A 72,089-nucleotide genomic window follows, 5' to 3' on the forward strand; every position below is an offset into this window, starting at 1 on the left:
TCACAAGTTTAGTATTGGAGGGCAGCGTGGAGGGTAAAAATCGTAGAGGGAGACCAAGAGATGAATACACTAAGCAGATTCAGAAGGATGTAGGTTGCAGTAAGCAGTGGGAGATGAAGAAGCTTGCACTGGATAGAGTAGCATGCAGAGCTACATCAAACCAGTCTCAGGACTAAAGACCACAACAAAAACGACAGTTAAAGTAACATAACATATTAGCTACCCTCCGGTAATTAATGAAAGTGGGGCAGCATGTTCCCAAAAGTATCGCAGTCGTGCGCAGAAAATTGGTCGTCATGTGGCGTGAGGCCAGCGTTTAGTTTAATTTAGTTATCTCATGTTCTGTAGATCATTTTTACGATTGTTTTATCGATATGGTGTGGAACAAGTCAGATTAAAAAATATATATACACATATGAACAGTGCTAATTTAATATAACTTAAATTTTTAGTTCTACACATACAACTACATTTAGCGGTACTTTTTTTTTACCAGTTCTGAAACAGATCTCGTCCATGGAATAGGAGGAGGAAGGTGTGAATACACCATTTAATGGGGCTAGCCCTGCGACACGAGGCAGACGAAGAAACGGAAAAGACAAGCGTATATCAGTCAGTGAGCAGTTAGAGTACATTGTGATGCTGATCCTTATCGATATTGCCGGGAATCAGAAATCCTCTCTATTCCGCGACACAAGTAGATCTTCCTGACCAGGAATGTATTCGCAGTTGCGAATACGATGAGACTCCAGCTGCATAACTTACTGGCAATGTACGAAACTGAATGCCGGACCGGGACTCGAACCCAGACTTCACCCAAGCGGTCTCCTTAACCACTTCGGCTATGCAAGCACGCTTCCAGGATCGGCTCTAACCTTGACATGGCTGTAAATCCATCTTTATACAGGATGGCCGAGGAACTTCGGCTGTTCAGAATAAAACGTAAAATCAAAAACACCTTCAGCCGTCTGTATTTCTTTACTTATGCGACCAGTTTCGGCGTTTCACGACGCCATGTTCAGGCCCTCTTAACGACGTGTAGAAAGTATCCACCCTCATGGGCAGTCCAAACGGGAGCCAGCATTCAGTACTTGATATCCAAAAAATGGTTCAAATGGCTCTGAGCACTATGGGACTTAACTTCTGAGGTCATCAGCCCCCTAGAACTTAGAACTACTTAAACGTGACTAACCTAAGGACACCACACACATCCATGCACGAGGCAGGATTCGAACCTGCGACCGTAGCGGTCGCGCAGTTTCAGACTGTAGCGCCTAGAACCGCTCGGCCACCTCGGCCGGCTACCTAATATCCGTAGACTTCTTTTTCTACTACGAGATCCCTGCACGTGAGGTTGCGTTCTTCCTACTCTTCGGTTAGGGAGACTGTGAAACGCCGAAACTAATCGCGTAAGTAAATTAAAATTTGAAACATAGACAGCTCAAGGCGTGTTTCGATTTGACGTTTCTGACATTCATTTGCCACCTTGCGTCCACGTCCCGCACTCCAACAATTGCGGTGATTCCCTAACAGGAAGATAGTTAACTGTGGTTGTTGCGGCCTGTGACTAGGCATGAAAATACTATTTACAGTGTCTGCATTTAAAGGTGTACTGGCCGCGCGGGATCAGCCGAGCGGTCAGAGGCGCTGCAGTCATGGACTGTGCGGCTGGTCCCGGCAGAGGTGCGAGTCCTCCCTCGGGCATGGTTGTGTGTGTTTGTCCTTAGGATAATTTAGGTTAAGTAGTGTGTAAGCTTAGGGAGTGATGATCTTAGCAGTTAAGTCCCATAAGACTTAAAAAAAAAAAAAAAGTGTACTGCGCTACGCAGTGTCTGTCAGGCAGGCATGCACTCATGAAAGACATTGCTTAGCAGACAGTTAAACACAGACACTGCACATTGCATAGCTCTTTATCCTTATGAAGTGGTGAATGACATTGACAGAGGATCTCAAACTGATTCAATATTTTTAGGTTTCCAGAAGGCTTTTGGCATACATCTTCATAAGCGGCTTCGAGTTAAATTGCGTGGCTGTGGGGTATTGTCTCATTTGTGTGACTTGAGTCGTGATTTCTTGGTAGAAAGGTCACAGTTCGTCGTTATTGACGGAAAGTTGTCGATAAAATCGGAAGTGAAATCTGGCGTTCCACAAGGAAGTGTTGCAATCTTTCTGTTGTATCTAATCTACAAAACGATATTCTACACAATGTCAACAGCCCTCTTAGACTGTGTGGTGTCATTTACCGTCTATTAAAGGCATCAGAAAATCAATACGAATTACAGAATGACGTAGACAGAATACCTGCATTGTGCAAAAAGTGACAATTGACCCTGAACAATAAAAAGTGTGATGTCCTGGACGTCACTACTAAAAAGAATACGTTAAATTTCAGTTCACGATAAATCACAAAAGCCTAAACAGTGTCAAATGAACTAAATTCTTAAAGATTACACATACGAATAACTCAAGTTGGAATAATTATACATATAGTGTTGTGGGGACGGCGAACGAAAGACTGCGTTTTGTTGGCAGAAGACTTAGAAGATGCAACAGATCTACTAAGTACACTGTCTACACTACGGAGCACCAAAAACGTTCAAAGAAAGGCACCTCGTTTCGCACTATTGCAAAATAGGAGAGAGAGTGCCACGGATATGAAAAGCGAGTTGGAGCGGGAATCGTTAAAGCAAAGGTGACTTCCGATTCGACGAGATCTTTTCAGGAAATTTCAGTCTCTAATTTTCTCCTCCGAATCAGACATTTTTTGTTGACGCCCACCTACATAGGGAAGAGAAGATAATCGTAACAGACGAAGAGAAAGTAGAGCTCGAACGGAGAGATTTAAGTGTTCGTGTATCCCGAGTGGAACGGCAGAGAAATAGCGTGACAGTAGTTCGAAGAACCCTGCGCCAGCATCTGCGTAAGGATTGCAGAGTAGTCACGCAGATGTAGATGACAATCGAATGTCTTCTCTTCAAACGGGGAAGGATCATTGGGAAACTAGGAGGAGGACGAAGTGTGACGAGTGTAGGGGTTTGGTATTACTCGCAGCATTAGTTCACGTGAATGGGGAGAGTTCCGAACCACAAGTAATGCTGCACGAAGGAGAGGAGGTGACCAACCACGGTCAATTATAGCAGTAGATGACCGCTGCATTTTGAACAAGAAAGAAGAGACCCACGTCAAACAGCGGGTGCAGCTGCAACCACGTTTAACAGGACTTCAAAGCACGCAGTCTCGTTCTCCACAGAGGCATGGTTTTGGTCTTTTTGCCCGATGAACAGTACCTTGACACCAGCAAGTCGGCGACACCATTTCAGATGGTACCAAGAACGTAAGGACAGGACCAGTGAGGAGTGAGGTCGCGCGCCCTTCTAGGATGAGACCGGATTCAGTCTGAGTAGTGATTCTGTACATATCCTCACATGGCGAGAGGTGGGGGCACGTAATCCACCCAGGAACATTTATGAAATGGTCGTTTTGATGGTCCCAATGTCTTGATTTGGGGAGGCATAATATTTCATGGGCGTAATGAGCTCCAAATCTTTGAGCAAGGTACACTCACAGGTCAACGTTATTGTGACACTGTACTGCTTTCCCATATGCATCTTCACAGGGATGCATTCGGCCTTCATTTTTATGGAGTAAAATGCACGACCGCATTGCACAGCGCTGGTGGAGGAACGCTTGGCGCGAAAGACTATTCGACGAATGGAGTGTCTTGTCTGTCCTCCCGACTTAGTCCCATCGAATACCTGTGAGATGGGTTGGGGAAATGTGAGAACGTCCACATGTACCAGCAAGCTGTGGTCAACCGCCCTGCCACAGGTACTTCTTACCAACCTTCTGGCCAGCATGGGAGCACATTGCAGAGCATTCACTGCCTTCCGTGGCGATCACCCAATTAAGAACCATTCCAGCTTTTTGTAACGTCCAGGGGGCCACCGCAAATCGCACTGACTTCATTGTATTTATTGTCTCTGAATGAAAGTGTCATTTCTGTTGCGTATTTCTTTCAGTTACCTTCTGTGCTATTCTGTGGCGTTGTTTCTTTCTACGTATGGTCCAAGTTTCATTGAGTTATGTAACATGGCAGTGGCACGGCATGCTCCAGTTACTTCTTAAGTTTCGAACAGCGCTGCATTTATCGTATTGTACAACAGGGCGTAATGTCTGTATAGGTGAACAAACAGCGAAAGTTTGCCCAACAGGTCATTTGAAGCATGCAAGTGGATAATTCTGTCTGGCATGCTACACCAAATTTACAGGAACTGAACGAGTACGCCTGATACCAAAAAATATTTACAAATCGGTTTTTAAGAAACTTGTAACAAATTCGTGTATGTACTCTTGGAATAAAATGGTAGAATTGGAAGTTAGTAGTGGCTTCTAAGGATGTTTCTCCTCGCAGAATGTTCCTGTACAGTCTTTTTACATGTCAAGTCTTTTCTTTCTTGATTATTATATTGTCCATAGCCATTAGGTTCTTGAATAAAACTTTATTAAACTAACACAAAACAGAACACATTAATTAAACTTGATTTTGAAGTTTTTCTTAAGAAACATTTTCAAAGCCGTTACTGTGACAAAAGATACGACCTTGAAAACTGAAATGAAAAAAAGATATCCATGATGAAGTGGATGTAGGTCATTTCGTTCGTTGTGATGCACACGAAAAACTTCACGAGACCTTACTTTCTTATGTTATTGTCAACCAGAAAACGTGAACTCGGTTGATACCTCTTTTACTGTGGTTATCCATTGCTGCTATGTTCGATTTAGCGGTGTTGCTGGTTATCATTAGGTACAGCACGGATTCTTTACAAATAATACAATATCAGTTCTACGACACTGTGCGTATTGCTCAGACACCAGCATCACAATGATCATACGCTAGGCCTACTTCCACTTTCTCCGTGTGTGTTCGAAACCAGCACATCGGAGTCTTTTCCTTCCAATATATTCTCTGTGACTCATTAATTTTTCTGCCACATACTGAAGTCCTGCGATTTATGTTACTAGGATTGAGACTCACGTTGCTACCGTTGGACATGTTTGTGCCCGCAGACAGCGCGCAAAACACCCGTCAGCGACATCTTTTGGTGCTCCACCCTTACTTATATCGTGACAATCATAATCATCAGCGTAATGAAATACCGTAAACAGTATTATTCCTCTAGAAACCCAACACCTGATATAATTTGCCATGCGAAATTAATGACGCGCTTGCTTTAATTATCGCCGTAGACTGAATGAAACTGGGTCGTTCTCGACAAAGAACTGCTAGCATTCGAGAGTTTGACGGCGTACTGTTGGATCATGGCGAGGAAGATGGATTGACAAGCATTTACCAAATTTGGACTGAAATGGATTTGTAAGCACTTATCAAATTGTGACTGAAATGCAAGCTTTGCAAAACACAATGTGAGAAATAATGGTACAGCAGAAATTAAATCTCTGTAACACTAACGTGAACAAGCTAAGGAGACAAATATTCGGTCAGCGGATTCTGTCTTAATGCATGCGCTGAGTTTGGCGAACATCTCCATAAACACCTGCTCTGGACTGAAGTTGTTACTACACACATCAAGAAAAGTTTTTCATCACCTCGGTTCCCAGAACTCCTGAAGATAGACGTTGACTGTGGATATTGTATCACAGACACAGTCCCTTTGACTGTTCACAGATGTCACTAAACCCGCCCAAAGATGTAAACAACCATGCATGAGCAGCGCCTATTAGACGGAGGGGGTCCGAAAGCCGATAAGTTCCATTCAAATGGTTCAAATGGCTCTGAGCACTATCTGTCTTAACATCTGAGGTCATCAGTCCCCTAGAACTTAGAACTATTTAAACCTAACTAACCTAAGGACATCACACACATCTAGGCCCGAGGCATGATTCGAACCTGCGACCGTTGCGGTCGCGCGGCTCCAGATTGAAGCGCCTAGAACCGTTAGGCCACGGCGGCCGGCCAGTTCCAGTCATTCCACCGTGAAGGAAGTACACGGCTCGTGTTGTCTATAGTTGAACCATGCCTAGACGGTCAATACCGCGATTCGATCGCATTCACGTTGTTGCTTTGTGCCAGGAAGGGCTCTCGACAAGGGAAGTGTGCAGGCGTCTCGGAGTGAACCAGATCGATGTTGTTCGGACATGTAGGAGATAAAGAGAGACAGGAACTGTCGGTGAGATGCCTCGTTCAGGCCGCCCAAGGGCTACTACTGCAGTGGATGACCGCTACCTACAGATTATGGCTCGGAGCAACACTGACGGCAGCGCCACCATGTTGAATAACTTTTTTCGTGCAACCACAGAACGTCGAGTTGCGACTCAAACTGTGCGCAATTATCTACACGATGCGCAACTTCAGTCCCGATATCAATCGAAAGGTCCATCTTTGCAACCACGACACCATGCAGTGCGGTACAGATGGGCCCAACTACATGCCGAATGGACCGTTCAGGATTGGCATCACGTTCTCTTCACCGATGAGTGTCGCATATACCTTCAACCATACAATCGTCGGACACGTGTTTGGAGGCCCCGGTCAGGCTGAACGTCTTAGCCACACTGTGTAGCGAATGCAGCAAGGTGGAGGTTCCCTGCTGTTTTGGGTTTGGGTGGCATTATGTTTGGGCCTACGTACGCCGCTGGTGGTCATGGAAGGCACCGTAACAGCTGTACGATACGTGAATGCCATCCTCCGACCGATAGTGCAACCATATACCCATCATACTGACGGGAATTCGTCTTCATGGACGACAATTTGTGCCCACATCGTGCACATCTTGTGCATGACTTCCTTCACTCGACTAGAGTGGCCAGCACGTTCTCCAGACATGAACCCTATCGAACATGCCTGGGATAGATTGAAAGGTCCTGTTTATGGACGACGTGACCCACCAACCACTCTGAGGGATCTAAGCCGAATCGCCTCTGAGGAGTGGGATAATCTGCGCCAACAATGCCTTGATGAACTTGTTGATAATATGCCACGACGAATGCAGGCATGCGTCAATACAAGAGGACGTGCTACTGGGTATTGGAGGTACCAGCGTGTACAGCAATCTGGACTACCACCTCTGAAAGTCTCATTATATGTGTGGGTTTCATGAGCAATAAAAAGGGCGGAAATGATGTTTATGTTGATTTCTATTTTCTGTACAGATCCGGAACTCTCGGAACCAAGGTGATGCAATACTTTTTTTGATGTGAGTATAAGGTTTCATTTATGTTGACACCAAAAAACTAAGACATTCGTTTCCGAGAGTTAATTCCTTCTAGTGGATCGAATTAACTTCAGAAGGATGAAAATACTGGTAGAAGCCGACGTGAGGAAAATCGTTTTAGATTCCGAAAGAAATGTAGGAACAAACGAATTAATATTGGCCCTACAGACTGAAGAAAGACAAACCGACATTTTATAGCTTTTTTCATTTAGAGAAACCCTTTGACAATGTTTTTGGCGTATACTGTATAATTGGGAAGGTACCAGGGGTAAAATAAAGGGAGTAAAACAGTTGCCTACAGTTTGTTCAGTAATTAGTCTGCAATTCCAAATCACGAGTGACATAAAGAGAAGCAATAAGAGAGAAGACAGGAACGCAGGGCTTTAACCTCTCGCCGATGTTACTCAGTATGTACGTTGAACGTCAACTGAAGGAAACCAAGGACACGTTTGGAAATGGATTTAAAATTGCGGGGTGAGGAATAAATACTTTTGGATTCGCTGATGGCTTCGTGGTTCCGTCACAGGTGGCAAAAACTTAAATCAGTTTAACGGAAGCAAGTGTTATTAAACTGTAGTTAATCCCCCAATGTCTTGTGTCGTGAATTCGCATAACAACAAAGCGTTGCCAATAAATCATCATCCACATACATACTCCAGCGGAGGTGAGGACACCATCTACCATTACTGGTCGCTTCCTTCCCTGTCCCACTCAGTCAGAGAGAGGAAAATAACGACTGCATATACGCCTTCGTACGAACCCTAATTCCTTTCATCTTCATTATCCATAGGCGGAAATTACGTTGGCGGAAGCAGAATCGTCAGCTTCAAATTCCGGTTCTCTGCATTTCCTCAGTAGTGTTCCACGAAAAGAACGACGTCGTCCTCCCAGGAATTCCCGATTGATTTCACCAAGCATCTCCTTAACACTCGCGCGCTGGTCAAACCTACCCGTAACAAATCTAGCAATCCACCTCTGAAACCCATCGATAACTTCGAAGGTTAACTGTTCTTCAGAGCCGATGACATATATGTAGATGCTGCACGAAAATACCAACGCCTCTGACACGTGCTGCCATTTCCTAAGTGTTTATGATACTTCTAAAGTGGTTTCCTCTTCACGTCTTTATTCACGACACACACGCGAGAAATCGGTGTCGTCGTTCGGGTAATTACAAGTAGAAGCAGAGGTAAGTTCAAACCTGGAAACTATTTGTTTTGTAGTATCTCTCACCAGTTGTCAGTGCTAGTTAACCCGAAAATATCGTTTGCATAAAATACGCATTAGCAGGCGTTAGTGTACCTTTGTGGCCGCATGTAAGAGATGGCATCAAATGAAGAACAACCAAATATTTCAATTAATTTGTAGCAACAGAGTAATTCAATGACCAATTATGTTCATTGTTTAAATATAGATACTTTATTACAATTTTCCAATAATTCAGATGAACATCCAACACTGTTTTGATTTTGATTTTGATTTCGACCTCGAAATTCTAATGAAGACCCCATTGGCTTGAGCTTTTATTTTAAAAGCGATCCCCCAGTTTTTTTGCTCCACCAAATCCAAATGGACATTTCTGAGTTTGTGTACCAGCTGTGGAGAGGGTCTGCGACAGTTTTGTAATTCCCCCTAATAAGTAAATGACATAGTAGAATTCAAATCGAGAGCAGCAGCAGCTCTCTGAAAGTAGGGAAATGACAAGAGAAAAAAAAGTGGCAGACCTTCATCCAGCGAAGGCGGAACTACAACGTTAGAAGCACTGGGGTCCATTATAACTGGTTCCAGATAAGTCTACACGAACTAATGCAGGAGGTCGTTGACCTGAGGTTCGAGGTACAGGGCAAATATGCATAATACCAAATGTAAAGGACAGAGTATTCAAATGTAGTAATGTGAATCTACTTCCTAGAATTTCATGGATGAGTCCATACTGTATCATATCGGCTGAAAAATGCTCGTGTCTGAGCACAGAAAGGGCGAATATCTTTCTCTTTAAAAGAGAGGGGAGCCGACTGCCACAATCGTAACATTCTAAATCATTTTACCCAGTCTCTCTTTGTGGTGAAGTCTTCATACTCAGCGTCACCCTTTCTCTGCTTCTGCAAGTTTGTGTGTGTGTGTGTGTGTGTGTGTGTGTGTGTGTGTGTGTGTGTTTGTGTGTTTCTCCAGCTGTCTTCTTTTTCTCTCATCGGAACTTTCTCCTGCCCGTCTCTTCCACTGTCGCTGCCACTGTCTTCATCCGTTTCTCTCTCTGTTTCTGAACGCTGTCTGCTTCTCTACCACTTTTACTCTCTCTCTCTGTCCCACTGTCATTCTCTTCCCATTTCTTTCTCTACAGTTTCTGCAGTTTCTCTCTTTATCACTTATTCTGTACTATCTTTCTCTTAAATAACCATTGTCTCCTTTCCACACATATCCTTAGGGATGGTTTGCTCTGGCTTTTGAAGCCTAGATCGGGAAACTTTAACGCGTAGTTTCAGGATGGGGAGGTGGGGTGGCGTAGGCAAACTTACTCGTGTTAAAGTTTGCTGGTCTGGGGCTGGTATCTAGACACCCCAATCCTATGGATTACTTCCATTCATCTCCTCGCTTATCTCTCTTTTCCATTTCCCTCTCTCCCTATCCCTCAATCCCTCCATACCTCTTTTTACTTCCGATTCTCACAGTGACCATCACCAGCTCCTCTTTCTTTGGCTTCCACTGATATAGTCGTCATCGGCAACTTTTTCTCTTTCAGTGCCACTTTCTTTCTCTCACCATCACTGTCTCCTTTCTCTTTCTCTCCCACTGCACTGTCTCTTCTTTCTTACACCATCCTCACAGCTACTTCTTTCAGCACAAAAAAGCGCAAATATGTCTGCATCTCTGAATTTTTGGTGAGGAAGACGTATTGACGACTATGGGAGCTGGTTCCACACATTTTTGTCAGTCTTTCAAAGTGGCGCATACTTACCTTTTTATGTCCTAACAGCAGCCTTTTTCAGCTTTTTCCTTTTTCCTTGTTACAGCAGGGTTCACTGCTTGTAGAAAACGAATTCTGTGCGTGTAGAAAAGTTTGACTGCTTGTTCATATAATTCAACACATTCATATCTACATCTACGTGATCACTCTGCTATGCCTGGCAGATGGTTCAATGAACCACCTTCGAGCTTTCTCTCTACCGTTCCACTCTCGAGCGACGCGAGGGGAAAACTAGCACTTAAATTTTCCTGTGCGATCCCTGATTTCTCTTATTTTATCGTGATGATCATTTCTTCCTATGCAGGTTAGTGCCAATAAAATGTTTTCGCAATCGCAGGAGAAAACTGGTGTCCGAAATTTCATGAGAAGATCCCGTCACAACGAAAAAAGAATTTTTTTTAATGATTGCCACTCCAATTCACGTATCATGTCTGTGGCACTATCTCCCCCATACCGCGATAGTACTAAAGACCCGCCTTTCTTTGTACTTTTCGATGTCATCCGTCAGTCCCACCTGATGCGGATCCCACACTTCACAGGAATACTCCGGAATAGGGCGGACAAGCGTGGTGTAAGCAGTCTCTTTAGTATACCTTTTGCCCTTCTAAGTGTTCTGCCAGTGAATCGCAGTCTTTGGTTTGCTGTATCTACAACATTATCTATGTGATCGTTCCAATTTAGGTTATTTTTAATTGTAATCCCTAAGTATTTAGCTGAATTTACAGCCTTAAGATTTGTGTGACTTACTGCGTAATCGAAACTTAGCGAATTTCTTTTAGTACTCATGCGAATAACTTCACACTTTTCTTTATTCAGGGTCAATTGCCACTTTTCGCACCATACAGATATCTAAATCATTTTGCATTTCGCTATGGTCATCTGATGACTTTACAAGACGGTAAATGACAGCATCATCTGCAAACAATCAAAGACGGCTACTCAGATTGCCCCCTGTGTCGTTAATAAAGATCAGGAACAACTGAGGACCTTATAATACTTCCTTGGGGAACGCTGGATATTACTTCTGTTTTATTCGATGACTTTCCGTCTATTACTACGAACTGTGACCTTTCTGACAGGGTATCACGAATCCAGTCGCACAACTGAGGCGATATTCCATAGGCATGCAGTCTGGTTAGAAGGCGATTGTGAGGAACGGTGTCGAAAGCCTTCCTTAAATCTAAAAATATGGAATCACTTTGACATCTCCTGTCGATAGCACTCATTACTTCATGAGTATAAAGAGCTAGTTGAGTTTCACAGGAACGATCTTTCCTGAATCCGTGCTGACTGTGTGTCAATAAATGGTTTTCTTCGAGGTAATTCATAATCTTCTGGTAAACCTTCCGGGATGTAAGGTCGTGGTCCATGAAACTCTTCAGCTCCTAACGTTTCGTCCAGAGCTGCGCTGGATATCTTCAGAGGGGTGTTTCTCCTCCGGTGAGTCTTCCCGACTGACGGGTCGGACGTCTGAGAGCGACTTATATATCGTAGAAAGTGGGCGTGACCAGAGTTGCACGTGATATGCAGAGATAATCTTTGTCAGAGATAAAACTTAACTATCGATCATAATCTCGTCACGGATAAAACTGTCTAGCAATTCTGTAGTGCTACTGTCCAAATATCACTAAGTTTCATGGTCTCTTCTTTCCGATTAAAATTATCCCTATGTTTACATATTTCAATTTCTTCTCTACAAAGCCGTGGGTAATAGTTCGTCACCGTAGATAAAATTTTTGTTTCGGAAAACTTCACTTGATGATTTCCTGACTGAAAAGCGTGTTCTGCTACAGCCGATTTATCTGTTTTTCCTAATCGGCAAAGCCTTCTGTGTTCTTTTAACCGTGTATCACGTGCAACTCTGGTCACGCCCACTTTCTACGATGTATAAGTCGCTCTCAGACGTCCGACCCGCCAGTCGGCAAGACTCACCGGAGGAGAAACACCCCTCTGAAGATGTCCAGCACAGCTCTGGACGAAACGTTAGGAGCTGAAGAGTTTCATGGACCACGACCTTACATCCCGGAAGGTTTACCAGAAGATATGTCATCCGGTCGTGAAAGCTTTCATACTGTAATTCATAATGTTCGAACACAGTATATGTTCCAAAACCCTACTGCAAATTGGCGTTAGTGAAGTGGGCCTGTAATTCAGCGGATTACTCCCATGTCCCTTTTTGGGTACTGGTGTAACTCCATCAATTTTCCAGTCTTCAGTTACAGAACTTCCTGTGAAAGAGCGGTTGTATATAATTGCTGAATATAGAGCTATAGTATCAGCATACTCTGAAAGGAACCTGACTGGTATGCAATCTGAACCGGAGGCCTTGCCTTTATTAAGTGATTTAAGCTGCTTTGCTACAGTGAGGATATCTACTTCTATGTTTTTCATCTTGGCAGTTGTTCTTGATTGGAAATCAAGAATATTCACCTCGTCTTCTTCGGTGGAAGAGTTTCGGAAAACCTCTGCTTTAGTGGCACCGTCACCAGTGACTTCACCGTTGTTGTCGCGCAGTGAAGGTATTGATTGCGTCTAGCCACTAGTGTGCTTTATGTATGATCGGAATCTCTTTGGGTGTTCTGCCAGGTTCCGAGAGAGAGTTTCGCTGTGGAAATTATTAAAAGCATCTCGAATTGAAGTACGCGTTATATTTGGACTTTTCCAAAACTTTGTCACTCTTGGTGATTTTGCGTTCTTTTAAATTTGGCGTGCTTTTTTCGTGTTTTCTGCAACAGCGATCTGACCCGTTTTGTGAACCATGGGGTATCAGTACCATCACATTAATTTATGCGGTATATACTTTCAATAGCCGTCGATTCTGCCACATCGTTTCTACGCTTACGTGATCAGATCGGAAGGAGTGGAGACTCTCTCTTAAAAAGGAGTTACGAGCACTTTTATCAGCTTTTCTAAATAGATGTTCTTTGCGTTTGTTTTTGAAGGTTGTAGGTGTAACGGTATTCAGCCTAGCAGCAACTGCCTTGTGGTCGCTAATCCCTGTATTCGTCATGATACACCCTATTTGTACGGAATTGTTTGTTGCTGAGGTCAAGTATGCTTTCGCAAACATTTACGCTTAGAGTAAGCTCAAGAACTAACTGTTCAAAATAATATTCTGAGAAAGCACTCAGTACAATGTCGGATGAGGTTTTATGCCTGCCGCCGGCTTTAAAAATATAATTTATAAGCATATTGAGGGTAGATTGAAGTCACCACAAACTATAATTGTATGAGTGGGCTACCTATTTGAAATGAGACTCAAGATTTCTATGAACTGTTCAGCAACTATATCTTCTGAGTCGGGGGGGGGGGGATCGGTAAAATGATCCAATGAATAGTTTAATCAGATTGTCAGGTGTAACCTCTACCCAGACTGTTTCGCAGGAACTATCTACTTCAAATTCACTGCAAGGCAAACTACTTCTGACAGCAATAAATACTCCACCGCCAACTGTAATTAATCTATACTTTCTGAACACTGTTAGATCGTTTGAAAAAATTTCGGCTTAAGTTATTTCCGGCTTTAGCCAGCTTTCTGTACCTATAACTATTTGAGCTTCAGTGCTTTCTATTAGAGCTTTGAGCTCTGGTTCTTTCCCAACACAGTTACGACAATTTACACCTACAATACCAGTCTTTTCTACAACTATCTTACTGTGTTTTAACTGCCCCCGTTTAGAAACCCTGTGGTTTCCTGAAACACTCGAACCTAAAAAACCACCCAGTCCCTTCCACACAGCCCCTGCTACGCGTATAACCACTTCCTGTGTGGGTAGTGGACTCCTGAATTACTAAGCGAAAATCGGAAACCCACCACCCGATGGCACAAGTCAAGCAATATGCATCCTATACGGTCACTGAACCGCCTGAGCCTCTGATACAGACCCTCCACTCGGCTCTGTACCAAAAGACTACAGTCGGTGCTGTCGACGATGCTGCAGATGGTGAGCTACTCCTTAATCTCGCAAGCAAGACTGCCAGTCTTTACTATTTCTTCTAACCACCCGAAACCAGAGAGAATCTCCCCCTATCCAAAGCGACCCACGTCACTGGTACCGACATGGGCCACCATCTGCCGTTGGCTGCACCCTGCACTCTTCATGGCATCCGGAAGCACCCTTTCCACAGCCGGAACGACTCCCCCCGGTTAGCACACGGAGTGCATACTGGCTCCCCTTCCCTCCTTGGCAGCGGCCCCATTACGCGCCTAACGTTGGAGCTCCCAACTACCAGCAAGCCCACCCTCTGTGAATGCCCAGACCGTGCGGGCCGAGAAACTTCGCCTGGAGCAGGGTGGACGACTGCATCCGACTCAAAGACATCGTCAGCTACAGATAACGCCCAAAACCTGTTCGTGAAACGAACTGGGGAGGCCGTACGATCTGCCCCTTGGAAAGTCTCCCGCTGCGTGCCAGACTTTGGAATGATCTCCCACTCGACCACGGATCAGTGCAGACAGCACCCATGGCGGCCAGAGCAGTGGACCGGTTGGGGGGACACGAGAGATGTGCTCGACGTCCCTGGCATACCCGCGTCCAACCCCCCACAGTGATTCCCCTTGGCAGCAGCTTCAAGCTGCGTGACGGAAGGCAACACAGCCTGCAGCTGTGGGCGAAGGGTCGCCAGCTCAGCTCGCATCTATACACAACGATCACAGTTCCTATCCATTACTGAAGTCGCTCCTGTTCGAAGCCTGTAAAAATATGCAATAAACGAACGGTGTACTCATTAGCAGCAGAAACACGCGGTGTTCTCTCACTGACGGTCTAACATATATTTTGACACATGTAAACAAAAGAGAAGTACACATTATATAAAATTAATATAAAATCGTCTCCCATCCAATCCAAGTTCACTTTACACTACTTTACAAAGAAATGCTTATTTTAGGCTACAGAGTACTAAAAATGTGGTGATTGATTTGGAAGTACGAGTACAAAGAATTTCGTATAACAAAACAATTTCTTGTGAGGTTTTTACATCACCACGTGGCACCATCGAATAATTTCAGTGCTAAGACGGCCTCTGTTGGTGTGAAGCCTCTATCATACAAAATGGTTCAAATGACTGAGCACTATGGGACTTAACTGCTGAGCTAATTAGTCCCCTAGAACTTAGAACTACTTAAACCTAACTAACCTAAGGACATCACACACATCCATGCCCGAGGCAGGATTCGAACCTGCGACCGTTGCGGTCGCGCGCTTCCAGACTATACCGCCTAGAACCGGTCGGCCACTCTGGTCGGCCGTCTATCATACTGGTACAGCTCATCATACAGCTTTATTGATGAAAAACGATGGGCAATAGTGCCTTCGTCACCCTTGCGATGACTCCAGAACCTTTACCATGTGTTCAAAACGTCAGTTAAAACTACATGTACGCCTGAGATCGGATATTACGTGCATAAGTACAGGAACTTTAAAACACTGGATCTTGGCAACAAACAGTGGCATCGAAAACAGTTTCAAGATTCCCCGAGATCTTTGTCTTCAGAACATGTGGTAAGACTTTCTACAACCTGCCATGAGTAGAAATTACAGAAGCGGCCATCCCCACAATTGGTACTAATGGTAGCCAAAAGTCATGGTTTTTCTTGGGTTTTCTCAGGAACCGCCCATGGGCAAGTTGTTCTTTTATAAGCGGCCTGAGTTACACCATAGACAATTCCTAACTCAAAAGAACCAGCCGATTTGCTCAGCTTGCTTGCTTTGGAGGAAGTGTGTAATTTTTAAGTTTTGACCCTGAACTGTGGGTTAGCTACAGTACGCCCGTTCTTCCTATAGGTCCTGAAGAGTCGCATTTTCGCTGGAGGCTTTTTGGAACGTACTGTTAACGTGGACTGTCGTGCACGGACAGAAATAAGAAGTATGTCAACATGTATTTTTAATCGTGTAAATCCTACCACTGTATCATAAAACGATAAAAATCCTTTACTAAATGAATGTTTTAAGTGATCTAATTCTGAGATGCATGTTGTCGCAAATATGTAAAATACCCACCGATACTTGATAGGTATAACACAAATTAGATTTGATCTTCTGTACACTACAGCACCTCTACACTGATTACAGAATACGACTTTTGATCTTCTCTTTCAAGCAGTAATTTATTCATGCATAATACTGTTCCATTCTGAGTTTATCAGCAACGATTGTGTGAAGTAGTTACACCGGATTTCCGATCTCTATGTAACACCAGTTGCTAAATGTATACATTTTTGCAAAACTTAAAGTGAAACTTTATTTGTAAACACTATGGAACTATTCATCTTATGCGTATTCTGTATCTGTAATATTCGTAAGTCGTACGGCTTTTTATCTGTTGTATTACAGTAATTTCAATAGACGTGCAGCGAAGAAGTTCTGTCGGCGGCATACATCATCTCCAACTTCATGTGATCATGGTACGGCTAAGGCTCAGTAGTAACGCCACTGCAGACTTTGAGTGCCATTATTTCGCCCTGTGCCCTCAGATTCTTTTCAAAAGTCGTGGATTTTGTATGCTTAATTCATACGCGTCATAGCAATTTACATTTGTTATCTGGAATAAAGTGCGATAATATCTTTGAAGAGAAAGCACATGTGCATTTATCTTATTTGCGAGTATCACAGCGGAATTGTCGCTTTTTTAAGGAAAAGTGGGCTCGCCACCGACATTTCAAACGTTTCATACTGCTCTTGATCGCTTTGCCGAGTCTCTGTTGCGAATTTCCATTGTGGAATGGCTTCCACATATGTCGAAATGGAAGTATTAAGAAAAACTTCGAATTTCGAGCATGAAATGCAACACATTACCGATGTACTACACTTCCAAGTATTTTTGAGGACATAGTCCTTCCATTTTTTACTTTCTGGTAGTATCTTTTTAATCACTGTGTATCATTAGCGAAACAAAAATGTTAGAGGCGCATTGTAATTCTATATTATAGGTGTTCGTAGTACGGTCTGCTATGGTCAGTAGGTTAACATTAGCATGACGGCTTTGAGATGGGTGTAATCCTGACTCAGTCTGTCGCATATAAATTTTCTCTGCACTTGGAAATAGCCCGAAATGTGAAGACATTCAGTAGATTGATTGACAGCGCGCTACCTAATTTATCAAGCACTTGTCTCTAAAATACGTGGCCACACAGACACCAAAATTAGTCCTGCAACCGTAAACTCTTTATTACACCGCATCTCGCTATTTTTCAGTACTTAAGAGACTCTCAGTAGTATGATATCTATAATTAGACCTTTGGGTTATGTCACCTATGACAGTTAACTTTCCTCGTTTGACGTATTTCGATTTGCATCCTTTACAGCAACTGTTATCCACTAGCACCGTTACTAATAACTACAGGGGTAAAAATAGGGCAAATACCTGCATTATTAAAGTTTCATTCTTATTGCAATTGCAAATGAAAACTCTATACGAACGCGACTTTACAACCCTAATTTGATGTTGGCGACATAGATATTGTTTCTGCTACATGGTTGAGACGTTTGTTGTCACCTGGCAGTGGCAACCAACTGTTTATTTATTTATCGTTTGCGTGTGTGTGTGTGTGTGTGTGTGTGTGTGTGTGTGTGTGTGTGTGTGTGTGGATGGGTGGGTTGGGGACTAGTTGCTTGACCGGGGGGGGGGGGGGGCGAGGGAGAAAAAATGCCTATTCACTGATTTCCACTAATGTGTATTAGGCATACATATTTCATCGAAAACGTTAAGCAGGTACATACAACGATAGTGTGAGAAGGTGTTAGCTAAGTCAGTACTGCGTTATTGTACAAAAAAAAATTGACATTAGAAGTCGTAAATGTATATCTAGATCCCCGCAGTTTGTAATTAAGTACTTCGCAGAGGGTTCACAGAGCCACTTTGGTCATTTCTCGATCGTTCCATTCTCGAATAGCACGTTGGAAAATCGAATACGTGAATCTTTCAGTGTGAGCTTTGATTTCTCTTCTTTTATAATGATGGTAATTTTTCCCTATTAGGTGGGAGTGAATAAAATATCTGTGGACCTAGTTTTATAGGTCTGCTTCTTGGAAACAATTTCGTTCCTTTAATTCTGAGGAGGAGATCACATAGCCGGGAGGACATCAGTGCTACGTTTCTCTGAGACCGCTTACCAACGTTACGTTATTATTATTATTATTATTATTATTATTATTATTATTTTAGAAAACTGAACATTCCGTATTAGTTGAAAGCAGAAAATAATTTTCTTTGGGAAATTATGAAGCATTTGTTTTGTTTCATTTTAAGCAAAAAATTTTACTTGCGTTGCTTTCCTTTCCACAGTTAAAAAAATTATTTAAAAAAACGGTATTGATTTTGGCACGCCTGATGAACAAGGAGTAGCGCAGGGGTGAATCTCGACTCTGTCACTGCTGATCTGAGACAATTTTTAAGCTGACGGAACGTGATGAAGGATTTCTCAGAGGAATCTGACTACTCTGAAACTAGCGTAATCACGATGATGAGGCTAATAATTTTCTGAAACAGTTCTTTAATCCTACCGTGTTCAGCAAAAGTTGACTTTAAATTGTCTTCTAATAAAAGGTACATTACATGGTTGTATACCAGTCTAAATGTTTCTCAGAATTTTGAGCCGTGTCTGAAGACCATACAGGTTAAAATGTGCTGTGTGTTTACCTCAAGCAATTCATCCAACCGTCGAGGTGGTAGAAAGTTCTTTTTTGGAGAACTAATAAGTATATCCTCCCGATCAACTATGGACCTTGCCGTTGGTGTGGAGGATTGCGTGCCTCAGCGATACAGACTGCCGTACCGTAGGTGCAACCACATCGGAGGGTCTCTGTAGAGAGGCCAGACAAACGCGCGGTTGCTGAAGAGGAGCAGCAGCTTTCCCAAAAGTTGCAAGAGCAATTGTCTGGATGATTGACTGATCTGGCCTTGTAGCGTTAATCAAAACGGCTTTGCTGTGCTGGTACTGCGAACGGCTGAAAGCAACCGGAAACTACAACTGCAATTTTTCCCGAGGGCATGCAGCTTTACTGTATAGTTAAATGATGATGGCGTCCTCTTGGGTAAAATATTCCGGAGATAATATAGTCCCCCCCATTCTGATCTCCGGGCGGGGAGTACTCAACAGGACGTAGTTATCAGGAGAAACAGCTGGCGTTCTACGGATTGGAGAATGGAATGTCAAATCCCTTAATCGGGCAGGTAGATTAGAAAATTTAAAAAGGGAAATGGATAGGTTAAAGTTAGATATAGTGAGAATTAGTGAAATTCGCTGGCAGGAGGAACAAGACTTCTGGTCAGGTGAATACAGGGTTATAAATACAAAATCAAATAGGGGTAATGCAGGAGCGGGTTTTATAATGAATAAAAAAATAGGAGTGCGGGTAAGCTACTACAAACAACATAGTGAACGCATTATTGTGGCCGAGATAGATACGAAGCCCACACTTGCCACACTAGTACAAGTTTATATGCCAACTAGCTCCACAGATGACGAAGAGATTGATGAAATGTGTGATCAGATAAAAGAAATTATTCAGATAGTGAAGGGAGACGAAAACTTAATAGTGATGGGTGACTGGAACTCGATAGTAGGAAAAGGAAAAGAAGGAAATATAGTAGGTGTATATGGAATGGGAGTAAGAAATGAAAGAGGATGCCGCCTGGTAGAATTTTGCACAAAGCATAACTTAATCATAGCTAATAAAAAAATGGCTCTGAGCACTATGGGACTCAACTGCTGAGGTCATTAGTCCCCTAGAACTTAGAACTAGTTAAACCTAACTAACCTAAGGACATCACAAACATCCATGCCCGAGGCAGGATTCGAACCTGCGACCGTAGCGGTCTTGCGGTGTCAGACTGCAGCGCCTTTAACCGCACGGCCACCTCGGCCGGCATAGCTAATAACTGGTTCAAGAATCATGAAAGAAGGTTGTATACATGGAAGAAGCCTGGAGATACTGGAAGGTCTCAGATAGATTATATAATGGTAAGACGGAGATTCAGGAATCAAGTTTTAAATTGTAAGACATTTCCAGGGACCGATGTGGACTCTGACCACAATCTATTGGTTATGAACTGTAGATTAAAACTGAAGAAACTGCAAAAAGGTGGGAATTTGAGGAGACGGATCTGGATACACTGAAAGAACCAGAGGTTGTAGAGAGTTTCAGGGAGAGCATTAGGGAACGATTGACAAGAATGGGGGAAAGAAATACAGTAGAAGAAGAATGGGTAGCTTTGAGAGATGAAATAGTGAAGGCAGCAGAAGATCAAGTAGGTAAAAAGATGAGGGCTAATAGAAATCCTTGGGTAACATAGGATATATTGAATTTAATTGATGAAAGGAGAAAATACAGATATGCAGTAAAGAAGCAGGCAAAAAGGAATATAAACGTCTCAAAAATGAGATCGACCGGATGTGCAAAATGGCTAAGCGGGGATGGATAGGGGACAAATGTAGGGATGTAGAGGCACATATCACTAGGGTTCAGATAGAAACTGCTTACAGGAAAATTAGAGAGACCTTTGGAGAAGAGAGAACCACTTGTATGGATATCAAGAGCTCAGATGGAAAACCAGTTCTAAGAAAAGGAGGGAAAGCAGAAAGATGGAAGAAGTATATAGAGGATCTGTACAAGGGCGTTGTACTTGAGGGCAGTATTATGGAAATGGAAGAGGACGTAGGTAAAGATGAAATGGGAGATATGATACTGCGTTATTATAGTTTTCCATGAAAGATTTTACCATTCAGCTCATAGAATCGAACACATAAGTACCTATCGTTGAACATTCAGATTTGGATTCGCCTTGCCGACACCAGATGGTAGGACGACTTCTGCGTACACTCTTTTCCTTTTTGTAGATTCCAAGATTATATTGGAAACGTCTAACCACAACGTCACACAGTGGATCGCTCCTTCTTGAAACTTCTTGTAGTGCAAGATACAAGCAATGATCACTGGAATGGACATAACAGATCTTTCGCTGGTCTTGTAGAAGGATTTCCTTCACACCACATTTTCGCCCAGATGTACAAGTTACACCAACGAAACAGTGAACGCGTATAAACTCTATTCCTAGTTAGAGTCTTAGAAAGTTATCTATGTAACGTAGTTACCAACGTCTGTGCCTTGGAATGTGATGGACAGTATGAATGCAGAAAAACTTATTTTATTCCAGCTTGCCAGAGTAAAAGCGACGTACACGTAGATTGAACTCTTACTGGCTAGCCACGCTCGTTATTAAATTCTATAAAATGGAGATTTTTTTTATTTGTTGCATAATCTCACACGTGAACCATAATTTCCTATATTTCGTGGCGCCAACCGATTGTAGGGTCTCTTCTGCCAGATTTTCGAGTCTGGTGGATCTTTCTTCCTGTTGTCGAGGAGTCACGCTGTTTCCTGTGATCGTTTCGTGACCTCTCAGTGCGTTCTTCGATCAAGGAACCTGAGTGAACTGATAATTACTAGCAAAGCGGTTCTAGCTTTCCTCTGATCTGTAGCAGATGTCGTGTGAGTTGGCCGGCTACAGGTGTGCCATTTTCACGTTGCTAAATAATTGCGGAAGACTCTCGATGAAAAAGACCCTTCTTGTGTACTTAGAAAATTTTTTGTAGGTTTACTACTTACAGAAACAATCTGAAGAAAAGCGTTTTTTTTTTTCGAAAGTCTTCTACTACATACTGTAGAGACTCTAGACAGACCTAACTCAGCCACAGCGAAGTACACTCATACCCTTTTCTTCTAAATTTAGTAACGGATGAGAAGCAAACTATTTCAGTTTTCAAAGCCTTCCATTCCTTCGCGGAAATGCACGACAGGAGAGGATAAAAAGTGACTGGAGTTAAAGGACGTTTATCATTGTCTGATACACAGCAGCTTCAAGGATGATAGTTTATTTCAGTTGTAAGCAAAAATTCCTGTCAACTAATTATAATCGTACGTTTCTCGACATACAACATAATTTTTATTGCTGGCTCCGCCAATATAGCGTGTTCATCGCCAAATGGATTTAAGGGGACAGAAATTGTCCCCCCCTAGACTTTTCCTCCCCTCTCCCCCGCTCCAATTTGATACGCTATTGTTGCTTGACGATGATATAAGCAACTTATAATCGCTTCAGAATCAAGTAAATCATATTTGTGGAACATCAGTGTATTTTCCTCTGCATTATACTTGTTTTGATGTTCGGATTAATTACAGACGGACGGGCTGCGACATATTCGCAATAAGGTCTCACTGCGATCCAGGAGATACTTGTTCAGTTACAAATCCTGTCATGGATTCCAAACATTTTATCCGAAGTCATTAATTTCGGTTAACTATGACACTCTTCAGAACTGAGTGGATGCAACAAATGGCATACTAAGTGTCATTGCTTGTATAGCCATGTCTGAAAGAGGTCATAGCGGACCAAAATTATTTAACCTGATAAATAAATTTTCTTGTGATCCATAACTGTGTTTATACTGAAGAGCCAAAGAAACTGGTGCCCCTGAATAATATCGTGTAAAGCCCAGCAGACGTGCCGCAACACGACGTGGCATGGACTCGACTAACGTCTGAAGTAGTGCTGAAGGGAACTGACACCATGAATCCTGCAGGGCTGTCCATAAATCCGTGAGAGTACGAGGAGGAGGAGATCTCTTCTCAACGCCACGTTGCAAGGCATCCCACATATGCTCAATAATGTTCATGTCTGGAGAGATTCATGGCCAGCGGAAGTGTTTAAACTCAAAAGTGTGTCCCTGGAGTCACTCTGTTACAATTATGGAGGTGTGTGGTATCGCATTGTCATGCTGGGAGTGCCCAAGTCCGTCGGAATGCATAATGGACGCGAATGGATGCAGGTGATCAGAAAAGATGATTACGTATGTGTCACTTTTCAGAGTAAATTTATACGTATCCCATATCACTCCAACTGCACTCGACACAATCCATTATAGAGCGTCCGACAGCTTGAGCAGTCCCCTGCTGACAATGCAGGCTCAATGGATTCATGAGGTTGTCTCCATACCCGTACACGTCCATCCGCTCGACACAATTTGAAGCGAGACAAGTCGGACCAGGCAACATGTTTCCAGTCATCAGCAGTCCAATGTCGGTACTGACAGGTCCAGGCAGGACGTAAAGCTTTGTGTCGTGCAGTCATCAAGGGTACACGAGTGGGCCTTCGGCATCGAAAGCACGTACCGATGATGTTTCGTTGAATAGTTCGCACGCTGACACCTGTTTATGGCCCAGCACTGAAGTCTGCAACTGTGCGGCTGGTCCCGGCGGAGGTTCGAGTCCTCCCTCGGGCATGGGCGTGTGTGTTTGTTCTTAGGATAGTTTAGGTTAAGTAGTGTGTAAGCTTAGGGACTGATGACCTTAGTAGTTAAGTCCCATAAGATTTCAAACACATCTGAACATAAGATTTCACATACATTTTTTGAAGTCTGCAGCAGTTTGAGGAAGGATCGTACCTGTGTCTCGTTGAACGATTCCCTTCAGTCATCCTTGGTCCAGTTCTTACAGGATCTTTTTCCGGCCCCAGCGATATCGAAGATGTGATGTTTTACCGGATTCCTAATATTCACGGTACACTCGTGAAATGGTCGTACGGGAAAATCTGCACTTCATCGCTACCTGCTGTGTCCCATCGCTCGTGCGCCGACAATAACATCACGTTCAAGCTCACTTAAATCTTGATAACCTGCCATTGTAGCAACAGTAACCGATCTGACAACTGCGCCACACACTTATTGTAGCTGCGCGGTCTGTGACGCCTTGTCACGGTCCGCGCGGCTCCCTCTGTCGGAGGTTCGAGTCCTCCCTCGGGCATGGATGCGTGTGTTGTCCTTAGCGTAAGTTAGTTTAAGTCAGATTAAGTAGTGTGTAAACTTAGGGACCGATGACCTCTGCAGTTTGGTCCCATACGATCTTACCACAAATTTCCAAATTACACTTGTCTTATATAGGCGATGCCGGACGCAGCGCCATATTCTGCCTGTTTACATCTCTCTCTGTTTGAAAACACATGCCTATACCAGCTTTTTTGTCACTTCATTGTATAAGAAAACAAAACCTTCAGACGTACTTCCAGAAAACTTCGAACCAAAAATAACGTATTCTGACGCATAAAAACTAGAAGTATCGTCATCTGAGAGTGGTAAAATGTCTAATTTGAACGTGTCATTATTGAAAATTGATGCATCAATGATGGTACCTGATTCGCTGTTACAGAATACCCCCTCAAAAAAGACCCATAATTCCTCCTGAATCAAATGAGAATGAGTGGTATTACAATAAAAAACGGTATATTACGACAGGTCACTTTAAAATGATTGCGGAGAACTTCTCAGACAGAGATTTGAAACTAATTAATATGAGAATTTCATTTCATCCATTATATGTGAAATAACGGCTAAAAATCTCCCCACGATATTTTCTGTCTGTGTATTTGCCTCTGTTTCATATTTCCACAGAATCAACAACGCCACAGTCCTCACCCCAAATCATATTAAAACACACAACGAATCTATATTCCATGGCTTAATTAGGACAGCCTTGATTGGCCACGCACAGATAATAATTGCGTGTATAAACCCGGCGCAGTATCGATAAAAGTCGTTTGCCCGCTCTGTTGTCAGATCCATTGATATTAAACAATTCCATCACTGTGAGTACAATTAATTACCAGGTGACATGCATATTCAGATGACGCATTTCTATGCGTTTCCCCAGGTCACCGGAGTCATATTTCTGCTTACGTCTGCCTCTAAATTTCGCTATCTTTGTATCTGATTGCTGTCATTCCTTTAACATGTACTGTCTGATTGGAATAAATGGTGTGGGTGCGACAGCTACCAGCAGAGATCCTACGCAAGGCGCCTTGTGTACTGGCGAATGTTGATATGGAAGTTTGGCGTTACTTCACTTCAATTTATTTGAATATGACAGAACAAACAGTCTTGGTAGCAAGACTGGATTTTTTTGTTTCGCCTTATAACTTATCTTCAGATTGGCCTACGATAAAATAATACAACCTTTAACATAAATGGCATTACTTCGGTTTAGAAAAATTGGACTAGCAAGAGAAAATAAAACTTTGGGAAAAAATTTGGTGCTAACCAAACAGGATGCTGCGCATACAAATGCCCCAGCAGGAAACCTCCGTGGTCAGAATTCGAAAAAACATTGCGCAGTGTCCTATAGGGTAAGAGAGAAATACAGTTTAATACACTAAAGGCCCAAAACACACTCAAACGAAATTTAAAAATATATAAAAAAAAGAGCTTATGTTATGTTAACCGGGGACCTAGAAACGACGGAGAGGCTCCGTCCCCGCCGCAGCCGCAGTGGTCCGCAACCCCACAACACACGTAAGTCCCAGGAGGTAGCTGCCTTGTCAGATTTATCGTACAAAGCGCATCACCTCGCGAATAGCCAAGTATTCAAAAGGAAATAACCGGCTTAATGCCTCAAGAAGTACGTATATCTGTATAAACAGGCAGCAGATTACGTTTTCAGATAAGCGGCGTCGTCCGCATCCGCTGAAACGGCATCAGGCCTGCACAGATGCTTCACACAGTATCTTCCATTAGAAAGAATTATAAAAAATCTAAATCAGAAAAAATATAAAATTCCGTCAGTGTCAGGGATCGAAAGTGGCGTGTACCACATCGCGTAAAACATGTGCTCACACATGAAGTTCGGGAACTACAAATAAAAAACCAATGACGTTAAAAATTTAAAATTTTAAGAAATACAATACACCTCCTAGCTGAACATAAATATACAAAAATGTGAGGCGACACGAAATGACTGACAGCATCCAAGTTGAAGTAGTTACAAAAACAATGACCCTAAGGTATCAAAATATATTTTTCCAGCCATCTTATCATTTAACAGTATTCTGCACGTGTATTCTGCGTGTTTGTCCATCTCTCTTTCTTCTAGAATGCTAACCATTTTTGCATTTTAGAGCGTAATTGAGAAGTTTTAAATTCTGTAAAGTAGGAGACGGATGGCCACTGTCTTTTAGGTGTCAAATTCTACTCTTATGCGGAACACATACTGCATAAGCCAGTGGCCATCCATCCCTTACCTTACAGAATTTAAAAATTCTTCACTGCGCTCAAAAAGCCAAAAATCTAAGTATTCTGGAAGAAATAGAAATAGCGAGACATGCAGAAACAACGGGCAGATACTTGTTAAATATTCTAGTAAGCTGTTAAACTTGAATACCCTCAGTCATTTTGTGCGGTCTCAAATTTTTGTAATTATTTTTGCACTTACAATGTTTATTGTATTTTCTTAAATTTTCAATTTTTTACGTCATTGGTTTTCTACTTGTATTTCTTCCACTTCATGTGTGAGCTGCTGTTTATGCAATATGGGTACACCATATTCCTTCCCTTACACTGACGCAACTTTATACGTTTTCTACTTAAGATTTTTATCAGTCACTGTTCTAATTGAATATATTACGACTCAATCATTAGTATCTAGATAGTGTATTATTGATTCTGTTTTACTTTCTGAGGTTGCTGACTACAATACGATGCTATCTAGCTCGTCCGTGGCCTAATTTTGACTAAAGGGGATGAAAGTGTACGAAATGGTTGTTCACCGTAATAGTGCCTGGCCCCTGAGAAATTCGTTCTCCTGGTTACTCATTTGTGACACGGCACAAATGAATATACTTTCTGACTTTTTTAACTTTATTTATCAACGTTTATTATGACCCATTGTATGAACATTTGACCTACAATTTAAAGCAAGTTGGTTTATCTGGCTTTGCTATTTGTCATGCTTCCCTTTGTGATTATATCTGGAAATCTAATAGTTATCTCAACTCATCGCCTACTTGCACCGTCTGCTGTAGGCTGCGTGAACTAGTCTTATACTTCTTGCACATTTCTATGAACAGTACTGTGTGCATAGCTGCGTGCATGAGCAGCTGCGCCTCCTACGTATTTATTGTGAGGCATCTGTGCAGGCCCGATCCCTTTTTAGTGGATATGGACGACACGGCATATCAGAAAAGGTAATCTGCTTCCTATTTATAGAGTTATAGTTCTTCTTGTGACACTAAGCCGGTTACTGGTTTCTGGATACTTATTGGGAATTCTCGAGACGATGTATTTTATAGGACAGCGCGTGAGGCCATTAGGAAAACTACCTGCCGCAGCTTTCATGTGTTTTAGGCGCAGTTTCCCGTGTCCTGTATCATGAGTTTCCTTTTTACATGTTTTTATTTTACTGTGTTTTGGGCGTCTAGTGTATTACAGTGTTTGCTGAGTCTGAACATTTTGTCGACCATTTTCCGATATATTTTACTCTTATTTTATAAGACACGGCGCATTGTCTTTTTCAAATTCTGACGACGATGGTTTCCTGCTGGGACATTTGTGTGCGTGGCATCCTATGTGCTTAACACCTTATTTTGCCAGTGAGTTGGTATAATTTTTCTTGCTAGACCCATTTTTCTTAATGGATGCCACGGCATTTATATGACAGGATGTATTTTTTCTCGTAGACTAATCTCAAGATGCCTTGTATGAGGCCAAACGCGTTATTGGAGAATAAATAAAATAAAAATCCAATTTTCACAACCAAGAGTGCTTTGCCCGCCCGGTTAGCCGTGCGGTCTAACGCACGGCTTTCCGGATGGGGACGGAACGCCTGGTCCCCGGCACGAATCCGCCCGGCGGACTTGTGTCGAGGTCCGGTGAGCCGGCCAGTCTGTGGATGGTTTTTAGGCGGTTTTCAATCTGCCTCGGCGAATGTGGGGTGGTTCCCCTTATTCCGTTCCAGCTACACCATGTCGGCGATTGCTGCGCAAACATTATCTCCACGTATGCGTGCTTACACCATCATTACTCTACCACTCAAACCTAGGGGTTACATTCGACTGGTGTGAGACGTTCATTCGGGGGGGGGGGGGGGGGGGGGGGGCGGAGGGGTGAAGTGGATTGCGGTAGTCGTTGTGGGGTTGTGGACAACTGCGGCTGCGGCGGGGACGGAGACTCTCCTTCGTTCCTAGGCCCCCGGTTAATATACAATACAATACAATAGTGCTTTCCTTTCGTGTCGTTACCACTGGTTATTGTATCACACCACCATGTATTAGAGCAAGTTTCAATTCATTTGTCCCTTTTCCGCTTGGAAATGCTCGCAGATATTGAAGTATCTCCAACAAAATGTCATTATTTCCGCCAATCGGGGTGGATTCCGAAAACAACGGAAATGCGAAAATCGAACTCTCGCTTTTTGCATAACACACCTTGAAAGCCATGGATCAAGGTACTCAGTTCGGCTCCGCGTTTTCTGAATTACGGAAAGCATTGGACTCAGTGCCACAGCAACTTTTAATGACAAAAGACTCACATGGTGTAACAAGGAAATTTGTGGCGGGATTGAGGATTTCTTCGTGACGAGGAAGCAGCATTTTATCTCGTATAGAGAATCTTCGACAGATGGAGGAGTAACATGAGATGTGTCTATGGAAATGTGTTGGGACTCTGTTTTCATATTGTGTGACTCGCAAAGAAGGTGTGCGAAGAATGGAAACTTGCTTCACACTTCGAGATAGACCCCGGTGTGCAAAATTTGTGGAGAAAACAAACTTTCGGGTGATGCGTCACTGCCAAGCAACATAGGTCTATAAAACTTGTACCATACACGGAAAGTACTACGACTGTATAGTACAGAGGGTAACTAAAAGAAATACGTAATGATACGATCACAAATTTCACTTCCATTGGCACTGAAGTAAACGCGATTTATGATAGAACCCTGGACATTACAATAGGCGGGACATAGTTCTTACTTCGGTGTATGATCGCCATGGACAGCAGTTCATGCTCTGCAATGTGCACCAAGCTGACCAGATGGTGGCTGAGGAGTATCGTGGTAGGCGTTCCATTCCCCCACCAGCTTGTTCGACAACTGCTGGTTGGTCATGGGGCACGTGGACGTGCTTCAGTAAGTCTCACCATCCTACTCGCGCTCGATAGGGTTTAAGTCGGGGGAATGGGCAGGAAATCCATTCGACGAATATCCTCTCGTTACACGAACACCTCCACCTTTGCTGTTCGTTTCGATCGCACGTTGTCATCCATAAAAACGAAGTCAGGGTAGAATAAACACCTAAAATGATGCACATGGGAAGGAGTACAGTGTCACAATAACGCTTCCTGCTGAGTGTACCATGTTCAAAGAATCTTAGGTCGGTACGCCCATACAACATTATGTCTCTCCACACCGTAACACGTGGACCGCCAAAACAGTCATATTCGACAATGTTCTAGGGTGTATTTCGCATTCCCACCTCTCGCTAAAGGAGCGTACGTCCAGAATTACCACTCACAATGAATCTGCTCTCAACCGTCAAGAGTACGCGATTATGCTCCTCGTTGGTCCCGTCCGTACGCTCTTTGCACCATAGCGAAAGGTGCCGCCTATGTGCCAGTGGCAGTGGAATACAACGTGCTGGTCGTTGGGCGGAGATACCACCCCTATGCAGTCGCCGTGCCACTGTGAGATTGGTGTCCTGCAGTCGTGTTAAATATTACTCCAAATACACCCACTGTTTCACGTGGGTCTATTTCTGCATGTTGCACAATGTAGCAGTCAAATGGTTCAAATGGCTCTGAGCACTATGTGACTTAAATTCTGAGGTCATCAGTTCCCTATAACTTGGAACTACTTAAACCTAACTAGCCTAAGAACATCACGCACATCCATGCCCGAGGCAGGATTCGAACCTGCGACCGTAGAGCTCGCGCGGTTCCAGACTGTAGCGCCTAGAACCGCTCGGTCACCCAGGCCGGCAATGTAGCAATCATCTGCTGCTGTAGTTGACCGTGGTCGACTACTTGTTCTCGTTCGGACAGCATTGCCTGTGGTTCGTGAACCCTCCTCGTTCACGTGAAGCAGTGCTGTGTAGACTACAACACTCCCCAAATACACCTCTTACACTTCATCTTTCTTCCAGTTTCCTGATGATTCTTCCCCGTGTGAAGTCATCCAAATGTTGTCTCCGGGCCATGTTGTAATGAAGAACATCACCACAACATCACGCCGTAACTGTTCTTCCCTATGTCTCTCTCCCACTCCCTTTCCTTCTCTCTCTCTCTCTCTCTCTCTCTCTCTCTCTCTCTCTCTCCCCTCCCTCCCTCCCTCTCTATACACACACATACACACGCACACATACACACACACACACACACACACACACACACACACACACACACACAGAGAGAGAGAGAGAGAGAGAGAGAGAGAGAGAGAGAGAGAGAGTGTTTTCCTATTCCTTCAAGTGCCTCGTATTGCGGAGCGAACACCATTTGGCGCAATTGTCACGCTGACCTTGCGCTATGTGACGTCTACGACTGGGAGACCTGTTCCGACATGCTCTCGGACTTTTGTTAATTTCTTCCGAGTAGTTACTATGTTAAGTTACTTTATCCACATCGTCCTTGAGTTTGCAGAGTGATGTATAAAGCTCTGTACCGTAGAAAACGGAGGAAGGTATGTGGGGTGGCGGGTTGATTAGTAAAATGAAGCTTCAGCGTCTTTTACAAGAGCCTGAAAACTATTTTTACGGTCAGCTAGACAGTGATGGAGAACATACTGGGCATAGTTTCCAGTCTCCGAGTCCACATTCTTCTTGTGCTCACTGAAAGAAAATGTTCCTATGGCTATTTACTCAGTGGGATCAGGAGCTGTGAGTATAAATAAAAGTTTTGAGTTCTAACTGATTAACATATTCAGTAAAAGTTCACACGCACGAACATAATAATATTCCTGATAATAATAATAAGAATAATAATAAACCCCGTGGAGGCCCGGGAAAAGAATAGGCCTCCGGTATGTTCTGCCAGTCGTAAAAGGCGACGAAAAGAACAAACCACTGATAGGGCTAACCCCCCCCCCTTTTAGTGTGATTAGTTGGTTCAGGACAGAACTAATGAATCCTCGAACAAGCGCTGTCGTGGTCGGGGACGACGCTTGAACCCTATGCCCGTCCACAATGGGAACGACACTGCTAGGCACACGGCAAATGATTTAAATCCAAATAGAGGTATTTTGCAGGATATGCTTCCTGCAACCACCCTAGAAGGAAAAGAAAGACAGAGGATGAGATGGTCAGATGAAGTTAACCGACACCTCATGTTCTGTTATTACCAAGCAACAAACTTAGGAACCAACACAACTGGATACAGATCACAAGTATACATAACATTTATTACCAGATACCCAGAATTAAAATTTTTAACAGAACAACGACTAGCTGATCAGATCCGTGTAATAATAAAAAATAACAGGATACCCCAGTTAGAATTAAAACATCAAACAAGAAGTACAGCAAATACTGGAACAAAATAATGTGCAATCAGAAGAAGAAGAAAATACAACAATGGATTCAAATATCCCAGAGCAAACAAAAAAAGAACAACACGCATCAATTAAACAATCAGAGGAAAACGAAATCTTAAGACAGCCACCAGAACAAGCACAAATAGAACACGAAGTGACACACACGTTAGATATAGAAGAAAAATTTCAGCTGACATATATAGAATACAAAGACACTAATACAGACATAAGACCATTCTCCATTCTTGCATAGACCACCAAATAACCCACAAGTCGAAACAACAATAACAACTATCAACACAATCATACACAACAAAATAAATGAAAATACAACTATGGAAGAGTTAAAATATAGACAAAGACTAACAAAAATATTGAAAACAGCAAGAAACAAGACAAAAGCTATAAATACTTACGCTATACCAATATTGACCTACTCATTTGGAGTAGTGAAATGGAGTAACACAGACCTAGAAGCACTCAATATGTAACACCATAGCTCTAACACTGTACTGATTTATTTTGCTTTTGTTTCATTTAATGTTACATTGCTGTGCTTCTGTAAATGTGTTTGTTTGAATCGATAACATAAAACTGTATATTTCTTTCTTTGTACAAATTTTGACGTCATGTTTTGGTTCAATGCAGAGTATTGTTTCTGCAATTTATATTCTTTGTCCCATTTGGAGGGAACGAAACTTACTGTATATAATTGTAATTTTATGTGAATAATTTTTTGTAGAAATGTCTATATGTGCAAATATTCTGTTTTATTTAATGTATTTGTTTGCTGTTATGTAAACTGCTGATCCTCACTTAGGAATCTTAGTAATTTTGTGTATAAGAGGTAGTGTGGTTCCCCTCGGGAACGGAACTGTGTAGCGCGCGCAAATTGTGGTTGGCCTAGGTGGAAAAGGTGGAACTGATAGTCAGTTGGGGACGAGCCAGCAGTCGGGGACGAGCCAGCAGTCGGGAACGAGCTACGAGTCCGTGCACTGCCATGTAAAAGATGCATATGGCGCTAGTTCTGAGAGAGGCTTTTCCTGCTACTTTCCAATACCTCGGATGAATGAATAAATAGCTGGAACTATTCTGGAATTTGCATCTGTCGTCGCCACCAAGAAATGACAGAGTCCAGCAATTCGGTCTGCGAATCCACCTACCAACATGCAGTTGCCACTACGTTGCGCAATCACTGTAACGTAATACTATAATGATGTACAGTGAAGGATCAGCTTAATGGAGGTGTTATTGTGCTCAAATATAAGGTAAATTTTATCTGAATTTATGTACCTACCTTGATTTTTCTCCTCATCATAACACCTCTCAGGGTCCTCTCCGTTTGAACTAAAGTGATTACCGAGTGTCCTTACTGAAAGTACATTAAAACCCAGTTTTCTAATTGATGCCCTTTGAACATAGTAAAAAGAAAGTTAAAGTTAATGTGGCAAAAGAGTGAGTTAAAGTTAATGATGCTTGCTGAAATAATTTTCCTAGTAAAACTGCTTATTAAAGTGCTGTTGCCAACTGAAAAATTAAAAGTTCTTAAGACTGAGGCTTCTAAAGTTCTGCTTAGCTAATGATCACCTTGATATCTGTAGTAAATTCTAAAAGGTGAGCCAGTTTCTTGCAATTTTGTTAACATTGTGTTTCTATGTAGTAAAAGTGAGAAAGCTGTTGTTGTGAAACGTTATACACTCTTGTTTGCTAAGTGTTTGTCTCTCTTGTGTTCATATTAACAGTATAAAGACCACTAAGTTTGTGTAAGCTCTGAAAGTGATAGTGTTTTTCTGTACCTGTTATAATTTTGCAAATAGTTTCTGCTGCTCCAACTTTAGTTTCACTCTCACCGTAAACATATGAGTGTGTCAGAGTTCATTGCACTCGCTTGTGGTCAAGTATAGGTTGTGTTTACCCATTAGAGTTACTAATAACTATTTTCTTGAACGAGAATGTTAACCATTCTCTTGCCTAGTTAGGCTGGCGACCGTTTTCTTTATCAATTAAACAGTGCAGATAGGCAATATTTTGTTTATCACCGTTTAATTATTTACGTAATTCTGACTTTCACTTCCGATAAGCCACCCCCATTAGGAATAACACGGTCAACACAACAAAATTCCTCTCAGAGAGTAACACTGCTCTGTTGCTTTATACCATAATTACTATAACAAAATAATTCTGTTTTGCAAAATACCTCCAGCTTCGAGGTTATGGTATAGCAGTAGCAGACGGGAGTGTTATACGTGGCTTTTCCGTGACAGGATTATTTGTTCTGTTGGGGCATACTACGTAATAAACCAAATTTGGTATTTGATTACGTAAGCTACGTAAATACGCTGTTGTAGTGTTATAAATACACTTACACGATCACAATGCCACGAATATAGAATACATCACATACATGCAGCAACAGAAAGATTCACATTAAGCAGAAAGGAAGGAGGAAGGGGATTTATCGACATAAAAAACCTACATTATGGACAGATAGACATTTAAGAAAATTCTTTCTAGAACGAGCAGAAACTAGCAAAATACATAAAGCAATCACTCATATAAATACATCGGCTACACCATTGCAATTTCATAACCACTTCTACAACCCTTTAGATCACGTAACATCAACAGATACAAAGAAAGTAAATTGGAAAAAGAAAACACTGCATGGCAAGCACCCGTATCATCTGACACAGCCACACATCGATAAAGATGCATCAAACACATGGCTAAGAAAAGGCAATATATACAGTGAGACGGAAGGATTCATGATTGCAATACAGAATCAAACAATAAACACCAGATATTACAGCAAGCATATTATTAAAGATCCGAATACCACAACAGATAAATTCAGACTTTGCAAACAACAAATAGAAACAGTAGATCACATCACAAGCGGATGTACAATACTAGCAAATACAGAATACACCAGAAGACATGACAATGTAGCAAAAATAATACATCAATAACTTGCCATACAACATAAACTAATAAAACAACACGTTCCAACATACAAGTATGCACCACAAAATGTACTGGAGAATGATGAATACAAATTATACTGGAACAGAACCATTATAACAGATAAAACAACACCACATAACAAACCTGACATCATACTCACCAATAAAAAGAAGAAATTAACACAACTAATCGAAATATCCATACCCAATACAACAAATATACAAAAGAAAACAGGAGAAAAAATTGAAAAATACATCCAACTGGCTGAGGAAGTCAAGGACATGTGGCATCAGGATAAAGTTGACATTATACCAATTGTACTATCAACTACAGGAGTCATACCACACAATATCCACCAGTACATCAACGCAATACAGCTACATCCAAACGTATATATACAACTACAGAAATCTGTAATTATTGATACATGTTCAGTTACCTGAAAGTTGCTAAATGCAATGTAACATATACCGTACAGTTAAAAGGAAGTCACGCTTGATCAAGGTCCGCGTCACTTTCCATTTTTAACCAGACATAACGTCTGAGAAAGGAAAGAAATAATAATAATAATCAATAATAATGCCGTTATCATAAACAGCACTATGAGCACTTCAGAGGCGACCGCTAGAGTAAGTTCCAATTAAAATGGTCTTTCGCCTACGGGTGGCCCACAGACATTTACTTCCGTGAAATCTAAGCGATCTAGGACGGTGTACAGTCCTGGCGAGTTCACTTCGTATTTGTACCGAAAACATGGATTTGGTAGCAACCTGGCTGTAACGTTATCCGAGACATAACGTATGCTGACGTTTGATAGATGCGGACAGATTGATAGCTCGGTGCGAAGTGAGCGTCTCTGCTGCAACTCAGGCCGTATTTAGATATGGACGCAGAAGACCGTCAAAGGGATATCTGTCATCAACCGCTCTAAGCAATGTCATCAGCGTCAAAACTGCCGCTTTGTCGTGTACATAATATTTAATATCTGTCGTGAATCAGTTTTCAATCTTCGTAATTATTACTTAAATAGAGTTAAGTTGGCTTTAATTAGAAAAAAACCTTTAGCTCGACTGCACGTAAAATTTGGAAGCTACAATTTTTAGAACAGAACAGACAGTAGAACATGACCTCTGAACTACATCTTTGTGAGACCTTGCCTTGATCGTTGTTTACATTAATGTCCTGAAACTTGTTAGAGATTTATTGTTTAATGAATTTAATAATGTACTGGAATCAGAAGTTTCTATCATTAACATAAATTATACTTAATCTACTACAACTAAGGACATATTTGTTCCAAATTTAGTTTTCACTAAATTACTTGAATAATAGCTTAATAGCTTAATGGGGTCACACAGTTAATGTTTTTTTATCAAACTGAAGCTTCATGCGAATTTTCATCTTTCTGAATCTAATATTTAGCGCCTTCAATATTTCATAAATACGCCGATTTCGACCAAAGTATTAGTCCGATCGTGGCCGAGCGGTTCTAGGCGCTTCAGTCCGATAACGCGCTGCTGCTACGGTCGCAGGTTCGAATCATGGCTCGGGCATGGACGTGTGTAAGTCCTTAGGTTAGTTAGGTATAAGTAGTCCTAAGTCTAGGGGACCGATGACCTCACATGTTAAGTCCCATAGGGCTTAGAGCCATTTGAACCATTAGTCATATCAAGTTGAGACTTGGAACAGTGGACTGTGACATACATTTCTAAATTCTGAACAGTTTTTAGCTTTATAGATGCATTATTTAGTGCCATTTGTTTTTTCTTAAAACGATGTATTTAGTGAAACATACTCATCTGATCATTCTGAGATTCAAGAATTTTAACATTAATGTACTAAGGGGTATATTGACTCAGTTTTAATTTCATCCTTAGATTATGGCGCAATACTTCGTATGCTACGCACAGGCGCGTTATGACAACGTGGCGATAGTAGCAGTGAACTGGGGTGCGTCACGGCACACTCGCTCGCCTTTGTATCTCACGAACAATACAGCGCTTGTTTCTCCACAGATAGCGTTCTAAGAGTTCTTTCTTTCTTTCGTCTAGGTCATATTCCCGCAGCGATCACAGGGTCGGCGTAGTTACAACGGATTTCGCAGTGTTAGTGTGAGGGATGGCCGGATGCCCTTCCTGCCGCCACCCCGTACCCCCCCCCCCCCCCCAGGACGGAATCAGCAGCGATCACAGGGTCGGCGTAGTTACAACGGATTTCGCAGTGTTAGTGTGAGGGATGGCCGGATGCCCTTCCTGCCGCCACCCCATACCCCCCAGGACGGAATCAGCAGCGATCACAGGGTCGGCGTAGTTACAACGAATTTGGCAGCGTTAGTGTGAGGGATGGCCGGATGCCCTTCCTGCCGCCACCCCGTACCCCCCAGGACGGAATCAGCAGCGATCACAGGGTCGGCGTAGTTACAACGGATTTCGCAGTGTTAGTGTGAGGGATGGCCGGATGCCATTCCTGCCGCCACCCCGTACCCCCCAGGACGGAATCAGCAGCGATCACAGGGTCGGCGTAGTTACAACGGATTTCGCAGTGTTAGTGTGAGGGATGGCCGGATGCCCTTCCTGCCGCCACCCCGTACCCCCCAGGACGGAATCAGCAGCGATCACAGGGTCGGCGTAGTTACAACGGATTTCGCAGTGTTAGTGTGAGGGATGGCCGGATGCCATTCCTGCCGCCACCCCGTACCCCCCAGGACGGAATCAGCAGCGATCACAGGGTCGGCGTAGTTACAACGGATTTCGCAGTGTTAGTGTGAGGGATGGCCGGATGCCCTTCCTGCCGCCACCCCGTACCCCCCAGGACGGAATCAGTGTACCCCAACTGTCTGCGTCAAGTGTAAATCATCAAATAGTGCGGACGTGTGTCAAATGCCTGCGAGGCGTGTGACTGAGGCGGAACGCGGGGACCAGCCCGGTATTCACCTAGCGGGATGTGGAAAACTACCTAAAAACCACATCCAGGCCGGCTGGCACACCAGCCCTCGACGTTAATCCGCCGCGCGGATTCTGTCCGGGGCCGGCGAGCCCACCCGAGTCCAGGAAGCAGCGCGTTAGCGCGCTCGGCTACCCTGGCGGGTAGATAGCATTCTAACAAGGGAACCTCCCCATCGCAACCACCTCAGATTTAGTTATAAGTTGGCACAGGGGATAGGCCTTGAAAAACTAAACACAGATCAATCGAGAAAACAGGAAGAAGTTGTGTGGAACTATGAAAAAATTAGTAAAATATACAAACTGAGTAGTCCATGCGAAGATATGCAACATCAATGACTATAGGACTCAAGGAGCGCCGTGGTCCCGTGGTTAGCGTGAGTAGCTGCGAAATGAGAAGTCCTAGGTTCAAGTCTTCCCTTGACTGAAAATTTTAGTATCTTTATTTTCTCAAAGTTACCATCTGTCCGTTCGTTCATTGACGTCGCTGTTCACTGTAATAAGTTTAGTGTCTGTGTTTTGCAACCGTACCGCAAAACCGTGCGATTAGTAGACGAAAGGACGTGCCTCTCCAATGGGAACCGAAAACATTTGATCGCAAGGTTATAGGTCAACCGATTCCTCCACAGGAAAACACGTCTGATATATTCTATACGACACTGGTGACGGCATGTGTGTCACATGACAGGAATATGTTGTCTACCCACCTAACTTGTACACTTGGCGAATGGGTAAAAAGATTCTTCTACCTTGCCCGATTTAGATTTTCTTGTGGATGTGATAATCACTCCCAAAAATTGATGAAAATATAAGCGTTTGTTACATAAACTGAAAATAAAAAGTTAAACTTTTCACCCGAGGGTAGGTTTGAACCAAGGACCTCTCGTTCCGCAGCTGCTCACGCTAACCACGGGACCACGGCGCTCCTGAGCTCGCGTGAGCCTTGATATTGCATATCATACGTATGGACTATTCAGCTGGTATATTTTGCTTATTTTTTCATAGTTCCACACATCTTCTTCCTGTTTTCTCGATTGATCTGTGTTCAGTTTTTCAAGGCCTATCCACTGTGCCAACTTATAACTAAATCTGAGGGGGGTGCGATGGGGGGTTCCCTTGTAAGAGTGCAATGTCAATAACTCACAACTTGAGTAAGACGTATTGGTGTGCCAATTTGCAAGATATCCGGTGGAAAGGTCACATAGGTCTAGTCGTACGTAAAGCACAGGGCAGAGCTCTGTTCAGTGGTAGGATACTGGGAAATTGTAGTCACTCTACAACAGAAAAAAACATTGTGTTCTGCCTTACGGCAGGTCTTGTCATGGGGGAAGCCTCGTCAGAGAGGTCCACCGCATGATCGTCCCGGGGAAGTGATTCTAGTGGTGGTTTCCCGTTGTCTTCCACTGGAGATGATTAAATGATAATGAGGACAACACAACACCCAGTCCCTGAGCGCAGAATATCTCCTACCCAGCCGGGAATCGAACCTGGGCCCCTTGGCGTGACAGACCGCCGCACTGACCACTCAGCTATCGGGACGGACTCTGCAACAGAGACTGGTTATAAAACACTCCTGTGACCCATCCTAATGTATTGTTCATGTGTGTGTGACCCATACCAGAGATTACTAACAGGGGATTTCGACCGTATTCAAAGTCATAGGTTTGCTTCCTCACAAGAGAGCGTCACGGAAATGCTGGGAACTGTAATTTGGTAGACGCTTCAAGATAGATGCTAACTACCCCAACTAGTTTCAAGAAGCAGTATTAAGCGAGGGATGTAGGAATACGCTACGTATCACTACTTACGGACCGCAAAGATAACATTCGCCTAATTACAGCGCGAACATCGTTCGAACAGTTGTTCATTCAGCAACCCTTCCGCGAAAATAATGAGGACGTGGGCTATCACACGGTACAGTGCGAAGTACCCCTGTCATTCACTAAAGTGGTTTCCAGAGAGTGGACATAGACGTAGACATAACGCTATGAGAGAGCAAGGGACCTGCGTTGTCAAAATTTCAGTTGTTTCCAACTCAAGCCTAGGCCTGCCTAAGATGGCTCTGTGCCGTTTAGCATGAACGACATTTCAATTACTCGCCGTCTTTCTCTTTACCCTCGTTCTTCTCATGATATACAGTATTTTACTCAGTCTTATGAAACGCAGACAAGAACAGGTGATGGCGGCATTCCTGGCAAAACAGGTAAACTGGGAACAAACATCGGCCTTAATTTGAGGAAGAAATTTCTCAGAGCGTACGTTCGGCGCACAGTAGTGTACGGATGTAAATAATGTACAGCGGGAAATCGTGAAAAGAAGACATATGAAGTGTTTGAGATGAGATTCTATAGAGGGGTGTAGAAAACTGGGTGGGACGATGATGTATGAGAAGCTTCTCACGCTAATCGGTGAGAAGAGAAACGTTTGTAAACGACTGACAAGAAAAATGACAGGATGATAGGACATGTGGTAGAGGGAGCTGTAGAACGTAAAAACTACAGGGGGAAGTCCGATACTCGAATACGTCCAGCAAATAATTGAGGACGTAGGTTGCAAGTACTGCTCTGACATGAAGAGGTTGCCACAGGAGAGAAATTCGTGGCATCAACGGACGACGAAAACAAAGAAAAGTCTAATCATTCCTTGAGGAAGCTATTAAGTGATCCTGATTTTTCTGTGTACATAAAATTGCAACTGATTACGGGGATATCAGCAATTACTATAGCGTCGTACAGACACATCAGAAACCGCAATGAAACTTGAAACTGATCACCGAAACATTTCTCTTATTCAAGCTTTGGATGAAGTTAAACCTGAATACTCCAAACGTTTCACATATTCACATTATTAAACTGCTAAAATCATCCGTTCTGATTTGCGGGTTGCCAGTCTAAAGCCAACAAAACTTTGGTTTTCAGTATTTTGCGCAATTATTGACCGAATTTAGAAATTTGAAATGCTGTTCAAATGGTTCAAATGGCTCTGAGCACTATGGGACTCAACTGCTGAGGTCATAAGTCCCCTAGAACTTAGAACTACTTAAACCTAACTAACCTAAGGACAACACACACATCCATGCCCGAGGCAGGATTCGAACCTGCGACCGTAGCGGTCGCGCGGTTCCAGACTGTAGCGCCAGAACCGCTCGGCCACCAGCGGCCGGCTGAAATGCTGTAACGATCATTACCTCACGAGGTGGTCTTACGTGAAAAGTTTAACACAGTCAATTAGGTATTAAAGTTAAGACTGTACAAATGACGTTAAGCAGAGTAACTCACGGCGTGAAAGCTTCCCAGAGTGTATTAATGCGGTATTTGAAAACGAGAGTACTTAGGCGCTTAGAACAAACTTTACACATAAATTTAAAATCTTCCGGAAACTTTTACTCGCTGACTACCCCGTCCCAAACACCACAAAATAATGAAAGAAACAATGCTTATTGTTTTCCACATATCAGTAGTTCATGCAATAAATTTTCAGCATCGGACAAGAAATTTTAATTTATTACTTCTTTACTACCAGCTCTATTCATAACATATTTTACAGACATTATCCACATACACCCGTGGATGTACCTGCAAAGTTGATCACAGTATGACGCCCTTTTCAGGAAATATGACCTCATGTACATTGAAGTGCGTGAAAAACTAGGTTATCTTAAAACTGAACACAAATTACCCAGACTGTACTCATCCAGTGTTGGACAGTGAGAGCACTTGGTGATTTCCAACAAACTTGAAGCATAAATTCAAATCTTTTCTAAATTGAGGAGACGTCAGAAGTCGTTTAACACGTGGGGGATATATTCTTCAAAGAATCATGGATGAAGGTTACTGGTTATTTCCTAAACCATGGATGCTGATCTGTTACGCAGCCTACAGGACAATATCCTTTTATTTCAGTACCATTACTTAATCCCAATTTTTTCTGATAGTTATATTTCTGTATTCAGCGGAACATCGGGTAGTTACCACAGCATCTTGTATACACATTAAAATCCAACAGCACTGACGAAACCAATTTATGCCAAAATCCTACTGATAAAAGCTATGACGTAGGCTGATCACTAAATATGAATACTGTAGTACTTCGTAGATTATTTCCCGCAGAACGGCTCTTGATTTTTAAATGGGCCTCTGGATCATTTGTACAAGGTCTATCTTCCGCGGTCATATTTAATCTGCTTCCTAGCAGCCGTAAAATATTTAGGAAGCGCGCATCCTCTGAACTAGTGAATATTGTAAGCCGTCCGGTGTACGGAACTGTTGCTGTGTAAAGTTTAAATACCTAATGCCGAATAGCTAGAGAAGCACAGGGGTCGTATAGCGTTCAAAGCGGGCAGCGGCATCAGGGAACAACATTCTGCAGTCTCGACAGGCCGCGTCCCAGCAGCTGTGGAAATCCGACAGGCGCTGGTAGAGGTTTCCACTCCTTACGCGAGGCATAACACGATTGTCTCTCAAACAGCCGACATTCAAATGAGATTATTGAGTGGGAAGCCTAATGAGTAATCTCTCTTTTTATACCGAATCTAGACAGCATTACTGCCACCTGCTTAGAGCGGTTGCACTGAATCGATGATCGCCGGCCACTCTAGTCGAGTGGTTCTAGGCTCTTCAGTCCAGAACCGCGCTGCTGCTACGGTCGCAGGTTCGAATCCTGCCTCGGGCATGGATATGTGTGATGTCCTTAGGTTAGTTAGGTTTAAGTAGTTCTAAGTCTAGGGGACTGATGACCTCAGATGTTAAGTCCCATAGTGCTTAGAGCCATTTGATTCGAAATGATGATCGTTTGCGTATCCAAGAAGATATTTCACTTCTTCCCACCTTCATTCCGTCTTCATGGTGCAGAAATTTTAATGACTGGCAATGTATATCGACTTACTTGTTACACATGTTGGTTAGCCTAAATTTCAGGATCAAGGGTTATAGACAGTAGAGGATCGTAAACTGAATATCGTGAGAATAGGAACCAATGATCGAAAACGACTACTTGAGATGGTATGGGGTGTTGAACGAGAAAATCTTATCAACTGTGTGCAGGACTGACGTTGGTGCACAGGCATTGGGGTGAAGTGATTTTGAAACCAGAGGCCAGTTCCCTCAATGGTTTTTTTTTTATTATTTTTTAGTGTGTTATCTAAATACAAGAACAGACGAAATATCGCACATGGATTGGCATGAGTATAGCACGCAACATTTTAGCGTTATTTCAAATCTGTTAATCGAACTAAGCATTATGGTGTTAAAAGGGGGGCTAGGGAATCTGCATAAAACAACTACATACAAGAAAGAAAGACAATGAAAAGACAAAAGATTCTACATACTGAATTCGGCTATCTGGCGCACAAATGTGACGCTCTGAACACCATTCGAGCGGAAGGGTACTTGTCACTCTTTGGTTCCGTGCATGTGGCTTTCGTAGTAAAGTAGCACGATGCCACTGGTGCCCCCTAGCACTGTTGACGCTATCCTTAACACTTTAAGTGGAAAAAACGTTTTATCCAGTATAACAATGAAATTCATGTCCGCATGCACTCTTTCGAAATAGCAATCACTAAAACTACTTAATTTTCTATTACTTTCTAAGTCCATCATGAGTTGTGGGGCTCGTAGAAAACGAACCAAAATATCCCTATTCCTCTCAAGTGAGAGCATAAACTATTTATGTTATGTCACATATTTTCACTAACCATACTACATGCGCACCGTCAGCGGAAATAATTTCTGTCATCTGAGCGGTTAGCATTTCTGAGATAATTTCCGCAGTGTTTAGAACTGTAAAACTACGGTAGGCTATAATAGAACATCATAAATAAGCATGGACTAAAGTAGATTTCCTACTAGCTTTGATGGTCGGCCGGAGTGGCCGTGCGGTTCTAGGCGCTAGAGTCTGGAGCCGAGCGACCGCTACGGTCGCAGGTTCGAATCGTGCCTCGGGCATGGATGAGTGTGATGTCCTTAGGTTAGTTAGGTTTAATTAGTTCTAAGTTCTAGGCGACTGATGACCTCAGAAGTTAAGTCGCATAGTGCTCAGAGCCATTTGAACCATTTTGAACTAGCTTTGATCAGTTAATATCATACGCTCGTTATCCGTACCTTACGTGTGTTGCATACCTGTCGGTCCTTACCACACAACGATCGCTTTCTTTACATATGCCACCAGTGTCTTACTGGATTCCCCTAGAAACTGGAAGCAGTGAACCACCTAGAAACTGGGTGAGGATATAGTACGAGCCGCATAAACTAGGAAACATTTTTGTTCTACGTAATTATCCTCCTGTCTGTTACATAAAAATAAACAGTATTTATAGCAAAATTGAAATATTCAGTGTTTAATTCAGGTTTAATTCGAAAATTGGACATTTGCGAATGAAACAGTAGGATATTGTAGTCAAAAAAAAAAAAAAAAACACAACAGGTTTTTCATACGGCTCTAGAATACGCAATTTCCTCAAAAATAGTAAAACAAAACGAAAACAAAAATGTATCGAACATCCCTTCAATACTTTATAGAACTTACACAAAACATGTTTGTGTTATATATAAAAAAATTTTCACATTTATCGATAATAACAGGAAACTATTGACTTTGATCATAATGAACAATATTCTATTCAGTACAAAAAACAACAATATTTTATTACGTTTCTGCATGTAAACTGTACTTGCATCAAAAGTAATTGCTTCAGTTACATACGAGCGCAGAAGTCACTCGATCAATTAATTTTTATTACTTACAAAATGCAGTTTACATTCTGTAATAATATAAAATTCACGATGGACTCACACTGAATTATGTGCGGTGCTAATTCTGTGCAAAACAAATAATCAAACAAACAAAAAAACGAAGAGAAGTCTTGGGCTCCTAGCTTCTTTCTCCAACATTCATTTATCTTTCTTCCCTTACCAGGGCTACCAGTAGTGCTGGTAGTTTTGGTAGAGTGCAACTCTATCAATGTTCATTTTTTATTAGAAGTAGCTTATCAAATCAAACAAAAAGAAAAATTGGGTGTAACTGTGAACTGCATTCACAAAAATCTATTTTGTTTCCAAGTACGGCGCGGAATAAAACTAGCTGTAAATTTGCATATATTCATGCCATTACCCATTTGTTCGCTGATATATCAAGTCTGCCCACTTAGAAACATAAAAATGATTATCATAATTATCAAAGAAAATGTAGTGAAGATATTAAACCAATAAAATCTGTCCTTTGTAGTAAATAAAGTAATATACAGTATGTAAGACTAGGGCTGTACGCACTGACGTGACAAAATGGATGGGATACCGCCTAACACCGTGTATAACTTTCTATTGCACGGCGTAGTGCAGCAACTCGACGTAGCACGGACTCAACATATCGCTGGAAGTCTCCTGCAGGAATATTCAGTCGTCCTGCCTCTTCAGCCGTCCATAATTGCAAAAGTGTTGCCGGTGAGGGATTTTGAGCACGAACTGACCTCCCACTTTTGTCCCATAAATGTTCGATTCAATTCATGTCGGGAGCTATGGGTGGCCAAATCATTCGCTCGAACTGTCCAAAATGTTCTTAAAACAAATCGCGAACAATTGCGGCCCGGTGACATGGCACAATGTCATCCATAAAAATTCTTGAATGGCTGCAGATGGTCCACAAATAACATTTCCCGTCGATGATCGGTTCGGTTGGACCAAAGGACCCAGTCCATTCTCTATAAACATAGCCCACACCATAATGGAGCCACACTAGCTTGTACAGTGGCTTGTTGACAACTTGTGTCCATGGATTCGTAGGGTCTGTGCCACATTCGAACCCTATCAGTAGCTCCTACCAGCTGAAATCGGGGCTCATCTGATAAGACCACGATTTTCCAATCGTCTAGGGTCCAACCTATATGGTCACGAGCCCAGGAGAGATACTGCAGGCGATGTCGTACTGTTAGCAAAAGACACTCACGTTGTTCGTCTGCTGCCAAATCCCATTAAGGTGTAGGAAGTTGAACTTTTTACAGATTATTTATTGGAATATGGGCTACAACTTAACACAGGGATTTTACAAAATTTTAGTTCAGTTATTAAAGATGATTTTTTTCAATTGTAATGGAAATTCACAACATTTTTTTGCAATTTTTTATTTATATATTCAAAAATATACAGTTTTTTGGAAAAAGGCTGTGTTAAATTATGCAGAAGGTACTGTGTAACATTTACTGAAAGTTTGAAACAAATATGTTTGGAAGATCCTTAGAAAACGTGTAATTAGTATGAGAAAATAAAAGTTTTGGGAATCGAGCGACAAAGATTGGATTAACTTTTTAGTGCATTCCAGGTCCATAGGATGGATTATCTTCATCCTCTGCAAACTCCTCCTCCAGCTTCCTCTTGTTCCTCCTCCTGTTTACTCTTGCTTGTATTTCTAGACTCTTTACAGCCCTGTCTGCAGCCCGAAGGCGTTCCTTGTCTAAAGCAAGCATCGCTCGTTGTTGTGTTCGTAGATTTTGCTACCATTTTCTTCAGTTGCAGTTACTGCAACACTGTTCCAAAAGGTGGTCATGTATGAACACTTACCACATTTCAGTTGTATTTCACTAGCAAGTCCTACGTGCTTTATTATGGAGAGTTCCAGACCAACTTCACTACAATGAATAAATCTTACACAGTTTGAAAAAATTCCTTTGAGAACCGACATATCAAATATTTCATTCACATCCGATTCGCCCATAAAACATCTATAGTTTTCACTCATTGAACCAAGCTTCTTCTGTGAAGTATTTTCTTTCCCACTTTGACTGCTATGGGCAGGTGTACTTGAGAGGTTAGGTTCACTCACTTGGTTATCGTCTTTATTGTTTACAGTAATAACACATACCTTTGCCTTTCCAACATTTCTCCTTTTCTTAAAAGCCTTCAGAGGATTTCTAATAACTTTACTTTTACTCATTATTATACTTCAACAAAACAGAGACTCAAGAAACAGAATTAATTACGAATATTTTCGAGATAACGACAGAGTAAATAAACATGAAACAATCGACAATCACACCAGCGATATATATTGAACCATCACAGGTTAGCCACAACACATACTTTATCTCACATCACTAAAATGTACCTGATGAACACGGACGTTAATAATAACACCATTTGACAGCAGTTTAACAGCGCCACAGTGGGTCACGCCCATGTAGAACACATTTCAAAAAAAAATTTAAAAATAGTTGTAGTCTTCGGAATTGAATAAATTATATATCTATTAAAAGGTAATAGTCTGCAGATTCAGAAAACGCAAAAAAGTAAAAATTGAACTTTTCATGATTTTGAGCCTTTCCGGAGCCCCTTAACGCCAGATTTCGCTGCACTGTTCTAGTGGAGATGTTCGTCGTACGTCAGACGTTGATTTCTGTTGTTATTTCTTACAGTTTTGCTTGTCTGTTAGCACTGACAACTCTACAGTAATGCCGCTGATCTCGGTCGCTAAACGACGGCCGTCGGCCACAGCGTTGTTCGTGATGAGAGAGAATGCCCCAAATTTGATATTCTCGGAACTCTCTTAACAATTGCCGGAAAGGAACGTCCCATGCGTCTAGCTCCAATTACCATTTCGATTTCAAAGTCCCTTAATTCCCTTCGCGCGGCGATGCGTTTTTCACATCAGAGTAGAAATGACAGCTGCGTCAATGCTGTGGTCTTTTATATCTTGTGTACGCGATACTACCGCCATCTGTTTATGTGCATATCGCTGTCCAATGACTTGTCACATCCGTGTATATTTACAAGTATAGCTTCAACAGTTAAGCTCCCCATGAAAATGCTGTAGTTACGTTGTTTACGCCTGCTGAGTAGGCAGTTCCGCAGACCTTGCTGCACTTCGTGAAGATAGCGGCGCACCTGCCCCCTTTTCCTGACTTTTATTTTTGTTATTTTATTTAATTTTTTTGAGCGCTTTGGGACTTAACTGCTGAGGTCATCAGTCCCCTAGAACTTACAACTACTTAAACCTAACTAACCTAAGGACATAACACACATTCACGCCCGAGACAGGATTCGAACCTGCGACCGTAGCGGTCGCGCGGTTCCAGACTGTAGCGCCTAGAACCGCTCTGCCACCCCGGCCGGCTAACTTTTATTGAACTGTAATAAGAATCACAAGCCTTTTCAAATGTTTATGCATATTCAGAACATATGTTAGTCTTGAAATGACCATAATTATGAAGATGAAGATGATGAGGTGGAGGAGGAGGAGGAGGAGGAGGAGGAGGAAGCAGAAGATGATTTACAAAAAGAAAGAAAAAAAAAACAAAGTTACAGCGAACAATAATTTGTCTCATATGTTCTCTCAAAAGAGTCTGCATCTCAGGTCTTTTTCTTTGTAACTTGCAATGATTTTCTCAAACGTCTTATTCCGTCAGATGATTTCTTCGATCCAGCAATGTAATAACGTTGTCGCTCGTCATATTTAGTTGTTGTTATAACATATTTTTGGTACAAGTTGGTTCCATCATTAAAATATTAAATATTTTATTTCCTTAAACTATCCATTTAACTATCCTCCTCCATCTCTATAGTTTTGATTTTATAGTTTCTTTGTGCCTTGTATAAGTTCGATGACAATGTCGTTAACATCAACACAGTAATGCAATTTAGAACAGTAGCGGCAGTGAAACGGGTGCATTTGAATCCTCCAGCAGCGGAACAAATTTACTCACAAGGTATAAAAAAAAGTAAAGTGAATTTACAATGTTTGCACTATGAAGTGACCATCACTTGAAAATGACATCACGTAGATGACCATCATTTTCCTTCATACACGGAAGTTAGTCATCACATCTTGCAGGAGATGCACTGAAATTCGATTTATTTCCTCTGGAATCTGATCCTTCAGTTCCTGAATGGTGATTGGAGGGTCATACCAGAGATGAGATTTCAGATGACCCCAAAGGAAAAAATCATCTGCTGAAATGTCAGAGTGGATCTTGGAGACCAGAAAATGTCCCAGTACTTGAAGATGGGATGACCAGGAAAGATGTGAAGCGCTGCGTTAATGGAATGATGTGAGGTTCGGCATGTGGTAGGCCCCATCTACTTTGAAGAATGTGTTTACAGTTAGAGGAAGATCAGGAAGCTGCCGCACTAAGAAATTGTTTAACATGTGAACGTAACGTTCTGCATTCTTAGTAACAGCATTTCCGCGATCCTCTTCAAAAAAGATAGGTACTACGGTTCCAAATGATAAGCTGCATCGCACTAGAGCTTTCCGGCCGTGAAGTAGCGTTTCATGAAACAATTCAGGATTTCCATGTGAGCAGTATATAAAGTTACGCTTGCTAGCAAAGCTTGACCCATAAAAATTGGTCTCATCGCTCGTGATCGGATTGTCGCACAGGCCTGAGTTGTCGCACTTGAGTTCCGTCAATATCCGGCAAAATCATAATGTCTTTGGAATATCGTCTGCATTAAGATTGTGAGGTAACGCACGAATTTTGGCGCCCTGAAAATATTCTAAGTTGGTGTGGCCGCACCGGCCAATCGCCAGGCGGCGAAAGTTAGCCGGGCGAGAGGGGTGTCCCTAGCGCGTGGTCCAGCCGCGTGGCTCGGAATTCCGCTGTGACGAGGACGGTGCTTTGTGTCGATGAAGGAGATGTCTATGCCGGGAGTGCCAAAGATGGCGGACTTTGTGAAACCTTAATGGCAGACATTTCGCAGTTCGTATAGAAATTAATAGTAGCCAGATGAATCATAACAACTCAAAAAGAAACATGTACGTTACTATTATTTGCACGACGATTCTGATGGTGTAATCAGATTTTCAATATCTTTACTAGTTTAAAGTATGAATTACAGGCATGTAACATGATCGCGTCAGGCCATAAGTACTCCACAGTTACACGAAAAAACGGTAGCAGCATCATTGTAAATATATTTATTCGTCTATGTCTTTGTTTATATCCGATATATACTATTCATGAAGAAATTGGTTAAATATTTACTGTGTGTTAGAAAGCACAGAGATAAATGTTTATTTAATTGTTTATGTATTTAATAATCTATGTTAGAGCGTGTTTATGGTCCAGCCGTAGGAATATTTATTTAATTTCAAGTTATTTAAATGTAAATCCAGTATTTGGTAAGTGTTTCAATATGTTTATGTGTGCACGTCGGCTTGGAGATATGGAGGGAGCGCTCTAGCCAATCACAGCGCTCGTTGCTAAGAGAGACGTATGGAGGCTGGGGAAGAGCATCGTTTCCGGAGAGGACGCGGGAAGTGCTGGACGCGGAGTCGGCGGGAGGACTTGGAGAGTGGTGCGGTTTTCGCGTGGTCGAGAGTGATAGAAATACTTCGGAGTGCCGACTTGTGAACTTGAGAGATTTACGTGGTTTCTACAGTGAAGACATAGTACGCGTTTGGAAGTGAATATCTCGCGAGCTGTGGTGTTGTTGTTCATAATTAATTACGTTAAGCAGGAATCTATTGTTTCCCTGTTAGTTAACTTCTATTTTACTTAATCGCTGGATCATCGACACCAATAACTGTTTGGCGGAAATATACCGAATTCTCAGTAGTACTTCTACTATCGTACTCATAATTTAAAGTCGTTAAGATAGTACCCGCATATTTTATTTAATTGCAATCTTTCATTTCTAAATTTATAAGTTACATTCATAATTCGCAATTGCCGAGTGATAGAAACCTTCGACCATTCGATTCATGTGTGTACTCTTATCGTATACAGTAGACTCAGCAGTATTGGGCCTGTAATGGTGGCATGTACGTATCCCAGCCCCTAGACAATAAAACCAGCCAAAACTTTTAATGCTGCAGCTCAAAGTCGGAGAGTGCGTAGTTGAGGGCCAAACCACTCATTTCATATTATTTGAGAGCCCGCAAGTTTTTGCACTGAGTTTTGTGTGAGTATATGTGCTATTGCACTTCCTGGTGCAATATTCACCGTACACCGCCACACGATATGACACATTGTAGCGCGTTCTTGCGTGCAGAACTCCTGGGACTTTAGCTGAAGGTTTCTCCCACGCTTGCCTCATTCTCTGGTGTGCACACCCGTTTTTTAGTTCTACCCCTCTTTCGAACCGTATTACCCGTTTCCTCAAAGTTCTGTAGCATGTGCCGACGGTCTTATTGAGAACTGCTTTCAATGATTATATAAAGTACAATCACCCACAATGCGACAATCTTCCAAAGAAGAAGGACCACTAGCCTTCACCCATAAGTGAATACTACAATCGGAATTTATCTTACAACGTCTACGACAAGACAAAGACAAACTCCCGTGCGGAAAAAGGTAGGAACCCTCACTAGCAATAATAACCTCAGAAACAGGTATAGTACGGTACGCTAAGATTTCCCGACTTTCAAAGGATTCCAAACCGGCTCTAACTGCTTTGTTACAAGCAACGAAAGCTACAGTAAGCCATCCGTTACCCAAACTGGAGGAAAAAGATACTTTCATTAAAGAAAAAGTTAATCTCGCACCACAAAATAAAGTAGGTCCATGAATAAGAACAAATTGAGCAGTTTTAGAAACTCCTCTGGTTTCGTTCTTTTTACCCTTAGCAGAAGATGTCGAAGCACCAAGAGTGCCGTCCACATTAACAAGTGATTTGTAAACCAGCATTACTAAAACTGCTCAATTTGTTCTTATTCATGGACCTACTTTATTTTGTGGTGCGAGATTAACTTTTTCTTTAATGAAAGTATCTTCTTCCTCCAGTTTGGGTAACGGATGGCTTACTGTAGCTTTCGTTGCTTGTAACAATGCAGTTAGAGCCGGTTTGGAATCCTTTGAAAGTCGGGAAATATTAGCTTACCGTACTATACCTGTTTCTGAGGTTATTATAGCTAGTGAGGGTTCCTACCTTTTTCCGCACGGGAGTTTGTCTTTGTCTTGTCGTAGACGTTGTAAGATAAATTCCGATTGTAGTATTCACTTATGGGTGAAGGCTAGTGGTCCTTCTTCTTTGGAAGAAGGATTGTAATGAGCACGAAATACATGCGGCGCGTCCACGTTGTTGTCCTTGATTTTGTAAAATTCCTTCACGACTGCAGCGCGGCGTTCTCCGGTCCACGACGCCATCTCGACTGAACAACGATATCAGGATCAATGGCAGAGGTTTGCCGACCAGATGGCACCACTCCGTTTTCTGATTCCTATCGTAACGCGCTATTTATAGGAGTTGCCAAAGCATCCGTTTCACTACCACACCTGTTATTAGGTACAAAAGTACAATGAACGTTCCTTTATTATGAGCGACGCATCTGCTGATTCATCTGTCACAGCTGAAATGATATAACTCGCTGATTAGTCTTCTACCTAATCTTGTACTTTGGCTACGGGATTCGCTCTTTACTCCATTATTCGGTAATTTTATTTATTGTAGCGCTGTGCGCGGTTTCCCTACCTGAGATCAGTTAGACTAAGGGAGGGACAGTAGTGTACACGTTGTGTTGTTGCAGTTTACAGTTTGGTGAAGGTGTCTTCTGAGATGTAGACTCGTAACCATTGCAGCATTTTTCTCAACGAGCACGGAAAATCGTCCAGGAACTTCACTGAGACTGACCGATGTACCAGATAAAGGATCGTTAATCCTCCGCGCGATTCTATCATCTCCCTGTCACGTAAGCTATCACAGTTGTTGTTGTAGTTGTTGTTGTCGTTCTTATTCTTCTTCTCCTTATTTATTTTTAGGAAATTTTCGCCTGTTACGGTTTTCATCTTATCCTCAGTCTTCCAGGTTCCCGTTTCTCTTTTGGTCTGTATTTACGTACTTTGATTGGCAATCTTTCAGGGTCCCTGGTTTGTAGATACTCCGTCCATCTTCAGACATATTTTTTGATGCTGCACATGTACTGTTTATTTTTGATAGCAAAATTTACGTCGGTTATTTTACATCCTTCGACAGTTCTTAGAAACCTAATCTCTTCCAGTCACAATAATAGGCGTTTTTATTCAACACATGAACGGTTCGGGCTTCGCTCATCTTCAGGTTGTTTTACGTTCATGCGCATGTTTCCGTACTCAGTGTTGGAGTTCACTGCGTAAATCAAAAACAAAGGATGTTTTGTAGTGATGATGATGATGATGATGAAGCTGTATGTAAGTAGTATGATACTTTACAACACATGTCGCTTAGCCACTTCCAAATATTTCAATCGCGTCTATTTAGTCGTCATTACATTGTTTGTTTTTTATTTAAACAATTATTTTCAACGCTTGAGTGTAGAAACGTCTACATGAATGTTAACCACCTGAAGATGAGCACAGGCCGAAACCGGTCGTATTTTAAATAAAATCATCTTCTATTGTGACTGATCGCGGTTATTATTCTAAAACCTATGAGAAAACAGTCACGGGGTTAAACTACATACATCATGGATAAAATACATCTAATCTCTGGTGACTGGATACTCATTTCCAGCTTGTTATTTACCTCTTATATTTCACTTCCGTGTGATTGTATTGGTTGAGCAATAGTCTCATAAAATTTCAATCGCTTATGTTTGAGAGCTTTATTTTTCAAATATCTGCTGATTTTCTGCAAACATTATTATACTTCCTTACTTCATTTAGTATGTCGCCGCCGTAATCGTATATTATACAAGGTGTTCCAGGAAGAATGGTCAATATTTGGGGAAAAGAGAGGAACGAACATTCGTAGTCAAAATGTCTAGCAATCAATCATTGCTCTTAAAATGCGTACCTTAAGAGCAATGAGCACTTGTTTAGTAGAAGACATTTGTTTCATAGTATCGAAGATGAATTGCTCATAACTCTTAAGATACATACGTTAGAGGCCATGATCGATTACTACACTCTCTTGCTTCAAATGATCGTATCTAACATATTCCTGAATATTGATAATTCCTCCTGAGACATCCTGTAGAAGAGCGAAGATATCTGAGATGTTTGACTTGTTCTATTACTTGATTGTTAACGACAAGTTTGATTCGACTCGGGTTTTTACTTACAAAAGCTGTAGTTTGTTTTCGCCACCTAAGTTTATACGTTAAACCCGTAACATATTTTATTCAGTTCACAATATAGATGTCTGCAGTCGTTTTATTTCCTTGAAATCAGTGTAAGGCCGTCAGCACAGAAAAGTGCTTTTAATCGTGACAGATCAATTAGTTGCAACGCAGCGTTCACTTTAAAGTCCTACCCGCGGATCGCATTTTCGATACAGATATTAAATAGGGTAGGAGAGAAACTACATCCTTGACTCACTTCTCTGTGTGTTGCTGCTGAGTCCGTCAGTTTTCTACCTGGATCCAGAAGAAATGGCGTGTTTCCACCCAGGCTCTGAACTTTCGATATAAGATGCAACGGGTATCTTCTGAACTTAATTATAGCTCATAGTTTTTAAGAGACTATCGAGGGCTGTGTCAAACGAAAAATATTACGTGTGTTTCTTTATTAAACTCTAGTTATTTGTTAGTAAGTTTTAATATTTCTCTTTCCTGCGTCTAAAAGGACCAGTTATACGTGAAGTCCTGCGTACCTCCTTGAAAGCTGTGAATAATCCACAAATGACCCTGGTTTTCGCAACGTACTACTCTCTTCTGCGCAATACCAAACGCACGATGTTTTTCCATGTATGTAATTCAGACGCTATGATGCCGTAGAAAGCTCCGGAACGTGAAAGACTCTCGAGGAACATAGATCTTTTTCGACTGCCCTCTTCTGCCCCTCCCACCCCCACCTCTCCTCTTCCTCCTCCTCCTCGTCCCCCACCCCCACCCTCAAGTCCCCTACCTCGGATACTTTTAGTGCTCCCTGAGCGTATTTTCCCGCTGCGCCCAATCTCTTCCGCGAGACATGCGTTTATGTGCTCACCATCCTACAGAGCGAAGAAACAACATAAAATGCAGGAAACGACCGTCCTCACCGAGATTTATGTTGAAAGGCTTGTGGGTTCCATGCAGAGGCGAACGGCTAGACGGGCTGTTGAGCAGTGGAGACTATACCACCTGCTCGTTTCTCGCGTCGTATATTTCTCACAATAAAGACAGCGAAGCGTCACTTACGGTGGTGACGGCAGCCCAAGATTAACGTGCTGACCGCGCGGGATTAGCCGAGCGGTCTAGGGCGCTGCAGACATAGACTGTGTGGCTGGGCCCGTGGAGGTTCGAGTCCTCCCTCGGGCATAGGTGTGTGTGTTTGTCCTTAGGATAATTTAGGTTAAGTAGTTTGCAAGCTTAGGGACTGATGACCTTAGCAGTTAAGTCCCATAAGATTTCACAAACACATTTCAACATTTATTTTTTATTTTTTTATTTTTATTTTTTTATTAACGTGGTGTTCAGCTGCACTTAGTACAGCAGGTTCCGTAGCTTAGTGCAGAGACTCTGTGGCTGTACTAAGACAATCACTTTTAATGGCGCACATTTGTTCAACATACTCGTATAGCCCCCTGTCCTACTCCTCTAATGGAGCAGTCGCTATATCAGCGACACAGATTTTCCAGTCCGTGCAAATGGAAATTATGTGTCAGACGGCGAAACCAGATCTCAGGAGCATGTTTTACGTCTTTTGTGTCGCCAAAAATGACGACACTCGTCGTGTTGCTTCAGGTTTGGAAGCCGTTGCTAGTTGCACAGGGCCGCCTGGAATCAAAAGAGGGTGACGGTCGACCAGCTGGAAATGCGGCACCTTCAGTCGAGCAGCCAGTAGGTGGGATATGTGCAAAGGTATTCTGTCCTGTAACAAAGAGATCGCTTACGTCGATTTCCCACGGCATTTTGTCTTAATAGTATGCTTCAGCTTGTCTAAGGGGCTAACGTAATGTTCTCAGGTTATGCTAAAACCCTAAACACAATGCCATACATATTCCACAGAACAGATACAGTGAGTTTTTTGGCCTATATCATTCTCGCATCTTCCGTCCTTAACTATTCTCCTTCCGACGCTGCATAATTCGTTCTCAGTTTAAAGAGCCTCTTGTCCACTTTAACGTGTAGCCCGTCTAGCTGTCGGAAATATAACTGACATCTAACCAGGTCTTGACTGTGGAAGGTAATCAACTTCATCTCTAGAATGAGATTTTCACTCTGCAGCGGAGTGTGCGCTGATATGAAACTTCCTGGCAGATTAAAACTGTGTGCCGGACCGAGACTCGAACTCGGGACCTTTGCCTTTCTCGGGCAAGTGCTCTAACAACTGAGCTACCCAAGCGCGACTCACGCCCGGTCCTCACAGCTTTACTTCTGCTAGTATCTCGTCTCCTACCTTCCAAACTTTACAGAAGCTCTCCTGCCAGGAGATCCAAAGGATCTCAATTAATTAGGAGACTGAAGAAAGCAAACAGCTAATTCAACGCTACTAAAACAGGTTGAAAGTTGACAATTAAATAAATTCTATTAGAAATCATAAACATAGAGCGGAGAGCAGCCTTCACCAACGAGTTAACACTAGTACCAAATGTCGATATCAGTCAGTGGCTAAAAGAATGGTGTTGAACAAAAATATGGCGATACCAAAAGCGCAAAACAATACCATGCCTGATACGCCATAGGAAACCAGTTGGCATTCAAAACAGCTTCCAGTCGTCTCGGAATGGCTAAATGCAAGTCCTGTAACATTTTCAAGAGAATCTTACATCATTCTTTCTATACAATAGTGGTAAGTTCAGGTAAAGATGACGTTAGGTGGTGATCACGCACCGTTCTCTTCAAAGTAGACCACAAAGGCTGGATAATATTGAGATCTGGTGACTGGTGGGCAGCGAAGATGCAACAGCTCAGCCTCACACCCACAAAACCAGTCATGGACAATGCTAGCTGTATGAACAGGGGCCCTGTCGTATTGGAATACATTGTCACTATTTGGGAACAATGTTTGTGCCATGGAATAGACTTGGTCAGCCGAAATGGCCACAGAATCCTTGAGGGTAATACGACCCTGCATGGTAATCACGGGGTACATGTAATGCCACAATATGGCTGCCGAAATCATCAACTAACCCAACCATGTTTCATTCTTGGAACGTAAACGCTGTCAGAAGTTGGAGACAGTTTGACAAAAGAGTCTTCCGACCAAATTACGTTCTTTCATTGCTCCATAGTCCACTCTTTATGGCTGCGCTTTCTGAAGCGCCTTGCCACGGTTCGCACGACATTCCCCGTCGAAGGTTCGAGGCCTCCCTCGGGAATCGGTGTGTGTGTTGTCCTAAGCGTAATTTAGTTTAAGTTGGATTAAATAGTGTGTAAGCCAAGATACCGATGACCTCTACAGTTTGGTTTCATAGGAAATTACCACAAATTTCCAAAATTTTCCAGTCTTTATGATTTCCACGGTACGTTTTCCAGTTACGTCATTTCATCACTGATGAGTAGTTTTAGAATTCCAGCTCTCGCTGCAGTTATCTGCTTCTGAAGCTCCCTTCGTGCTGTATTTGTCTGACAGGGTTCACTAGTGCGACATACAATTCTGCAGTGACTTTTGCAGCGGTGGTCCTCCTAGTTTTTATCCCGACCCTCATTAACGACCGTCCGACCAGATCACTCAGCACACAATTTCGTCCGCATTGCGACTTAGCAGACGTTGTTTTTGCACTTTCCCTGTGTTGCGGTAAAAGTTTATTCTATTCGGTGTCTCTTGAAGCACCAAACCATCCCGCTACCTTGGTTATGGAAGAACTCACCATAGGAGCACCAACGATTTTCTCGTGTTTTAATTCACTTACCTCCGACATAATACATCCATAACAACACAAAACACCGTTTTGACCACGGTTGCAACGTACTGAGAACATTGCCCAGGCACCGTTCGTGGTCAAACAGAGCAGCGCAACCTCCAGGTTGGGCTAGCATGTGCATTTATGTTCTAGCACGTGCTTCTCGTGGCGTTTCTTACTTCGGTCCAATCACAGAAATTACCAAAAGGGGTTTAACTTCTACCTGGGTATTTAATGTGTTGGGGAGAATTGAATTCATGTGAGAATCCTAACATGCCAGAGACACAGAGAGAGACAGACAGACAGGGAGAGAGAGAGAGAGAGAGAGAGAGAGAGAGAGAGAGAGAGAGAGAGAGCTTTGAGAGACACCGCTGAAATGATGACCGAGGTGACAAAGGGCGTTGGCTGAAATGACTGCTTACCACACGGTGTATGTGTGGTATCGCAGCAACAGCGCGACGTAGTCGCAGGTGCCAGTTGACAGAGGTGATACTTTAGTGTCAATAACATAATATTCACTTTGGAGTACTCTTTCTGTTACCATTGGTCTGAAGGCAAACTGGGCGGCTGGGTTCTGCGGTTTTATGACCACGGAGTGCCTGCTCTGCAGTGAGCTTCTCATCTCAAACAATAGGCCTGTTACCAACTGCTGGGAGGGGCAGTGACCAATGACTGCCTGCTTGGATTTAGAGAACGGACCACGTCTTCCGTCCGCTGATGTTTCCAATCCTGCTTTGACTCCAACCATCTAACCACGATCGTCTTTGAGTCAATTCAACTTCTCGAGGAAGAGTCGTTTGATTTTGATTTGAATTTAACGCTTGACGCCATCTGGAACAAATAATTAAGATCTCTGAAAATGATCCCGTCCGGAATCAGATTCGAGAATACTTATCCTCAGTATGTCCGGGATCATTTACGGTCTCCCTTCCTCTGTGAATTTTTAGTTAGGGATTAATTTGCATTCAGTGTTTGGGAAACGTCAAACTAAAATTGATAATACCATAATAAGTTCAGCAGAGGGTAATTCATTACAGAGAGTGGCCTTGAATTTCGAATGATACGTACTGCTTACTAACTATTCGGGTTCGAACCATGCCAGTACATAATAGCATTATTACTGTAGCCGGCCGCGGTGGCCGTGCGGTTCTAAGCACTGCAGTCCGGAACCGCGGTACCGCTGCGGTCGCAGGTTCGAATCCTGCCTCGGGCATGGATGTTTGTGATGTCCTTAGGTTAGTTAGGTTTAAGTAGTTCTAAGTCTAGGGGACTGATGACCTCAGATGTTAAGTCCCATAGTGCTCAGAGCCATTTGAACCATTTTTGTTCGCACTATGGAGCTTTAAACGAGAAACCTGAGGCAGCTGACCGCGTCACTGGAGTCGTCATTGGTGCACATCCCTGTCGGTACCTTACAGAACCTCACTCTCTTCCTACACATCTCGCTGCAAAAAGTAGTTATTAAGGTTTTTGAGGTATCACTGTACAGTAAATTTCATAAGGATGATATTTACATCGAAACAGTGAGTATCATATAGTTTTTCTGTGCTAACCTCATTCTAAACTAACTTATTTGAAACGTAAGAGAAAACAGCGCGGAAAAGTGGCACAAATCGAGTGCAGGTGATTGACCACCGCAGCAGTACTCGGATGTACTTGTAACAGGCATACAATGGAGTTAACAACCTGGTAATTTAACAAAGCAACGTTAATATAGTTAATATTCTTAGTAGGGCAAATACAGTAAGTGGCCAAAAATAAGAGGAGAGATTGTCCCATTTGAAGGAGTGCCGCGTGTGGTGCTGCAGCGCTGGAGTTAGATACGACGTATGACGGAAGTGTACAAGCGATATCTGAGCTGTCTGTTGTGTACGTGTGTGAAGCGGACTTGTCAGTTAACCGACTTCAAACGTGAGATGATTATCGCTACAAGACGCTTGGGTCATAGTTCATCGGGGATTGGAAAATAACTCGGCTTTGCGAGGTTGCAGTGTATAGGATATCTCAGAGAGAGTGTTTCCACACCTGTAAACCGCCGCGCAGCACGACCACTGGTGTTTCACGAAGGGACTTGATGTCGGCATCGCAGGGCCGTGAGGGCCTATCGACGCCATTTGAACGTGAAGCGTCAGGGAACCACTTCCATAGGGACATAGGGACTCTACGGAGACAAAAACTCCGTACAGGCTCTAGAGGTCGACGATCGAATATCACACCGAGAGTCTTCCCGGGTTAAGTAGAATTTTGGTTGAGGCATCCTTGCCGGTTCCAATCACAAGTATACTGCAACTGGTCTTTCCATCCGTTCTTAGGACACCCCACACCTCTTTCCCCTTGAGGTGCTTACTTGCACATTACTTTAGGTAGGCGTTCATCTGTCATCCTTTGACTGTATCCAAGAAATTTCTTTCTGTAATCATGTATGTTATTAAGTGTATTTTAGACACCGAGTTGATCTCTGATTTCATCGTTGTATATATGACCTATGAGCTTGTAACTAGCTAGCCGCCATAGACGGGTCATCTCTGCTTTATTTTTCAACCCTCCTTCGATGACTGACGCTTAGAAACCAAGTTTCCGATCCATGCATTAGGACTGGTACTACCAATATATCATAAAATTTTGGTACGGTCTCTTTCGTAACTTTTTTGAAGGAAGTGCAGTTTATAGTACCTACCAGCTGTTGAAATGCTTTCAGCTTGTATTCTTGATCAATGGTTGTCATATGTTGTCTCACATCCCAGATGTTGTATTTAGAAGTATTTATGTATTCTAGAGGCTTATAATCGGCATTGGCTCTGCTCTTGTATGTCCCTTACCATGGAATGCCATTATCTTAGTTTTTATCTTTAGATATCGTAACATCGTTAGTAGTTGCTGCCTGGTATGAGGACCAAATTCCTCTACGCCCTTCATCTTCCAGGTCCGCTAAGATTATTGGATCATGTGTAAACGGTAGTGTATTTTTAACTTTATAATAAAGCCTATAATGATGCACTATTTTATTCACTTTGCCGACTATGCACAGAGGGTGGTGAGGAACAGCCTGAAAGCTTGTAACTTTCTTGCAGGGTTATTTGTGCAGAGAAGTAATTGTTAAAAAAATTCGATACATTGCGATTCCAAGTTAATGTGCGTTGTTGTTAGACAATCATACCGTTGCGACCGAAGATTCATGCGGCCTGCCAGAGAGAGTGCAACAAAACGTGTTCTTCGTTTGGTTTCCTGAAGTCGGAGAAGAGAGCGATGCAAAAATTAGACGTGGGATGATACTAAGAATCGAACCAAGTCAAAGGCTTAGTACTCTCGTACGCAATCGTCTACACTATGGCAACAACTGATACTAATTGCATCTGGCGAGCTGCTTGAATTTGTGTGCGGAACGGCCTGATTGGTTAATTTCAGTGCTAATTAACTCGGAAACGGGACAACGTTTCGATTTTTTTTTTCTCAACTGTTCTTGGCACAACCTATCCCGAAACATCCTTATAAGCTTTCCTGACTGGTTCTGACCACACTGTACTTTAAATAACGGCGGTGGAAAAGGAAATCGTTTGTCTTCACTCCTTGAGAGATGGTTCTCGCAAACGGACTTTCTTTCTGTACACTGATTTTGCTGTGTGTTCATACCTTGAATCACATTTACTAGATGCTAAGTTACACAATTTTTTCTAAAATTTCCAGTAATTTTACTCTGTTAACTTCATAAAAAGCTTTCTCGTAGTCGATGAAGCTGATGTAAGTGGGATAATTGTGTTCTCTGTATTGGTCGATAAATTTTCAGACTGGGGAAATACTGTCCAAGCCAGATCTTACCTGAAATCCATTGTGTTCTTCTTTTGACCCGTATAAAAAAATGGTTCAAATGGCTCTGAGCACTATGGGACTCAACATCTTAGGTCATAAGTCCCCTAGAACTTAGAACTACTTAAACCTAACTAACCTAAGGACATCACACACACCCATTCCCGAGGCAGGATTCGAACCTGCGACCGTAGCAGTCCCGCGGTTCCGGACTGCAGCGCCAGAACCGCTAGACCACCGCGGCCGGCTTGACCCGTATAATATTTGTTATTTGTGCGCACTGATGTATCTTATATGATTAATAGATTCCTTAACCGTTCTGACTGGCTACGTAATATGCGTACACAGGATGTATCACAGTTAGCAGTGAAAGCTGACACGGGTGAAAATATACGGAGCTATCCACAACTACTTCTGGTGTTTTAGAAGACGACTACACAAAAACAAGACATTACAGAGAGGCCGAGCAGAGACACTACTGCGTGAAGTCAGGATAGCTTTTGGCAGCCTGTGAAGAGTCTTCGTCGCTAGTAAAACGTTATTGGAGTTCAACCAATTGTTCACAATGTTTACAAGTAGGCGTTTTTCCGTACAATCCTCAGTTGTTGCTCATTCAGCTGCATGTTGTATTCTAGTATGTTGCGTCCAGTTATCTTAGCCGCTGCACACTCAGGAGATGATATTAGCTAGCTTGGCGCCACGCCAGGTTGCCGGCGCGCAGGCGCTGCCATTGCCGAGCGTGAAGTAATCTCACACTAGCTGCTGGAGTACCCTCGATTGCACTCCAAATTCTGCGACAACCCTTCATGAACCACCAGTGGTGTACTTGGAGTCGGCAGTCGTGTGATCGGTTCATCTCCCTACCGGCCTGGTATTTTCAGCTCTCGGGGGGACCTGGAAGTTGTACCAGAATGTGGACCTTAAAGGCGTTGTTGATGGTTACCACATTGATGTTCAATGTTCACAGCGTTCTGCGATGCGGTGTTGTTGGAAGCCAGGCATTTTCCCCATAATTAGACTGTACGTGGTGAGCAGCATCAAGCGCAGGTGAATACCATCATTTCAAGTACATCCTTGACTAGATCGGAGGCTGCTGTAGCTTCTAGGGCATAGATTCTCTACAGTATCATAATCACGGAATCGACTGCTGTTATTGTGAAGGATATCAATCCCAATGATCAACACATGATGAGAGATGGAACGCTGGAATATTTAAAGGGAGCTAGCATGAGGCGGTGACATGAGGCTAGGTTCATAATGACGGCATGTGTTCTCCTGATCCTTCTATATTCACTTAACAGGCTGTTAACTGCTGTGTCAGTTCGTCACTACGAGCTCTTGTGTAAGAGAGTTTCTTGCATCATGTTTTGTACGCTAACGAATAAGCTTGTCTAGCTCCCTTTGGGTTCTTGTCGCAGTCTTAGTTCTGCTGAATCTGTGTTCTCACTTGGCAGATAGTGTCGTAATGCTCTGAGGACCTGACCCACTTTAAACATAGCGGTTCGCTTCCTCTTTCCGGATCTGTCCCTGGCAGGAATTGATTTTGCCTGTGGCAATGTTCGTGAGTTTTTTAAAAAAAAATCTAACTTTCAACCCCATTACTATTCTGTGCCTTAACAACATAGAGAAGACAGACTTCAGTGGATACAGCATCTCATCAAAATTTTAGCTCACATTACGTGTTGTCAGTATGGGCACAGTTTATGTCGCAGGAAGTGCGACATTCATCAAAGTCCCTGACACTAATTGCCCGGGACAGCAGCCCGCTTTGGAAATCTGGTCGTTTGGTTGCCAAACCTCATGTGCAGAATAATGCTGCAGTTAGGAGAGGATGATTGGTGTACATGTTCTCACACTGAGACACTACACAGTGGCGTGGCTAAACCCTGAGACAATTACACACAGGCGTGCTTAGACACATGCGATCTGTTTCGACAAGTGGCAGAGCCGGTGAGCGCGAGTTCGAACACAGGCGAGCATTACTTTCGAGGAGGTAGCCGCTGGTGTCGTCTGCTGCACCCAACAGATGAGACTTCTAATCTCTGTACTTGGTGGAAACGACAGGACTCGAAGTAATCCGGTTGACAAGGGGACAGCTGGTAGCCTGGAGAGATACTCTATGTGGCGAAAACAAGGGTGGTTGACGGCTGAAGGACGCTAATGGGATGACCAGTCGTCATGGCGCGGATTCACAGGCCGAAAATACATTTCAGGTCCACAAAATACGTAAATTTCAAACGATTATAGTTACAAGTTCGGCAGGGACACTAAATGAAAGAGAAAAACACCTTCTCGTTAGACAACATAGTATTTCAGATATTGTAGAAGAAAAGTTTAGAAATACCTCTTGACTTACTAATGTAGAAGGTTCTAAACTCCCCAAGCGATTTTATACACGAAGTCTTCACAGATAGCAAGCGAGCAGTAATATAAAAATAAAGTTCGAGAACTTTTATTTATTTATAAGGGAGACAGTCAGCTGAAAATGAAATAGTCTGCTGTTCATTATTTCAAAAATATTCGCCGTAATTATTAATATATTTATCCCACTGTGAGACAAGATGGCGATTGCCTTCATGGAAAAATGTTTGTGGTTGCATACGGAACTGTAATTATACCCAGGCGTGCAAAGAAAATCTACGGCCCCGAATATCTTTCTTCATGCCCCAAAAATATAGATATGGTAGGGGGAGAATGGAGACTGTGTTGCGGATGTGTCAGGGTTCCGCAGCGAAACGTCTGCAACGTACTCCAAAGCGACGGTACGAATACGCTGCAGAAGTTTCGTTGGGAAACCCTTGCACATCCTTCACACAGTCCCTACATCTCCCTTGCGATATCCACATTTTTGGAACTCTGAAGGAAGACATTCGTGGATGCCGATGGTACATTCACGTTTGCGAAAAATTTTCCAAGAAGGCACTGACCGTCTTGTCTCGCTATGGGATACGTGCGCTGAAATTATGGCGATTACTTTTGAAACAATAAAGTTCATTTACTTTTTTCCATCTTTCTCGTTTTCATGTTACTGTTGAATGTAAATTTGAGACCACTTATCGCTTCTTTATACAGGCGGCCATCCTCGCCAAGGACAGACCACTTTGAGTGAGGACTGATTCACGTTTCCATGAGCGACGAATCGGCCACAGGCTTGAAATGACTCGCCCAGGTAGCAGTGCGTGTTAATGTAACTGCTTACGGAACGGGAGGCACCTCGGCGGCGGATAGAACCCGTCTAGTGGATTAACGTTGACTACGTGGATGTGGTTTCTAGGCGGTTTCCCATGTCTCGATAGGTGAATGGCGGGTTGGTTCCCCTTCTCCGGCACAGATGCACGCTACGCAAACATTTAAAAAACTTTTACACACTCGCACACAGTTTTTTATATGCTTCTTTAGTGGCGTGGGGGGGGGGGGGGGGGTGAATAAGAAAACTATGACCTCCGTTGTTTGGTCTCAATAAACCCTCGACCAAGAAACCAAACAAGTTGGAAATGATAGAAATTTTTTGAGGCGCCAGGTTCACGGACTTATAAATTCTGCCCAGGAGGTCTGAAAATCGGCACTTCGTTTGTGGAGGTTGACGTTTGTGCTGAATCGCATTTGGGATTGCTAAAATTACAATACCTACTCTGGTGAATTTTAAATTTGGAGCAGAAGTGCTAGGACTTGTAAAATACTTCGGAAATTAGGCACAAGAACTTTAGTACAAAGCAGTCACTTGATGTGCCACAGTTAACACCTTTCTAATTGCGAACCGTTGTATTACTTCTCGACCTTAAAGGTTCAATAAACATTTTTAATTTTAGGCGCTACATATCCGGTATTTGGAACATTAGTGACAGCACTAACCACAATTCTGCCTGTAATTAAGTTATTAAAGAGTTAACTGAACAGTTTACAGGGTGATGAGGCAGGTGTGTGATCGCCCCAAATACGATAACGTAGTCAACGAACATTAAAGTCAGCCTCGCTCTTCAACCTTTTACTTGCCAAAACCTTATAGTAGCAGCTGGAGACAAGTATGTCACAACTCACCTGCCACCTAATGCAGTTACAAATCGAAACTGGGAGAAACACTCTATCCACTGAGATGTGTAGTTTTCGCGTAATTCGTGGACGTCACCGTGTAAAGTTTTTTCGGATGCCGCCAAGTGCTATCACTCTCAAATACGTTATGAACACAGGCTGGGACACGTGAGGCAATACTGACCCTACGACTTACCTTAGCAAATAGATTAAGGAAAGGCAAACCTACGTTTCTAGCATTTGTAGACTTAGAGAAAGCTTTTGACAATGTTGACTGGAATACTCTCTTTCAAATTCTGAAGGTGGCAGGGGTAAAATACAGGAAGCGAAAGGCTATTTACAATTTGTACAGAAACCAGATGGCAGTTATAAGAGTCGAGGGACATGAAAGGGAAGCAGTGGTTGGGAAGGGAGTGAGACAGGGTTGTAGCCTATCCCCGATGTTGTTCAATCTGTATCTCGAGCAAGCAGTAAAGGAAACAAAAGAAAAATTCGGAGTAGGAATTAAAATCCATGAAGAAGAAATAAATACTTTGAGATTCGCCGATGACATTGTAATACTGTCAGAGACAGCAAAGGACCTGGAAGAGCAGTTGAACGGAATGGGCAGTGTCTTGAAGGGAGGATATAAGATGAAGATCAACAAAAGGAAAACGAGGATAATGGAATGTATACGAATTAAATCGCGTGATGCTGAGGGTATTAGATAGGAAATGAGACGCTTAAAGTAGTAAATGGGTTTTGCTATTTGAGGAGCAAAGTAACTGATGATGGTCGAAGTAGAGAGGATATAAAATGTAGACTGGCAATGGCAAGGAAAGCGATTCTGAAGAAGAAAAATTTGTCAACATCGAGTGTAGATTTAAGTGTCAGGAAGTCTTTTCTGAATGTATTTGTATGGAGTGTAGCCATGTATGGAAGCGAAGCGTGGACGATAAATACAGGGCTATTACAAATGATTGAAGCGATTTCATAAATTCACCGTAGCTCCATTCATTGACATATGGTCACGACACACTACAGATACGTAGAAAAACTCATAAAGTTTTGTTCGGCTGAAGCCGCACTTCAGGTTTCTGCTGCCAGAGCGCTCGAGAGCGCAGTGAGACAAAATGGCGACAGGAGCCGAGAAAGCGTATGTCGTGCTTGAAATGCACTCACATCAGTCAGTCATAACAGTGCAACGACACTTCAGGACAAAGTTCAACAAAGATCCACCAACTGCTAACTCCATTCGGCGATGGTATGTGCAGTTTAAAGCTTCTGAATGCCTCTGTAAGGGGAAATAAACGGGTCGGCCTGCAGTGAGCGAAGAAACGGTTGAACGCGTGCGGGCAAGTTTCACGCGTAGCCCGCGGAAGTCGACGAATAAAGCAAGCAGGGAGCTAAACGTACCACAGCCGACGGTTTGGAAAATCTTACGGAAAAGGCTAAAGCAGGAGCCTTACCGTTTACAATTGCTACAAGTCCTGACACCCGATGACAAAGTCAAACGCTTTGAATTCTCGGCGCGGTTGCAACAGCTCATGGAAGAGGGTGCGTTCAGTGAGAAACTTGTTTTCAGTAATGAAGCAACACTTTTTCTTAATGGTGAAGTGAACAGACACAATGTGCGAATCTGGGCGGTAGAGAATCCGCACGCATTCGTGCAGCAAATTCGCAATTCACCAAAAGTTAACGTGTTTTGTGCAATCTCACGGTTTAAAGTTTATGGCCCCTTTTTCTTCTGCGAAAAAAACGTTACAGGACACGTGTATCTGGACATGCTGGAAAATTGGCTAATGCCACAATTGGAGACCGACTTCGCCGATTTCAGCTTTCAACAGGATGGTGCTCCACCGCACTTCCATCATGATGTTCGGCATTTCTTAAACAGGAGAGTGGAAAACCGATGGATCGGTCGTGGTGGAGATTATGATCAGCAATTCATGTCATGGCCTCCACGCTCTCCCGACTTAACCCCATGCGATTTCTTTCTGTGGGGTTATGGGAAAGATTCAGTGTTTAAACCTCCTCTACCAAGAAACGTGCCAGAACTGCGAGCTCGCATCAACGATGCTTTCGATCTCATTGATGGGGACATGCTGCGGCGAGTGTGGGAGGAACTTGATTATCGGCTTGATGTCTGCCAAATCACTAAAGGGGCACATATCGAACATTTGTGAATGCCTAAAAAAACTTTTTGAGTTTTTGTATGTGTGGGCAAAGCATTGTGAAAATATCTCAAATAATAAAGTTATTGTAGAGCTGTGAAATCGCTTCAATCATTTGTAATAACCCCGTAGTTTGGAGAAAAAGAGAATAGAAGCTTCGGAAATGTGATGCTGCAGAAGAAAGGTAAAGATTAGTTTGGTAGATCACATAACTAATGAGGAGGTATTGAATAGAATTGGGGAGAAGAGACATTTGTGGCACAACATGACTAGAAGAAGGGATCGGTTGGTAGGACATATTCTGAGGCATCAAGGGATCACCAATTTAGTATTGGAGGGCAGCGCGGAGGGTAAAAATCGTAGAGGGAGACCAAGAGATGAATACACTAGATTCAGAAGGATGTAAGTTGCAGTAGGTACGGGGAGATGAAGAAGGTTGCACAGGATAGAGTAGCATGGAGAGCTGCATCAAACCAGTCTCAGGACTGAAGACCACAACAACAATAACAACAACAATTTTGACACCTTGAGCTAAACTGCTTCGAGGATTATAAGCACGTTCTGACTTCAGTACCTTACCTACTGCGTTCATACTTTAATATAAAATTTTATCTTGTAATGAGCAGACTGTGAGAGCATTTTAATTTTTTAAATTCGCTCAGTAATTGTATGAAATACTGAAAATATATTTTTTGTTCCCTCTGATTGTCGTCTGATACGCAACTTGCAGCTGGGGCCAGGTGACAATTTTAGTCGTTCTGCAATATAGATTTTTGCGTATAGTCTTCGACTAGATACCCTTGTGATCGGTTTTGACACCTGTGGCTCAAGGCTATTGCAGTGCAGGCAGCTAAACGGGAGATCCAGCGGCAACACGCCCAGTGTCCCCCCACGAGCGACGTAGCGCGTGTAGTGGCGCGGACAGACTGGCGAAAGCGCACTGGCGCAGCTGCTGACGCGGCGCTGAATAAAAGAGGAGCGCCGCGCAAACTACCCGCTGGCGCCAGTCCAGCTCGACTGGCGCTGGCGCAGCGGCCCTGCGGGCTGCATACCTGATGGGCGGCCCGCACGCTCGCCTGGTCCTCTCTGATCCGTTCCCGCCTCTGTCCCTCCAGCTGCCGCGTCCCTCCAATATTTACCCGGCCGGCGCCGCTGACTGAGGCGGTGTCCGGCATCTGCGCGGGCCGCATACTCGGTCCGAGAGCAGCGGAACAAGGGCCATTTTCGCCGATTACTAATGCAGTACGTACCATCTAGCAAACAGTTACTGCTGTAGAAGCCATGTTGCACCATTCACAGCAGCCATGTGATGAAGAATCATCATGAATTCTGCAAACGACGATATCGTAAAACCCATTCTGTTCTGCTGTTTCTCCATGAAACCCGGAAGTCAACGATACGGGCGTGTTCGGTGATGCCGTGTTCATTGACAACTGGAAGGACTTCCCTAGAGCTCCGCAGTCAGACTGTAGTACAAAGTACAAGCTTAATGCTTATAATACCCGGCTCTTTGCAAATAAAACACAATATGTTTTTCTTAACGAAGATAAACGCTCTGACGTAAAAATACACTGTGCAACAAAATTAAAAGACAAATTTTTCAATACCCCATCATTGTATCTCGTTACGAAGCAGAGCTTGGAATTTGTCTGAAAGGCGCCTACTATCTTCCTCTGAAACACTGCAAAAGCATGGAACATTGTGACGTAACCCTCGGGCTCCACAACGCTTCAGACAGCAAGGTGTCGAAAGATGCCAAAAAATGGGCAGACTTCACGAGTTCATGTGACATGTGGTGTGGAGCAGTAATGTCAGGCTGGAACCAGATTTCACCACAGTTCTCTCCAGCAATACCTTCGAACTGTCACACGAATGGAACAATGTCACAACACATCTTATCTACATCTCATCCTCTTTTAACGACTCTGCGACGCCCGGCGTTAAAATCACGCTCTCTTCTAATGGATGGCCGAGGAAAACATTTCAGATACGCCGCCGCTCAGAACTGACAGGAAAAGGCCTTAGAAGGTAGCATAAATTAGGTCGGCAGTGGAACTACCCCTTTGCTTAGGGCGTTGATTCACACACATTTCCCACACGAAAAAGACAGTTCGCCGGGCAACAGGAGACGTTCTTGACAACTTCCGACCCTACTGGCATCCCCGGACGTTTCAGCCCTTGTGTAAAGCTGTTGTGGTTCTGTATCCTCATTCAACGTTATCACATCCCTTTTAGGAGCAGCGCGACAGCAGTTTTTGCTCTCGTTCGCACGTTGGAACCACTAAGGAACGTTCAGAGCCATTCTACGAAGTGGCCGAGCGGTTCTAGGCGCTTCAGTCTGGAACCACGCGATCGCTACCGTCGCAGGTTCGAATCCTGCCACGGGCATGGATGTGTGTGATGTCCTTAGGTTAGTTAGGTTTAAGTAGTTCTAAGTTCTAGGGGACTGATGACCTCAGAAGTTAAGTCCCATAGTGCTCAGAACCATTTTGGCAACACACGCTAAAAAAGACCAAACTTCAAAGTTAGGTTTTCATATTTATTTAGCTCTTTCATAAATAAAAATCGTGCAATAACGATGAAAAAAGAGTGCCAGGCGAGTGTTCTTGAGCAATTTCACAAGTAACTGGATTTCAAATGGCGCTAAGCACTATAGCACTTAACATCTGAGGTCATCAGTCCCCTACACTTCGAACTACTTAAACCTAACTAACCTAAGGACATCACACACATCCATGCCCGACCCAGGATCCGAACCTGCGACCGTAGCAGCAGCGCGGTTTCGGACTGAAGCGCCTAGAACCGCTTGGCCACAACAGGCGGCTAACTGGATTTCCTATGGGAAAGTCGAAGTGCTCGACGGAACATCTATGCAGCCAGAGAATCCACAAAACGTTCCGCCCCAGTAATAAAATTTGTAGTGATGTTTGTCAGAAATTTTCAGCTGCTGCGTTTTAAGCTGTGCTCGTAAGATACTGGCTAACCACACCCTCAGAAAAAAGTTGTGACGACGAATATTATAATTATGTGCAAGCTTAGCTTTACTCGTAGCTATACTGCGTGTTTAAACCATTAACTTTTCCTGTTTGTGTGTTCGCGCTACTTAAGTGATGCTGCTATTGGCTGACGACATCATGCGTCCTTCGCTCTGAGCATCTGCTCTCAATGGCTGGCGACATCGCGTGACATGACCTACGATTGGCTGACAAAAGCCCAGTGCGCAGCGCGATCTAGATTTCAGTGTTCGGGTACTACTGAGCTGTATCTGGTGAAATTCGTATTTATAATTTGTAGTACGAAAATATGCGCTGTGGATGTTGTCGCGCATAGAAGGTTTTTTTTTTCTTTTTCTTCCTAAAGTGCTGGAAAGTTCTACGCCAGTGTATAAAACTTTTAACATCCAAAAAAATTCATTTGTAGTCGGGAAATCCGAAAAATTTTTCTTGTCCGCGTATACATCCCGTAACAAACCAGTGAACAGCTATAATAGTATCGTCGGTGTATCCTTGGTCAGCAATACTGGTGCACCGCTAACGATCACTGCTGCTGAAGAATCCCAGGAAGATCGTTTCAACGTCGGTGAATTCGCGTGAATGTGACAGCAACGCCGTTCCGAGCCTTGGCCTTTGGATGCAGCCGATACCCAGCCAATCGGCTGCACGCGTTCAAAGGTGCACTGTCGACGTGAGGGGCGGAAATACTTGCAACGCTTTCGTAAAATCGCCGCGGTGCCTCTTGGCCTGCTGAATTCCGCTCTGTTGCTAATGAAATACCGCTCTCAAGTGTACCAAAACGTACGAAAATACAGCTTCGGTAATTTTGCAACAAACAAAGTGTGGATACCGAAAGGAAATATTTTGATCTCCAGTAGCGTTTGACTTTTCTTTTTTTTAAAAAAAAAAAAAAAAGTCCATGAAACTGTGCCGCGAACCAAACAACACCTTGGCCACGCGTTAGTGAGTACCTTTACACAGCGGTATAATCTCACTTGTTTAACCGAGCGAGGTGGCGCAGTGGTTAGCACACTGGACTCGCATTCGGGAGGACGACGGTTCAATCCCGTCTCCGGCCATCCTGATTTAGGTTTTCCGTGATTTCCCTAAATCGTTTCAGGCAAATGCCGGGATGGTTCCTTTGAAAGGGCACGGCCGATTTCCTTCCCAATCCTTCCCTAACCCGAGCTTGCGCTCCGTCTCTAATGACCTCGTTGTCGACGGGACGTTAAACACTAACCACCACCACTCACTTGTTATGCGCATTGTAAGAAGGTGTGATGTAGAATGAGTTAAAATTTTGAAGCATTAGTTAATTGAGTGTGCATTTATTTCACCTGACAAGAAGACTCCATAGAAGTCCCTTCTTATAATTAATTAGACATACTTAGAAAGAGAACAACTTAATTTGTATGGAGGACACAACACGTTATCTAGGATGGAGAGCCCTCGACAGATGTAGAAGTAACAGAGTAATTGTGAGAAAGCAATGAGAGGCACTGGGGTGCTTACAGAGGCAGACAGACATCTTCCTCTCGGTCAGTAAGCGAACTGACCAGGACTAAAACTGCTAGTGACGGTACAAAGTACTCTCAGCCATTCGCTGTGTAGTGGTTTGTGGAGTATTATAGATACAAACGAAAGGGGCTTGTAGAGGGAAACAAGAAGCACATAATCCTAAAATTCGTAGGTCCGAAAACCACTGGTTTCCGTGGTACAGCGTGTTCGGACCGAGTACGTGAAACGTCGTAAGAGAGCTCATGAGAATGCAAATTGCAGATTTGCGCTTGAGGAAAAAAGATTAGAACAAGTCTCCTATTAGCCACCGTTCATTTGAAGGCAGGTTGCAGACGTCTCCTCGCTGATGCCAATACAAGTTCCAGAATTCCCCGCGAGTTCTGAATGCACTGGAAACCACCCAATATGCGTTTTCGGAGTTAATCGACACTATCAGACTGGCCCGGAATATACCAAAGATTTTCAAATATCCTCA

This window comes from Schistocerca nitens, chromosome 8, assembly GCF_023898315.1.
Source record: "Schistocerca nitens isolate TAMUIC-IGC-003100 chromosome 8, iqSchNite1.1, whole genome shotgun sequence".
Classification (NCBI taxonomy): domain Eukaryota; kingdom Metazoa; phylum Arthropoda; class Insecta; order Orthoptera; family Acrididae; genus Schistocerca; species Schistocerca nitens.